This window comes from Monodelphis domestica, chromosome 4 (genome assembly GCF_027887165.1).
Source record: "Monodelphis domestica isolate mMonDom1 chromosome 4, mMonDom1.pri, whole genome shotgun sequence".
Taxonomy (NCBI): Eukaryota; Metazoa; Chordata; class Mammalia; order Didelphimorphia; family Didelphidae; genus Monodelphis; species Monodelphis domestica.
Genome location: NC_077230.1, coordinates 261,730,011 through 261,802,099, shown reverse-complemented (window position 1 = coordinate 261,802,099; position 72,089 = coordinate 261,730,011).

Genomic DNA, 72,089 nt, shown 5'->3' with positions numbered 1-72,089 from the left:
GGAGACATATCCTGAGTTCAAATATGGCCTCATATATTTACTATTTGTGTGACCCTTGGCAAATTACTTAAACTTATTTGCCTTATTTTGTCTTTTGTAAAATGAGCTGAAAATGAAAATTTTGTAAAATGAGAAGAAAATGGCAAACCACTCCACTACTTTGCAAAGAAAATCTGAAATGGGGTGACAAAGGATTGAATTTGACTCCAAACGACTGTACTATAAAAACATATACACATACAGTGTCATCTCAACTTTCATAGCCTCATCCAAATATAATTTAACACCTATGAAGAGAGGCATTCACCTTTATTTTTGTATTTCTACCACTTAGCTCAGTGCCTGGTCCATTCCTAATTAAAGTCTGTTGATTGAATAATAAGAATATGTAAGGGAGAAAAACTATCAGTTGCTAAGCTTCACAAAGGGTTCAATAGACAGAGGTGGTAGTAGCTCATCTGAGGATTGAAAGAAGTTTCTGAAAGGAGTTGAGAAGGGAGAGTAGCTATAGTGTCAAAATCACAGAGCTTTGAAGGATAATATTACAAAGCCTTAATATCCAACACTACATTTCCATAACCATCTACTATGTTTCCATGGTCATAGGCATGCCTATTCCCCTGTATTCCACAATTTGCTTAGATCACTAACACCCCTGAATCAGACATTTTCTGAATAAAGATGTGTCTACACATCAAAGTGTTCACTAGCATTCAAAAGCCTTTTAGTGACTAGGGTGAGTAGGGAAAAGATAATTATTTTTACCAAAATATTTGAATCAGTGGATCCATGGATATGAAATCTAGCAGTGCAATTATTAATATTCATTTCTCCAAGGCAAGGATGTAAAGAAAATATGTAGAGAATACAAACCAGTGAATAGCAGTTATATACCCACACCCACACCCCTGTGGAAAATTTAAATTAGTCTCAATAATAAAATTATTATTATATTTTATGAGGTTTTTTAAGGATTATTAAAAATCAAGGAATAAAGAAGATATAAATAAAAACCATGTGCCCATGACTGATTAGCCAATTAAGAATCCCTGCACTTAGCTTAGCTTGCCACTATACTTCCTACATCATTGCAATGGCAGCGAAGAGCATGTGGGAGGCATTTCTGTCAATTAAATACTAATTGTGATCTCGCCCAGGTGAAGACTCAGGTGAGATTATTGGGAATTCTGGGAAATTCCAAGGACTTCTGGGATTGAAGTCTAGGGTTCAAAATGTCCATTTTCACACCCACCCCACATATTTATGTATATATACATATATATGTGTGTATATAAATGCATGCTTAGTTTATAATATAATATATTATATATTATATTATAGTATATAATATAATATATAATAATATAATCAGAAGTATTCTTTTTAATTTTTTTTAATTTTTAATTAAAATATTTTATTTTCCCAATTTCATGTAAATAATTTTCAACATTACTTTTTCAAAATTTTAAGATCCAAACTGTCCCCTTCTTTCCCTTCCCCCTACTCAAAGATGACAAGCAATTTAATATAGGCCATACATGTATTCATGTAAAACATACTTCCATATTGGTCACTATTATAAGAGCACACTCCTACAAAACCCAAACTCCAAAATAAAACCATGATATGTGAGATAGAATGTTTTGATACCCATCCATCCAACTCCAACAGATTTTCCTCTGGAGATAGATATTGTTCCCTGTCAAAAATCCTTCAGAACTGTCCCAGATCATTGCATCACCAAGAGTAGCCAAATTTTCACAGTTGATCAATGTACAATATTGTTGTTACTGTATACAGTGTTCTTCTGGGTGTGCTTATTTCACTCTGCATCAATTCATTTAGATCTGTCAATTTGTTTTGAAACCATCATACTTATCATTTCTTATAGCACAACAGTATCCCATCAGCAACATATACCATAATTTGTTCAGCCAATTTTCAACTGATGGACATCACCTGAATTTCTAATCTTTGTCAACCCAAAAAGAGCTGCTATAAATATTTTTTACATGTACATCCTTTCTCCATTTTTATGATCTCTTTAGTATAAATACTCAGTAGTGGTATAACAGTATCAAAGGGTATCCAAAGTTTTATAGCCCTTTGGGTATAGTTTCAAATTGCCCTTCAGAATGGTTGGATCAATTCACAACACCACCAACAATGCATTAGTGTCCCTATTTTGCCACATCCCCTCTAAGATTTAACATTTTTTTTTTACTGCCATATTGGCCAATCTGATAAGTGTGAGGTACTAACTCAGCTTTATTTTAATTTGAATTTCTCTAATCAGGAGAAATTTACATTTTTATATGATCATTAATAGCTTCGATTTTGTCATTTGAAAATTGCTTATTCATATCCTTCAACCTTTTCTCTATTAGGGAATGGCTTGTTTTCTTATGAATTTGACTTAGTTCTCTATAGATTTGAGAAATGAGACCTATACCAGAGAAATTTGTTGTAAAATTGTCCCCAGTTTGTTGTTTCTTATTATCTAGGTTACATTGATTCTGTTTGTACAGAATCTTTTTAATTTAATATGATGAAAATTATTCACTTTACATCCTATAATTCCAGAGATACATTTTTTCATATGTTTACAATACTTTGTTCACACCATGCTCAATCTAATAGCATTTCACCAATCTGATAATGCCTCTATTTTAGGCCACTAATGACCTCATTGCAATAGAAGGAGGAAACTAGGTCAACGCCTTGGAGTGTCATCATTGATACTGTAGCAGAATATTATAGTTATGTGTAGAACATTTAAGTGTCCATCTTAGCTTTCTTAATTACTAGCTATATGGCTTTAAGTCAATTCGACTTTTAGTAAGATTTTTGGTTTGTATAATAGAAGTATTCATAATGAACCTCAAAAGTTTTGAAGTTTAAAATCATAGCTCTGATGCTTGTTTCCTGTGTAATTTCACATTAATCTTTAAAAGTAATTGAGAACAATTTTAAACAGAGGTTGTCAAACTGAATAATCATAATATCTAATTAATATACATTTTAAACTTTCAAAATTTAGAGGCTTATTAAAAGAAATGAAAATCATGTTGTAACAGGGAAAAGTACATATCATCCTCATTAACCTATCTGATATTAGAGTTGTCTAAAAATGTTTTAGTTTAACACAAAGAAGGAAATCTTAAATCCCTTTATGTTTACCCAAGTTTCAAACAGCAGTAATTTTTAATCACTTGGATTATAGTGCCAAAAATTAAATGTAAAATAAATAAAAGCAATTTATTTCAGTATGTTGCTATCAAAACTCCATATAAAAGGAATGGTTCCCAGGAAATCTGAAAAGAAAAACTTGAATGAACTGATGCAGAGTGAAGTGACTGAAACCAGTGAATTTATCAATTATTAATCCTGTAGATACAATTTTGCAAGACTTAAAAAAAGAGGTCAGTGCAATGATCAATCATGATTTCAGAAGACAGAGAATAAATCATGCTACTTATCTCCCAAAAGAGAGGTGATGGAATAAAAGTGAAGGTGATATAAATTTTTGCACAAAGTCAATATACTATTCTTATTTTTAACTTAGCATATTTGTTGCAAGTTTTTAAAAAATAAATTATGGAAGGTATTTTTATGTGGAAAGATGATATTTGTAATTCTTGAAATTGTTTTATCTGTATTAGGGCATTTAAAAGGAGTACATATAGAGAGAGGATATGGGAGTAGGATATGCAAAAAATATCAAGGGTTTCCCTGAGAGAAAGGGGAATGGAGAGGTGGAATAGGGTAAATTGTCTTACCTAAAGAGACATGGAAAAACTATTACAGTGAAGAGAAGGATGAGGGTGATGATAGGTAATGGTTATACTTTACTTTCATTGCAATTGGTTCAAAAAAGGAATAACAACCAGGGCCATTTCAGTAGAGAATCCTATCTTATCCTATAGGGAAGGAGGGGAATAGAAGAAAGAGGGAAGAATAAAAGCAAAATACTTATGAGGGAAGACAGCATTAAAGGAAAAAGAGCAGGTTCAAAAGAGGAAAATAAGATGAAGGGGAATACTTACTTGTTAATCATAACCATGAATGTTAATGGAATGAATATAGATATAAAATGGAAGCAGATAGCAGAGTTTTTAATAAACCAGAATCATATGACTTGCTTATAAGAAACACATTTGAGACAGAGAAATACAAGAGAGTAAAGGGCTGGAGCAGAATTTATTGTGTATTACTTGAAGGAAAAAAAAAGCAGGAGTAACAATCATAATCTCATACTAAGCTAAAGCAAAAATTATTTTAATTGAAAGAGATAAGGAAGGTAATTACAATTTACTAAAAGATACTCTAGACACTGAAGTAATATTGATACTAAACCTGTATGCACCAAATGGTATAGCATCCAAGTGTATAAAGGAAAAATAAAACAAACTTCAATGACTTGGTCACAAAACTAAAAAAAAAAACCTAGATAAAGAACAATTTAAAAATCCCCAATAATAGAATAAATTGAAAATGCTAAAAATTAAAGGAAAGATTAATAAAATTTGAAAGAGAGCCATGAAACTAAGACCGAGACTTGGTATTATGGGGGAAAATAGATAGAGCACAGGCTAATTTGATTAAAAAAGAAAAGAAGAAAATAAAATAATTAGCATCAAAAGTGAAAAAGGTACATTTACCAACAAAGAGGAAATTAAAACAATTTTGGGAGCTATTTTGCCCGATTAAATCTGATAAAATGAAGTGGATGAATATTTCCAAAAAATATAAATTGCCCTTATTAAAAGAAGAGGTAATAGAATACTTAAATAATACTATCATAGAAAAAGAAATTGTACAAACCATAAATGAACTCTATAAGAAGAAATCCCCAGGGCCAGGTTAATTCATAAGTGAATTCTTTCAAAAATTTAAAGAACAGTCAATTCCAATACTATAAAATTATTTAGGAAAATATGCAAAGATGGAATCCCTAAAATACTAGCAAGGAGACTACAGCAAAATATCACAAAGATCATTCACTATTATGAGGTGGGATTTAATCCAGAAGAGCATGGCTGGTTTAATATTAAGAAAACTACCAATATATATAATTTACCATATCTATAATAAGACTAACAAAAACAACATGCTTATCTCAATAGATGCAGGAACAGCCTTTGACAAAATATGTCATCCATTCTTATTTTAAAAAAACAAACTATAAAGCTTAGGAACAAATGAGTTATTCCTTACAATGATACCTGGAATCATCAAACAAGTACAATATGCAATTGGAATAAATTAGAAGATTTTTCTATTAACTCAGAAGTTAAGGGGAAATACCCATTATCACTACTATCATTAAATATTGTATTTGTAATGTTAGCTTTAACAATAAGAAGAAAAGAAATTGAAGGAATTAAAATAAGGAATGAAGAAACTAAACTATTACTCTTTGCAGATTATATGATTATATATTTAGGGAATCCTAGAGAATCAACTGTAAAACCATTTGAAATAATTAATTATTTTCATAAAATTACAGGATGCAAAATAAATCCATAAGAATCAACAGCAATTTCTATATATTACCAGCAAAGTTCAATAGCAAGAAATAGAAAGAGAAATTCCATTTAAAATAACTAGACAGTATAAGATACCTGGGAATCTTTTTGCCAAGACAAATTATATGAACACAATTATAAAACATTTTTCACACAAAAAGTCACATAACTGGAAAAATATTAATTGCTCATGGTTAGGACAAGCTAATATAAAAATTACAATCCTATCTAACAAATTTCCAGTGCTATACCAATCAAGCTACTAAAAACGATTTTATGAAATTAGAAAAATAATCACAAAATTCACCTGAAAGAAAAAAAGGTCAACAATATCAAAGGCAGTAATGAAAGCAAATGTAAACAAAGGAAGACTAGCTCTACCAGACCTGAACTGCAGCAATTTTAAAACCAGTCTGTTACTGGCTAAGAAATAGAATGTTGGATAAATGGAATAGATTATATGCACAATATAGACAGGTAAGGAACCTTAGCAACCTAGTATTTGATAAACCCAAAGATCCCAACTTTATGGATAAAAATTCACTTTTTTTTAATTAAAAAAAATTTTTTTTATTTTTTTCACTTTAAACATTATTTTATTTGGTCATTTCCAAACATTATTCATAGGAAACAAAGATCATTTTCTATTCCTTCCCCGCACCCCTTTCCCACCACCTCTCCCGTAGCCGACACACGATTCCACTGGGTATCACATGTGTTCTTGGTTTGAACCCATTTCCATGTTGTTGGTATTTGCATTAGAGTGTTCATTTAGAGTCTCTCCTCAGTCATATCCCCTTCCCCCTGTAGTCAAGCAGTTGCTTTTCCTCGGTGTTTTTACTCCCACAGTTTATCCTCTGCTTGTGGATAGAGTTTTTTAGATCCCTGCAGATTGTTCAGGGATATTGCATTGACCCTAATGGAGAAGTCAATTACCTTCAATTGTACCACAATGTATCAGTCTCTGTGTATAATGTTTTCCTGGTTCTGCTCCTTTTGCTCTGCATCACTTCTTGGAGGTCGTTCCAGTCTCCATGGAATTCCTCTACTTTATTATTCCGTTTAGCACAATAGTATTCCATCACCAACAAATACCACAATTTGTGCAGCCATTCCTCAATTGATGGGCATCCCCTCATTTTCCAATTTTTGGCCACCACAAAGAGCACAGCATTGAATATTCTTGTACAAGTCTTTTTCCTTATTATCTCTTTGGGGTACAAACCCAGCAGTGCTATACCTGGATCAAAGGGCCGACAGTCTTTTATCACCACTTGGGCATAGTTCCAAATTGCTCTCCAGAATGGTTGGATCAATTCACAACTCCACCAGCAATGAATTAATGTCCCTACTATTCCGCATCCCCTCCAGCATTCATTACTTTCCATAGCTGTCATGTTAGCCAATCTGCTAGGTGTGAGGTGATACCTCAGAGTTGTTTTGATTTGCATCTCTCTGATTATAAGAGATTTAGAACACTTTTTCATGTGCTTATTAATAGTTTTGATTTCTTTGGCTGAGAACTGCCTGTTCATGTCCCTTGCACATTTATCAATTGGAGAATGGCTTGATTTTTTGTACAATTGATGTAGCTCTTTGTAAATTTGAGTAAATAACCTTTGTCAGAGGTTTTTATGAAGATTGTTTCCCAATTTGTTGCTTCCCTTCGGATTTTGGTTACATTGGTTTTGTTTGTACAAAACCTTTTTAATTTGATGTATTCCAGATTATTTATTTTACATTTTGTGATTCTTTCTAAGTCTTGCTTGATTTTAAAGCCTCTCCCTTCCCAAAGGTCTGACATGTATACTATTCTGTGTTCGCCTAATTTTCTTATAGTTTCCTTCTTTATGTTCAAGTCATTCACCCATTTTGAATTTATCTTGGTGTAGGGTGTGAGGTGTTGATCAAAACCTAATCTTCCCCACACTGTCCTCCAATTTTCCCAGCAGTTTTTATGAAATAGTAGATTTTTGTCCCAAAAGCTGAGTTCTTTGGGTTTGACATAGACTGTCGTGCTGAGGTCACATACCCAAGTCTATTCCACTGATCCTCCTTTCTGTCTCTTAGCCAGTACCAAATTGTTTTGATGACCACTGCTTTATAATATAGTCTGAGATCTGGGACGGCAAGGCCCCCTGCCTTTTTATGTTTTTCATTATTTCCCGGTATATCCTTGATCCTTTGTTTTTCCAAATGAACTTTGTTATGGTTTTTTCTAAATCAGTAAAAAATTTTTTTGGAATTTCCATGGCTATGGCACTAAATAGATAGATGAGTTTGGGTAGGATGGTCATTTTTATTATATTGGCTCGTCCTACCCATGAGCAGTTAACGTTTTTCCAATTGCTCAAGTCTAGTTTTAGTTGTGTGGAGAGTGTTATGTATTTATGTTCACATAGTTCCTGTGTTTGTCTCAGGAGATAGATTCCAAAGTATTTTATTTTGTCTAAGGTAATTTTGAATGGGATTTCTCTTTCTAGTTCTTGCTGCTGAGCTGTGTTGGAATTATATAGAAATGCTGATGACTTATGTGGGTTTATTTTGTATCCTGCAACTTTGTTAAAGTTGTTGATTATTTCGATTAGCTTTTTGGTTAAATCTCTAGGATTCTTTAAGTAGACCATCATGTCATCCACAAAGAGTGATAACTTGGTCTCCTCCTTGCCTATTTTAATGCCTTCAATTTCTTTTTCTTCTCTAATTGCTACTGCTAGTGTTTCTAGTACAATATCTAATAATAGAGGTGATAATGTGCATCCTTGTTTCATTCCTGATCTTAATAGGAATGCATCTAGTTTATCCCCATTGCAGATGATATTAGTTGATGGTTTTAGATATATACTGTTTATTATTTTTAGGAACAACCCTTCTATTCCTATGCCTTCTAGTGTTTTTAACAGGAATGGGTGTTGTATTTTATCAAAGGCTTTTTCTAAGTCTATTAAAATAATCATGTGATTTTTGTTGGTTTGCTTGTTGATGTCAATTATGTGGATGGTTTTCCTAATGTTGAACCAGCCCTGCATCCCTGGTATAAATTCTACTTGATCATGGTGAATGATCCTTCTGATCACTTGCTGGAGTCTTTTTGCTAGTATCCTATTTAAGATTTTTGCATCTATATTCATTAGGGAGATAGGTCTATAATTTTCTTAATCTGTTTTTGGATGGCCTGGTTTTGGAATTAGTACCATGTTTGTGTCATGAAAGGAATTTGGTAGGACTCCCTCTTTGCTTATTTTGTCAAATAGTTTGTATAGTATTGGGGTTAGTTGTTCTTTGAATGTTTGATAGAATTCACTGGTGAATCCATCAGGCCCTGGGGATTTTTTCTTAGGAAATTCTTTGATTGCCTGTTGGATATCTGTTTCTGATATGGGATTATTTAAGAAATCTATTTCTTCTTCTGTTAGTCTAGGCAATTTATATTTTTGTAAATATTCATCCATATCACCTAGATTGGTATATTTATTGCCATATAGTTGGGCAAAGTAATTTTTAATGATTGCCTTAATTTCCTCTTCTTTGGAGATGAGGTCCCCCTTTTCATTCTTGATGCTGTTAATTTGCCTTTCTTCTTTCCTTTTTTTAATTAGCTTGACCAGTACTATGTATATTTTGTCTGTTTTTTCAAAGTACCAGCTTCTAGTCTTGTTTATTAGCTCAATAGTTCTATCACTTTTGATTTTATTAATTTCTCCCTTAATTTTTAGGATCTCTAGTCTGGTTTTCTTCTGGGGGGGGTTTAATTTGTTCATTCTCAAGTTTTTTGATTTGCATTTCCAATTCGTTAATCTATGCCCTCCCTAATTTGTTAATATATGCACTCAGGGATATCAATTTTCCTCTAAGTACTGCCTTGGTTGCATCCCATAAGGTTTGAAAGGATGTCTCACCATTTTCATTTTCCTCAACAAAATTATTAATTGTTTCTATGGTTTCTTCTCTAACTGATTTTGGAGTATCATATTTTTAAATTTCCTCACCATGAACCCTTTCCGATCAATATTTTTATTGCTTTATGATCTGAATAGGTTGCATTTATTATTTCTGATTTTCTGCATTTGAGTGCCATGTTTCTGTGACCTAGTGTATGATTCATTTTTGTGAATGTGCCATGTGGTGCTGAAAAGAAGGTGTATTCCTTTTTGTCTCTATTTATTTTTCTCCATATGTCTATTAACTCTAATTTTTCTAAGATTTAATTCACCTCTTTTACCTCTTTTTTATTTATTTTTTGGTTTGATTTATCTAAATTTGATAGTGGTTGGTTCAAGTCTCCCACTAATATGGTTTTACTGTCTATTTCCTCCTTCAATTCTCCTAGTTTTTCCATTAAGAATTTGGATGCTATACCATTTGGTGCATACATGTTGATTAGTGATATTTCCTCATTGTCTATACTGCCTTTTAACAGAATATATTTACCTTCCCTATCCCTTTTTATCAAGTCTATTTTTGCTTTGGCTTTGTCCAATATCATGATTGCAACTCCTGTCTTCTTTCTATCAGTTGAGGCCCAAAAGGTCTTACTCCATCCTTTAATTCTAACCTTGTGAGTATCAACCCACCTCATGTGTGTTTCTTGAAGACAACAAATAGTAGGGTTTTGGGTTCTAAGCCAATCTGCTATTTGTCTACATTTTATGGGTGAGTTCATCCCATTCACGTCAAAGTTATGATTGTTACTTGTGGATTCCCTGGCATTTTGATAACTTCCCTTAGTTCTGACCTTTCTTCTTTAGCTATATCCTTTTGAACCAGTGATTTACTTTGGGTCAGTCCCCCTAGTCCCCTCCCTTGATATGCTTCCCTTTCTATCCCCTCCATTTTTATGCTCCCTTCCCCTCCCCCCTCTCCTTCCCTCCCTTTATATACTCCTTCCAAAGTCCCCCTCCTTGATTTTCCTTTCTTTCTTACCCTGTTGGATAAGATAGAATTCAGAATCCCACTGGATCTAGATGTTCTTCCCTCTCAGATTTGATTTCACTGAGAGCAAGGTTTAAGTAATACCACTTCAAGCTCTCTTTCTGTCCTCATATGAGAGTTCTTCCCCTCCCCTTCCCATGTGTATCTTTGTATGGGAAAGATTATTCTATTTAGGCCCCCCTATTTCTTGAAGTAAATGTTAGTATTATCGATGATTCCCCCCCTCCCTTTTTCTTTCTTTGCCACCCCTTTCACCAAATCTTCTTGATGCCCCAATCTTTCCCTATGTATGATTCTTCTATCTACTCTTATGATGCATACAATTTTTGAGAGTTAAACAATACATTTCCCCCACATATTAATATATATATAATTATATAAATGTAGTCCTAATAGAAGAGAGTTTGACTTAAAGAAAAAGATAAGATTTATCTCCTTTTCCCTTTCTTTCATATTTACCTTTTCATGTTTCTCTAGCTTTCTGTGATTGGATGTCAAATTTTACACTAAGTTCTGGTCTTTTCTTAGCAAATGCTTGGAAATCTTCTTTTTTGTTGAATGCCCATACTTTCCCCTGGAAGTATATAGTCAGTTTTGCTGGGTAGTTGATTCTTGGTTGGAGAACCAGCTCTCTTGCCTTTCTAAATATTGTGTTCCATGCTTTGTGGTCTCTTAGTGTGTTAGCCGCTAAGTCCTGTGTGATCCTTATGGGAGCCCCCCTATATTTGAAGCTCCTCTTCTTGGCTTCTTGTAGGATTTTCTCCTTTTCTTGGAAGCTCTTGAATTTGGTGATTATATTCCTGGGGGTTGTCTTTTGGAGATTTAGTATAGAGGGTGTTCTATGAACCCTTTCTATTTCTATTTTGCCCCCTTGCTCCAGAACATGTGGGCAATTTTCTTCAATAATCTCCTGTAGAATAGCATTGAGGTTTTTGTTTATCTCTGGTTTTTCGGGGAGACCAATAATTCTGAGGTTGTCTTTTCTTCATCTGTTTTCCAAGTCTGTGACCTTTTCAGTGAGCTATTTCATGTTTTCTTCTAAATCATTAATTTTTTGGCTTTATTTTATTGATTCTTGCTGTTTTTTAATCTCGTTATCTTTCATTTGCTTAATTCTGGTCGTTAGGGACTTGTTTTGCTTTTCAGCTTTGTCTGCCCTTCTATTAGATGCTTCTAGCTCCTTCTCCAATTGTGAAGTCTTATCTATCAGACTGCTGATCTCTTTCTCTCATTTTTTTCCCCAAAAGGTTTCCATCTTTTGGGTAAGCTCCAGCTTGAGATCTTCCAGAGCTTGTGGATAGTTTCCATTTTGGGAGGCATGTTCTGATTTTGTTTGGATTTCATCCTCATTCTCTTCTTTTCTTTGGGTACTCCCTCCATAAAAGTTTTCAATAGTCACTCCCCCCCCTTTCTTCTTGGAGGCTTGATTTTGGGACAGGTGAGCCATCCCTTTGGTTTTTTCATTCCACTTTCTTTTTTGGTCTGGGGTCTGGGTGATGTGGGAGGGTTTTCTGTGAATTTAGGTTGCCTCAGACTAGTTCTTCCCTGCCTCCGAGGTTTCTTAGAGCACAGGTCCCTGTGCTCAGCGCCTCAGCTCCTTTGCTCAGTGCAGCCTCTCAGCACGGTCGCCCCTTTGCTCAGCGCAGCCTCTCAGCTCCTCTTTACTCAGTGCCGCCTCTCAGTGCAGCCACCCCTTTGCTCAGCGCAGCCTCTCAGTGTGGTCATCCCTGCAGGATTTTCCCATGAAACCGCCCTTAGAGGACATTTCCTTGCAGTCTTTAGATCCCAAGGACCCCGGTGTGTCCCCCCAGACAGAGATGCTCCTCACTCACTCGCTGTCCCAGTGAGCGCTCTGATAGCTTACTCTGGTTTGGGGGGGGGGGGAGGCTCAGTTTACATTTTTGTGCGAGCTTTCCCTCCTCCTTGTAGTGTGGAAATGATCAAACTCCAGGTACCTTCATTTCTGTGGGGTACTGGGGAGTCCCTCCATTCTTCCAAAGGTAATTTTTATGCTCTTTTGAGATACATCTATTTTGTTCGGTGCCGGGGAGGGGAAGCGAGTCACATCTAGATTGCAGCCATGTTTACCCGGATGTCAAAAATTCACTGTTTAACAAAGATAGCTTGGAAAATTTGAAAACAGTTTGAGAAAAATGAGATATAGACCAATATCTCACACCCTCTACAAAGACAAGATCAAAATTGGTATGTGATTTAGATTTAAAAACTAACCTTATAACTAACTTAGGGAAATATAGAATATGTTATGTGACAGATCTTTGGAGAAGTGAAGAATTTGTTACCAAACAAGTTATAGAAAGCATTATGAGACATAAAATGAATAACTTTGATTATATTAATTTTTAAAAGTTTCTACATGAACAAAACATGTAACAGATTAGAAGGAAAACAAAAAAAATGGGAAAATTTTTATAATAAATTTCTCTGAAAAAGATTTCACTTTTCAAAGCAATAGAGATCTAAGTCAAATTCATAATAAGACAAGCCATTCCCCAATTGATAAATGGTTTAATGATATGAACAAGCAACTTTCAGATAAAGGAACCAGAACTATCAATAATTGTATGAAAAAATGTTCCAAATCACTTTTGATTAGATAATGCAAATTAAAACAACATTCAACTACCATATCACACCTTTCAGATTGGTCAATATGACAGTAAGGAAAGTGATAAATGTTGGAGGAGATGTAGCAAAATCAGGAAACTAATGCATTTTTGGAGGAATTGTGAACTGATCCAACCATTCTAAAGGACAATTTGGAACTATGCCTGAAGAACTATAAAACTCTGGATACCCTTTGATCCTAACATACCATTACTGGATCTTTATATCAGAGAGATCATAAAAATGGTAAAAGAATCTACATGTACAAAAATATTTATACTTGCTCTTTTTGTGATGACAGAGAATTAAAAATTGAAGTGAGATCTATCAGTTGGGGAATGGCTAAAGAAATTGTGGTACACATTGGTGATGGAAAACTGTTGTGTTATATGAAATGATAAAGAAGATGATTTCAGAAAAAGTAGACAAAATCTTCATGAACTAATTTGCAGAGCAAAATAAGCAGAACTAGGAGAAAATTGTACTATTTTATGACAATCAACTGTAAAACTTGGATACCCTTGGGAATGCAATGATCTGTGACAATCCAGAAAGACTCATGGTGAGGTATGCTATGAAATTCCAGAGAAAGAATCATTAAATTTAAATGAATATGAATCAAAGAATCCTATCTTTCTCATCTGTGTATTTTAAGATTGAAAATTATTATCCACATCTTCAAGTATCATATATTATAAAGTTTATTACCTAACAAAAAGAGAACCATGTAACAAACTTTTTCTATCTGCTCAAAAAGACCTTGTCCATGGGAAGAGCACCACAATAAGAGCTAGACACCGAACTCCACCCAATTTATTTTCTGTCTACATCAGCATGTAATGGCAGAATATGAGTGGGCTCCTGGGTAATGTAGTTCAAAGGTACAAAATTTGTAATTACACATTCCCTTCTATGATTCTTTGGGAGACCGGTCTCCACAAAGGGATCATGGAAACATAATCATCTTGAAACTCTAAAAATTTTTTAACTTAAAGGTATATGCAATATTGCAGTCTCTAAAGGGAAATTAAAATAATATGGGGATAAGAGGGAAATAAAAAAGAGAAAGAACAAAACCAATGATTGCTTCATTGACAAAAAACCAAACAATTGGGGGTCGTCACCTTTGGCAAAAGAGTATACATTCAAAATAAATGCATTAAATCCCCCAAAGTTCAAGTTAGAACATTCCTATATTCACTCTGGATATTTTGGTGTACTATATGGTTTTCTGCCGGCATCTTTATGGCACCTTCTCCAAAAAGTTCACTCTCTGGATTTGGGAAAGTAGCAAGTTCCTTATCTTAAAATTACTCTCAAATGAATTTAAACTTTGCATTATAGGATAATAATTCAATTCCACCCCTGAGGAGGATATTGACAAACACAGGGATCACTCAGGGATGCATGGCTGAATTATGAGGTATATGGATCTATAGACAAAAGAAATTTGAAAAAATATAAAATAATCCAAATAAAAGAGAAAAAAATAACTTGTGGATGAAATATAGAATATCAAAGTGTTATGTGTAAAAATTCTAAGTAAAGGAAAAATAAACCTATGACAGGTCCTTGAATCAGGGCCCAATTAAAGTTATTTATGTCACATAAACCTATAGTATCAATTATGTACTTATGGTAAAAGCCAAAATGTGGTTGCCAAAACTGTGAAGGTTATTAACTGTAAATGCCAAAACTGTAAAGGTTTTGGCCAAAACTGTAAAGATAATTTTAGTGTTTTGACTTAAAATCTAAATAAGTGGTCACCATGGGAAGTTCCCAAATATGAAAAATACCCAAGTCAGCTGGGGTTTTAATGGAGATTTTAATTAATATAAATGAAGGAATTAAGGGAAGGAGAGAGAAAGAGAGAGAGAGAATCAGAGAGAGAGAGGGAGAGAGACAGAGAGAGAAAGAGAGACAGACAGAGACAGAGAGAGAGACACAGAGAGAGAGAGACAGAGAGAGAGAGAGACAGAGAGAGAGAGAGACAGAGACAGAGACAGAGACAGAGACAGAGACAGAGACAGAGACAGAGAGAGAGAATAGCCAAGCAGTAGAAAAGGGCCTAGGCCTGAGCCTAATGGAGAGTGAGTTAGTCTTTATCACTCACCACAAGATCATCTCCAAGCTGGGTTCTTTCAATCCGAACTCCAACTAACTCCAACTACCCACCAATCCAAAACTGCATTACCTGAACTGAGTTCTCCTTTTAAAGAAATTTTCTCTTATGTCACCTCCCCTATATTTTCATGTCTACCAATCACAGTAGACACCTTTTCCCAGAACTGACCATTCTTAGTTCTCATCTTCTTTAGTTCTACCTTCTCTGGTTAGATTAAATCCTCTGAGTACTTCACACCTCTTTTGTCAAGCTTGCCTTTTATAAGTTGCTTGACCTTTAAGGTACTAATTTAACCTTTATAGGTATTTAGCACCCTTTTGTATTAGATTTAAAAATAGACCTAGCTTAAGGTTCTAGCTTTACTATAAGTATGAGTTAGGGACTTTCATTGTTCAATCAGGAGTTTGCGACTTTATCTTCCCCTAAGGCACTGTTCGAGTAGGGTGGAGTAATTTTAAAAGTTCTCAGTACATTCCTGATCAAGTACCTGATCAAGTACAAAAAGTTTGCCACACCATGAAAGACAGGAAAGGGACGAGATTTCAGCAGCAAATTGGGAAATAGCATTCTCTTGTCTGATTTTAACTTTTCACTCAGGGATATTGGAGCCAGGATGACAGCCAAATTGAGGTGCTTGGTAGAATGTGGTTCAGGGAAGACCTGCCTCTGACATATGCCAAAACAGCCACAACCTCCAAACAAGTTCAAGTCCTCTTGTCTTGGATCAAAATTTTATCAATACCACTGGGATTGCTTGGTCTCTTTGACCTACTACTCAATAAGTATTATGCAGGTTAGTTTTTGTGATTCTTTGGCACTGTGCAGTGGTTCTTTTTGTATTTCCTTCTCCTGGAATCAGACAGAATTATTAAGCAAATTTCCATAATTTATTTTTAAACAATCAATGTCATTATTTCTATACTCTAAAGTTTTTTGGGGGTATGTATTATTGCTGGTTGTCTCTCGAACCAAGGATGACGATTGTCTTTGTGCGTTTTTGTGCACAAAGACACCTGTGCATGAAGATTTAAGTGGAAAAGTCAATGCACAGAGACAGTCCCACACTCTCGGCATTGGAAGCCTGGGTCCATTGGCACGAAAAGTTGTTACACCTGGAGACTTCCTCAGTTGCATTGGATGGCCGTGTTGTCTTTTGTGCTCCATCACGCCCTAAGCACTCCACAGTGCCTTGCTGCATTGCCATCTCAGCTGTTGAACCGTCTTGTTGGTTTCTTCCTCCTGTTCTGCCGAAGCAGTCTTCACATGCTGGGTGAGCAAAGCCCTAGTTCACCAGGGGTCGATGTCGACCCGATGGCTACCCTTACAAGGTTTAGCCGGCCTGTCAAAGCCTTTGCCCGGGATGTGGCCGCTGCCACATGCTAGCAGCTACTAGGAGCCACAAGTGAGAGCTGGGTGTCAGGTGAGGGTCAGTGGCTGGAGAGCTGCCCTAGAAGGGCATGACAAGCCCTCCATACCAGAGATACTACTCCTCCCAGAGCACCCCATATAAAATCAATCATCAGTTACTAGATAATCTAAAAATCATTTCTGAAAACCCCTTAAAATCAATTGAGATATTTAGCTCATTAAATTCTCCAAAGGTTGTTAATCAGGTTGATGGAGTTCATCCATCTATAGATATGACAATTAACAATGGCAAAATGGAAGAAAAGGTATGTAAGCAAACAATCAGCGAAATACAATATATGTGACAGGATACAGGGACTGAATTCAAGAGTCCATTTTTCCAATTCCAATAGCCATATTACAAAGACTTGTATACTACATTTGGAGGGTAATAAATTCAAACAATTAACATCAATCTGAAAAGGGTTAAAATTCACCGCCAGATCTCATTAAAGTTCCTTCCCCTCCCCAGTATCAATCATCCATTCAGATTCCTTTTGTCATACTTCTGGAGCTCCCCATACCCACATTGAGCAGAGTGTGGAGGAATCTCATATTAGGCTTGGTGCAGAAACTAGAGAGGCCAAAATGACAAGAGGATGTAAAGAGATTGATCTTCTGTCTGAATTTTAAGATTACTCAAGCTATCAGTTTCAAGGTATCTAATCAGCCCCAAAACCATCATGAACATAAGTAAGAAAAAACATTCTAAAGCTATAAGTTGCATAAGGCTCTCTGAAAATTGAAGCTGTTTGAAATTTGCAGGAAAATGGGCCATGCTTATAATCTCTACTTATTAAATGATTTGCAAATGTACTTCCTGTTTGGAAGGGTAACCTTCCTTCCTCTCTCCCCAGAAGTAAAGACACTAGAGGCCATGTACTAGCTCAGTCCCCTCCCCCACAGGCAGGAGAATGGAAGCCTTCCTGGATTAAGTGGCTGGGGTTGGGGTGTGTGTTTTCCCCTACTGAAAAGTAAACCTATGTGGTAGGGGGAGGGATTTATACTTCATTTACTTCCTTAAGAACTCCCAGGTTGTGTATTGAAAGGATACAATGTAGGCTCATAGAATGGGGATCTGGTTGCTGGTAGGTGGAGGCTGCAGCTGGGTGGGGATTTCTAGGAGTAAGTGGCAGCAGTGGCTCCGTGGGGCAGGCAGATAGGTGTGAAAAGTGGCTTATCTCTTTTGGCCAAGAGCTCCTGGAAAGGCACTCAAATAAAAGCAGGTGGGCAGGGTGGCCCATGAAAAACAAACAAATAAATGGCAGAAGAAGCAGGAATAAGCAGCAGGGCACCAAAGGGTCAGGAGAGAAACCATGGCTTTTCAATGCTTATCTATTCCCTATGCTTTACTCAAAAGCTTAAAAGCAAAATTTTAGAATTCTATCCTGAAGTGGTAGCCATAATATATAAGATTAAAATTAATATTCATTACTTCAAGTATTATATATTATAAAGTTTTTATCTAACAAAATAGAACCATGTGACGAACCTTTTTTATTTGCCCTAAAAGACCCTGTCCACATGAAGAGCACCACAGGAAGAACTAGACATGAAACTCCACCCAATTTATTTCCGTCTACATCAGCATGTAACAACAGAAAGTGAGTGGGCTGCTGGGTAATGTAGTTTAAAGGTACAAGATTTCTATTACACAGTATTCACAGTTCTACTTGGGTGTTTTGCTTTTGTTTGAATGTACTCTTACAATAATGACAAAAATAAAGTGTGTTTTGCATTATAATAATAAAATTTAAATGTTTTTTAAAAAGATAGGAGAGAAGATGAAAAGAACAGAAAACAAATTCTGGTTAATTGAAAAATAAATGTTCCAAAAGGAGAAAAATACAAAAATGAGAAAATAATTATATCTACCCCAAAAGCGTACATTGTTCACTATGGTAATACCTGCCTCACAACATTATGTGAACATTAATTAATGTTTATTTAAACCTCAATTGGCTATATATTTGTTGTGGTTATTATTATCTTGTCCTTGGCTTTTCTAGATTCATATTGTTTAAATTTAATAATTCCATTTTCTTTTATATCTTATTCACTTCTGAACATATTTCTACCTAGCCCAGATCACTTTTTCTTGTCACTAACATTAAAATATTCAATGAAACCAGTCATTATCTAAACTATGTGAAGATTGGATTTGGCTTTCCTCTGACTGTAATAATGAAGGTACTTAGCTCTTCCCTGATTATGAAGATTTAAATTCACCTACCTTTCTAGTTGTGTTCTTCAGGAGAGCCCCCTTACCTCATCTCCCCATTGGTTTTTGACTTGTGATTTTGAGGTGCTTTTTAAAGGTTTGTTTGGAAGAACTGTCAGAGTGGTTTTAGCTTTCAGTACTACTAAGCTACCATCTTGGCTCCTCCTTCCAAATTTCTTTTTATAATCTGGCCTATGAAATAGATGGTTATTGTTTAAAGAAATACTGATTATTTTAATGAGTACCACTGCATTTCATACACAACAAAATTGAGCAACATCTAATTTGAAGACAGTCACTTTATTTCACCAATTCTGTAATTGGCTTGACTACTTTTAAGTTAAGAATTATCCTTTGAGTAAGTCAGTCATGGTATAAGTACATCTTTCTAGTGCTTATGACTCTGCTATGTTCTTATTCTTTAACAAGAAAATGGAAATAGTTATTCTTTGCCTCCTAGATTCAATCCAATAGATATATTTATGAAAAATTTTTTACAAATGTTAAAAGCACTATATGAGCATATATACATTTAATGAGTCAAATATCTATGACTTCTTTGATATATGGGCATTCTTCATGGACAGAAAAATCTCCTTTCTATGATTTAATAGATAGTCTTGTTATATTTATTTGTAGTTGGACTCTGAATATGTAATAGTGGTCTGCAGGGATTTAAATTTTTAAATCCCAAATGAATTACTAAGGTAAAATGAATTTATGGTAGTTTATTTACAATAGAGGGAAGATATTAATGAATGAAATATATATATATATATATATATATATATATATATATATATATATATATATATAGAGAGAGAGAGAGAGAGAGAGAGAGAGAGAGAGAGAGAGAGAGAATTCTGGTTTCCTCTGAGCCCCAGCCAGGGGAAGAGAGTCTCAATATGATGGGCCTTTCCCGGAGGCTTTGTGCCTCCAGAAAGGCAGGGTCACTAAGTCACCAACCATGATCTTCTAAATGAAAAGAAGTCTAGGTGTGTGTCTTCCAGTTACTCCTCAAGTGTCTGTCTCCTGTCTCTCTTCCAACTCTGAGTCAGAGATCCTTCATCCAACTTGAAACTCAAATCAAATATATCTTCTTCTGGCCTCTGATCCTCTTTTTAAAGATCTTTTTCTCTTGTGTAACCTCCCCTAAATTTCACATCTAGCAATCACAGCAGATGTTTTTCTCCAGGACTGCCCACTCTTTAGTTCTCACCTTCTTTGGTTAGATTATATCTTTTTTGGTTACTTAACACCTTTTTTTGGTAAGTTCACCTTTTGTAGTCACTTAACACCTTTTTGTGGTTAAAATGGGTAGATGTACTTAAAATACTGAGTTGTAACCTTTTTGTAGATTAAAATCTAAAAATAGATTGTGAATTACAATTCTAGCTGCACTATAAAGGAAGGGCTAAGTATCTTCATTGTTACAATCAAGAGATAGCTAAATCCAGTCTTCACAGTGCTTTGAATATTGCTAGGAAAAATTCAACCATCTTTGGCTTACCTAGTGATGAGGTTGTGTGAACTTTGATTTTGATTATAGTCACACAGTGTTTTGCAGGCTAGTCAAACCCACAAGTGAGTAGTTCACTGGCATAGTTTTTGGGAAACTATAGTTAATTCCAAGTGAAATATGAAACTATTGATGGAGTTTACTCTGAGTGACTATCAGATGCTATTTGTTGTTATTATTTGCTACTGCTAGTTTTAGTTACTTACACTATGAAGATGTCTCATGTATAGTCTTTGGACCCCTGTAAAGTCTTCTGAGAAATTTTTATGTATGTGTGTGTTTATTCATATATTTGTATGTGATTAATTCCCCTTTCAGTCAGGTAAAGCCGATGAACCCCATACTCAAAATAATGTTTTGAATGCATAAAATGAAATACATAATATTACAAAGGAAATTTGTTACACTGAAATTCAGCTTTTAATTATAAAGTAAACAAGTTTTTAAATCCTAGATAAATAGCCTCTATTTTAGGACATTTTGTTCTTTTTTTTTTACTTAAATAGAGAATGATAGATTAAAAGTGTTATTAGATGATTCTTTAGAAATAATATCAAATGAAATATATTGAATAGCACAAAGTAAAAGAAATAGATTTTTCAATAGTGAAAGACAAATAACATTTATCTTTTGTGGCAGAGCATAACCTTCTAAAATCTTATAATCATAGAATTATCTGAAGCTCAATGAGATTATATGACTTTTTCTGGATAATAGAGATAGTAAATACCAAAAATGGAATATGAAAACCTGATGGCCTTCATGACTACAAGTCTAACAATCTAGACATCCATTATATCAGAGGGACAATGTAATTGAGAAATGTTTAACTAAATAAAAAATCAATAAAACTACATTTTATATTTTAAAACCGTCAAGATTTAGTCATAGAGATCGTCATGTCCATTTTAGGGTCACCCATTTCTATCTGAGCTTGACACCACTGAATTACACTAAACTGCCTCTTTTAAGTTTAAATGAATTTTAAGAACCACCTAGATTTTTATTTAGAAATAACAGAAGTCTGTATAACAGATCAGATATAGGAACAGAAGGACTTAGTATTCTTGCAGAGAAGAGAATAACATATATGCTTTAAAAATCCTCCAATCAGTTCATTCCTGTTAGGAAATCTAGTGACTACAACTCAGAATTGAACCTCTAGGTTCAAGTATGGGAAACACTATAGTCAATACATCTGAAATATTTCTAAGATAAATTTTTTTTTTGGCAAGATAATGAGAGATGAGAACAGAGAAGAGAGGTGAATAGAGGAGAGGATAGGAAAGAAGAGTATAGGAGAGGAGAGAAAAGTCACAGAAAATCAGAGACAAAGACAGAGGAAGACAAAGACTGAGAGAAAGACTTAGAGTCAAAGACAGAAAATTGCTAAATCCAATTTCTCAAGGCAAATATTTATATTGTGCTGAATAGTACTGTAAGATGCTTTTAATTGCCCATATCATTTATTAACCTACTATGCTATGTTGTTATGGTTATCAATGATTGTCAATAAGACAATCTCCTGGGAAAAGGCAGCAGTATAGAGTTGTAGGTGAACACTTGTCATGGACTTATTTCTGTTTACAACATAAAATTACTTTGGGGACTGAAGGAAGTAGATATGGACATTTTTTAAAAATCAGAGGAGATTGGATGGTGTTTAATGGACTAATCAATTGTAAAATCTCTTTGGTGAAGGAGTTGAAAGAGCTTATTTCATAATTTTAATATGTAAAGGTAAAAAAAGAAAAAGAGAAAGAGAAGTTTGAACTGCTGATTTAATGAAGTTTCTTGCCTAATGCCATGACTACATAACCATGACTAGCCACAGCATGGGGGATCCTTCTGTTAATGAAGCAAACTTTAGTTGATACAACTGAGCAACTAATAATGTCTACCTTTAGGGCAGATGGATTCATTATTTCAGTGCTGATGAACAAAGAGAAGAAATGGAGAAGGGAATTTAGCAAAATTGCCCCTCTTAAAGAAAAAAACCCCAACAATTTCCTTTTGAGATATAGGATTTCTTTGTTGGTTCCAACTCAATGCTACTTTATTCAGCCTGGAAACAGGTGTGCTGTAAAATCAAAACCAGTTCATTTGCTTCTTTTATGGTAGTTATATTCACTGAATTAATAAGCCCAGTGTGTTTTAGACCTGTCTCTCATTTTAAAACTAAAGATTTCATTTTGGAAAAAGAAAACAAACAAAAAAGGGGGAAAAAAGGAAAGCCTCTTATCTGAGAAGTCCCTTTGCCTGGGTGAACTAAAGATGATTCAGTTCCATTTCGTTCACTTTCAATACATTTTTCTTTAACAAGCATTTATCAGGTCCCTACTTTCTTGTTGAAAGACATAATCCCAGTTTCTGAGGCAAAAAATTAAAGGCAATCATTGATCTTTCCTTGGGTTGTACTGGGATGCTATATGAACATAGCAACACTATGATATAGAATGTGTGTGAGACCTCAGAAAAAAAGAGCTGCCTAAGCAGACAATGCCTACCCTATGCTTTTGGTTTTGTTAGATGAGTTTTGCTCTTGATTTATGAAAAACTTGGGAATTTCACAAATTATTTGATCTCTCAGTTTCCATATCTATTAACCAGGGATATTGATATTTGTACTAGCATCACAGTTGTTGTGAGGAACAAATGAGATTATAGATGTATTATAACTCTCAGTGGGAATGTACTATATAAATGTGCTATTGTTTTTATTTCCTATTTATTGTTGTATTTAACGATAAATTAAATACATGGTTTATGGAGAACTACTGGAATTATAAAGCACTCACTACTATGAATCAATTCTAAGACAAAAGAGTAGCAAGGGCTAGCCAGTTGGGGTTAAGTGATTTGCCCAAAGTCAGACAATTAGAAAATGTCTGAGGCCAGATTTGAACCCAGGTGTTTATGACTCCAGGCATGGAGGCTATCCATTGTGCTACCTATTTGTTCCTTACTTATATATCTTTGATTTAGTAGCAAAATCCTGTGAGTTGCATGAGACTTAGAGAAATGGCTGGCCTAAATGCAAAAGTTGTTACTGACCCATATGCAAAAAAGGTAGATTTGGTTTTAGAGGAACTTGGTTCAAATTATGATTCTGACAATTTCAGTGTCATTTTGGGCAAATCACTTAATGTTTTTGGCCTTTAGTTTTATTATCTCTCAAATGAGAGGATTGGACTAGATGATCTCTATGGTTTTTCCCTAGAGATCTAAGAACCACAAAAAAATTTAAGCAAGATGTAGTTCTATATATATACATATATCTTTCCATCAAATGATGCCTACTCTGATGTAGTAAGGGGAGGAAGTAAGGAAAATCCCTGGGAATTTTAATGTAAGAAACAAATTTAAAGAAAATCCATGATACTCTGTATATACAGTTGGTTTGAGATGGAATTTCATCCCTCAATCTTCTTACTTCAAATTAAGTGTTTTAATCACACTGGCACATTGCTGAATAATGATAGCAATAGCAATAACAATATAATTATTATCACTATAAATTCAATTAATTCATTAAGTACTTAATCTGCATAGCCAGTTGACTCAGAATATAGAATGTTGGGTTTGGAGTCAGGAAGACTTGAGTTCAAATTTGACCTCAGACACTTCCTAGCTACATATATGATCCTGGGCAAATTACTTAACCTTGTTTACCTTAGTTTCTTCATCTATAAAATGAATTAGAGGATCAACTCCATTATCTATGCCAAGAAAATACCAAATGGAGTCATGAAGAGTCAGATACAATAATAATAAATATTTCAATATATATATGAACATATATACATAAAATATAACTTGGGAAATTATCATCAAACTACTATACAAATATGAGCTGTTGTTATTATCATTATTATTATTACCTTGGGTGAGTAGATTTTACTTTCTTATACAGCAAAAAATTCATACACTATTATCTTCAAAGTAGAAATAAAGTTGTACTTTTCCCCAAATACATATACATAATACTTTAGAACATAAAAGATGAAAAAGGCTTATGAAGATTAATCCATTTTGCATTCTTACAAATATAGGTCTTGAAGTTTTATTTTCATTTAAGTTTAAAATAACTAAGTGGAGAGGGAACCCTTCCAAGCAAACCTTATGACCAGAATTATTTGGCAGGAATTCTGAGTGTTAAGGATGCTCCATCAGCCTGATAGTCATCAGGGACGAATGAAAATTGAAAGTCACCTGTGAATTTCACTCAATTCTCATTCCCAGTAAGTAGGAAGTCATGCTGAGCCCTCACTAAGGAGATGACTGTTTACAATAAGGAAAATTACCATGCTGGCTAAATTTGGTTATTTTCCTCATACTGAATCTTAATTAAAAATAAATTAAAAGTTAATAGAGATAGCAAGGCTCAGCTGTTACAACCAAGACACACCACCATTCAAATATTGAAAGCCTCATTGAAAATGGTAATTAAAATAATCTGAAAATATGATGAATATTAATAAGCCATAAAATGTTGGCAATGATAACAGTGGATCTGACAAGGTTAGTAGAATCCGAAATAAATCTTAATGATCACAACCTGTGATTGTAACTTGATGATTCCTACTATTGGCACTATGTTGAGATGGAAAAAATTCAGGATATAGAATTTCTATACTTGTTTTTCTATATCTTGCCAGTTTTACCTTGAGATATCTAGATCTGGATTCATGTTTAGAGAGATATTAATTGAATCCACAAAACTATGAGATCACTAAATAAGAAGAGAAACAGAGAGACAGAAAGACAGAGCATGTTCTTTGTAGTTGTAGTGCTTATCTCTGGAAAATATTAGCTGCATGATTGTGTGCAAATTATTTAGCCCATCAAAGATCTAAGACTATAACATCTAGCATAATTGATCTATATTGGCACATGAGGTTTTTTCATAGAGGGTTCTCATCAACAGAATTAGATACAAGATACATAAGTATGATGATGTTTATATTAATATTGTTAATCATTATCACTTTGTTACTAAGTGCTTTACTTATACCACTTATCATCACCATAATTTCAAAATACAGGTGCTATTATTATCTTCATTTTATATATGAAAAAACTGAGGCTAAGAGGTTAAATGACTTGTCCACAATCACATAGTAAGCATCTAAGGAAGGGTTTGATTTTAAATCTTTCTTATTCCAAATTGTATCTGATTTGTATATATTTGGAATACATATATATATATATATGTATATATATATATGTGTGTGTGTGTGTGTGTATAAACACACATGCATGTATATCAATAGAAGATTTCACAGTAATGGGCAATATGTCATTAATTCTATGTCCTTAATGGTATTAAACAATATTTCTGTTCTTACCTGTGAGGTTTTTCTCTTTTTCAGATTCTAGTAAGTAGACTTCTGTCTGTATTAGTCTACTCATGCAAACACTCAGAGAGTGTTTTATGTAAATGTGTCAAAAGGAATTTCCTAGGGTAATTTCATTTTCTACTGAAGTAGAGCACCTGCCAATGAAAAATTTTCACATATTGACTTAATGTTAAAGTAGCCTCATGCTTTTTTTTTTTTTGGGTGGGCTAATGAAAGTTCAGATCCAAATCTGATGTTACTCCTGTTTTAGCATCACTCTAGTCATTTCTGAGTTATTTACAAAGCTTATACACAGTTTGTACCTATTTAACATGTACACAATGGAACTCATCTGCCAAGTCTAACTTCATCCTTGCTTTTTTTTTTTTAAATTCATCCTCATCCTTCTACTTTCTTAAATTATGAATGTAAGAGTTATATTTGACTTTTCCCTCTTTATTATCATTCATATTTAATGAGTTGCTAAGATTCATTGGTTCAATCTTTTTATCTACCACATCTATCCTCTTGGAGCAGGTTCTTTAATAGCCAAAACTCTCAGTTTGGCTATTAAAACAGTCTCCTACTTGGTCTCTCTCTTCCCTTTCTCATTCCCAAAGCTGTCAGAATAATCTTGTCAACACATAAAGTCTGAACCTTTTCTTAATGAAATACTTTCAGGAGCTCTCTGTTGCATTTAGGGTAGAAGAGAAACTCTTCAATTGAATGTTTTAATACCTTGGCAGTGGTTGTTGTTCAGTCATTTCAATAGTGCCTGACTCTTTGTAACCTCATTTGGGATTTTCTTGGCAAATACAGAAGATTTGCCATTTCTTTCCCCAGTCATTTTATAGTCAAGAAATGGAAAAAAAATAGAGTTAAGTAACTTTTACAGAGTCACCCAAGTGTTGGAGGCTAGATTTGAACTCAGGAAAATGAATCTTCCTGACTTCAGGTCTAGCACTCAAAAGTACTGTACTACCTAGCTGCCCAGTATAATAACAGTCCATCATAATAATATACTATAAATGATTCTGCAATTCACCAATTGATATACATCCCCTCAAAGAATTTTCACTTCTTTGCTGCCAAAAGACCAGCTTTAAATATTTTTATATAAAGAGGTACTAGTCATATAATGAGTAATACTTAACTTCTGTTTAACTAAATATCCATTTCTCCTTGCAGGATTATCCTCAATTTTGCTGGTAGTTATTCTTAGTTGTACTCTTAGGTATCTGGCCTTTTGTCTTACAGAATATCATATCTCAAGCCCTCTTATAACTTAACATGGTGGTCTCAGGAGGCGATGAATAGATTATTTTGAATTTTGTTTAATGCTCTGTATCTAAGGTATTGGGGGGAGTTTTGGAATTTTCTGAAAAATAATATCTAGTCTTTTTTAGCAATAGATTTCAGGTAGCTTAATGCTTAAATGATAGCTCCTTGACTTATTTTTCCAAGTTACTTGTTTTTCTTGTTTTAGATATTTTCACTATCTTCTATTTTCTTATTTTTTTTGACTTTAATTGTTATTATTTTTGATGTCTCATGGAGTCATTAGCTTTTATTTGGCTAATTTTAATTTTTAAATAATTATTTTCCTCAGTAAGATTTTGTACCACTGTTTTCCTTCTGGCCAATTCTGTTTTTGAATGTTTTTGTGTTTCCTTTTCCAAGTTTGTCTTTTAATAAGTTTCTTTGCTTATTCTTATTAATTTATCTATTTTTTTCTCTTAACAGTCATATGATTTTAAAATACTTTTAAACTCAAGAATTCTTTAAAGGTTTGTTTCCAACTTGCTCTTTTCTCTTTGTGATTTTTCTTGTAGCTGTTTTAACTTCATTGTCTTCTTCTCAGTTTGTGGCTTGATTTTCTCTGACACCATCATAGGTTTTTATGGTTACATTCTCTCTCTCTTTTCTAAATCATTTTCTCAACCAATTTCTTGGCTTTGGACTTATGTTATAGTTGGTCTCTGTTGCTGGTGATGGAAAACAAGGTCCTGTCCAATACTTTAGGCTTTTTGCACTGTACTTTTCAGAGCTAATTCTGAGATTTGTGGAGCTTTTAATGTTTACAAGGTTATATGATCTAAAGAGACTTGGGGTCACTTATCTCCTGGCATGTGATCTTATTCTTACTTATTCTTAATTATCAATGGTCCTTGATCCCTTTTGCCTAGAAGCTATACTACATTTCAGATCCCTGCTCCCTCTTTTTTATTCCAGATTATATCTGAATACAATTTTTAAAATATGGACTTTCTCTCATTTTGCAACCTATAGTCTCTCAGTCTCCCAACTCTCCCCTTTCTTTTGGAAGGCAGGCAATGTGACATAGTTTATACATATATTATATTATATAAGATATATTTTCATGTTCATCATATTGTGGAAGAAGACATAATTTGCCTATGCTAGAGAAATGTTTGTGGAGGCTAACATGCATTATATTTACTCATATTATAGTATTATATCATAATATTTACTTTTAGATAAACGTGTTTACTAGTTATGATGAGTTTTTGAGTCTAGTGCTTGGTGGTTGGGATCTATTTGGCAAATATAAACTAAATACTATCACCCCCTTGAGAGTGATCCTGGAAAAAAACATTGACCCTTTTCCCTCCAAATTTAAAAAATATATATATTGTTTTGTTATAGCTCAATAATTGACTTGGATATAAGAGAGGGAAGAAACAAACCCTCTGCTGTAGCCTTACTTCTGCCCTTTAAAAATACAGCAAGCAAAATCTTTCTAGGAGAAGAGTTGCCAGGATTATAGTTCACATATTAGTTGGTGCCAATATGAGTCCTTCTTATAGTGTTGTGTATATAAAATATGTGTATATGTATATATAATGTGCTTATACACATATAATGAGCTCATGTTTATATTTAATATACATGTGCAAGTACACATGTACCTATGAACATGTAAATACTGATTCAGAAATGTGAGATTTAAAATGTTTGAGGTCTTAAACTGTAGTGATTTAAAATGGTGGGAGATATAAATTGTGATAGATATAAGGGAGGGTGAGTAAATTTGACAGCAGAAAATATGTTTCATTACAGTGTCTTGGGTTTTAAATCAAATATAAAGTGGTCGCCAGGGAAATATTCCCAATTATTCAAATACCCAAGTCAATTGGGTTTTATAGAGATTTTAATTAACAATACAATGAATAATCAAAGAAAGAGAGAGAGAGTAAGAAAGGAATAAGTATGAAGGGCCTCAAGCCAATATGGCCTAGACCTGAGCCTTAAGAGAGAAATCAGTCAGTTTTTTTAACACTCACCACAAGGTCTGACTAAACAAGGGTTTTAGTGACACCAAGCCAGTTCTATCTCAGCTGACTTCACCAGAGAGCCTTCCAGCCAGAGACTGTTCCAATCGGCCTCTCTCCAGAGCCTCCAGAGGGACAGAGTCCCCTTAGAGGAGCTCCAGGGAGACCTCCTTAGAGATTGTCCTCCAAGAGCTTCCCTTCTCCAGAGCATCTCTCAAGAGATTCTTCCCAAGCGATCCCCATCAGAGATCCTCCAAAAGGATTTCTCCAAAAGGATATCCCCCTCAAGAGATTCTGCTTTTTCTTATATAGGGGTTTTTCTTCCATGTCACCTCCCCTAAGTCCCTACACCTACCAATCACTGTAGATGTTTTCCAAAAAACAGCCCATTTTGAATTCACAGTTGAGTAGATTAATCTCTTTAGTAAGAGAGAAAAAAAAATGCTGCTGTGTTGACTAATTTCACTAAGAGAAAACCTCTGAATAAGTTTTCACCTTTTAGGTCTAAGTAGTTTACAAGTTGCCCACGTTTATAGGTACTTAGTATCCCATTGTATCAATTCGAAAACAATCATGACTCAAAGAACTTCCTGTCCCTTCCACAAGCATGGATCAAAGTACTTTTCATTGTTCTCAAGGAGCTCTCTGTCCTAAAGCAGTCCTAAGTAGGGTGGAGGAGTAGGGATATTCCCAAGGCAAGGAGCCCCCACACTCAAGTAGAGTTCTCACCATCAGCTAGGGAATTTTTTTAAGTAGAAGATTCCCCAATGGGGGAAACCCCTAACATTCATAAGTCTGAGAAATGTTGAGGTTTACAGAAAGAAAGAAACTGGAAAAGTGAAAATATGCTAAACTGTAGTGGTAGTAATATAATTCATATCAATAATGATTTTGTTTACAATACTTTAATAGCTACATTGATTATACTTGGACTAATGAATTGCTTGTGTTAATAATAATTGAAATGAGCTTATTTAAATATTTATCATTGCCAATTTCTGTTTCCCAATAATGGGAAATGAAGATTATACAGTTAAAGGAATATTACCAAGATTTCTTTGGGGAAAAAACATGCATTTTTATTATTTGAAAATTCATTTGAGTTTGACTTTATTGTAAACTAATAGGTTCATTGTAAATTGAGATAGATTTATAATTTATGAAAAATTCTATTTAAGCAGATGTGAATAATTCTGATCTGGATCTAATCCTGTGAGAATTTTTAATGTCTTTTTCAAAATTGTTAAGCACTTTAATATTTTCTAAGTGTTTCATAATTTTTCATTTTAGTTATTATTCATAATAGTCCTGTGAGGTAAATTGATATTTCCATTTGGCAAATTAACAAATCGAAGTACTTAGAGATTAAATAGCTCCTTTAGAATGCTCTGAGGCAGAATATGACTTCAAAATAATCTACCTGAAACCTTAATCTAATGGTTACTTGGAAATTAAATTACCATTTTTTAACATAGCATCCTTCTGATGAATAATATATTTAGCTGGCTAATATTCAACTGAAGTGAAGTAAACATTTGCAAAAGGATATTTATTTCACCACTGGTCTCCACTAGAGTTTTTATAAGGGTGATAGATGTAGGAAGAGATAAATGTTTCTCAAATATATTTGAATACAACAGTTTATACTAATGTGAAGTGTTATCTATTTTCAAGCTTAGAGAGTTATATAGGGATTTAATTGACTAAAAGGGGTTAAACACACTAATCCAGGAGTGTGAAACTCAAATAGAAATAGATTGCCAAAGGCAGCAAATTTAACATCTCTGCTCTAATCCATAGTGAATCCTCTTTTTCATGAACTCAGAGTTTTTTTGGGTCAGTTTAATTAAAAAATATTCTAACTAGCAAATTTAGTAATAACCTACCTTAGAAGGAAGTGAGTTCCTTGTCTTGGGGTTAGCGCAGAATGAATGCCCATTTGTCAATGATACCATAGAAAGAGGACTCTTTGAAATTTCAGATGTTTTGGATCTTCAATATTTGTGCCATAGATTTGCCATTGCTGTACTAGTATGTTGCCTTGCACACAGTGATTAATAAGGACTCAACTTTTCAATGATATTGTGAAGTAGAGTATTCCTTGTTTGTAAATGAGCTCCTTCTTTGTAACATATAGTCTTAAAGAATTTCTCCAAGTCCTGGAAAATTGAATGAATTGCCCAGGGTCATGCAGGTCATAGGTTTTATAGGCAAGGAATAATTGCTTAGTATTAAGGACAAAGAGAATGAACACCATTCCTGAAGAGAAGGTCTGGGTAAAAATGCATGATTTAAAGAGCAAACCAAGGACCATGCTATATCATAGCAAATTTCATTAAGAATGCCAAGTCCAGTGGGAAAGCTGGTAGAGTTGAAAGAATGAAATAGTTGTCTAAAGAAATGACACAGTTCAGGAAACCATAATATAAGTGACTGTAATATATGACCAGAAAGAGGTCACACACACACACACACACACACACACACACACACACACACACACACACACACAGGGAAATTGGAGAAAGGGGGTGAAAGAGGTGAAGAAATGGAGAGAGGGAAGAGATTGATCTTCTCCTCTCTTCCCTTTGGGGAAGATAGCACAATTTGTCTTCCAGAGGGACAGAATATGTCCACTCAGAGATTGGGTTTAGGAGGTAAAGGTTAAGGATTGGAGAAGGTTTTAGAGAAATGATCCACAGCCTCCCTTCTTGATATTAGCTGTTGTTGAAAGGCAGGGTAAATTTCCTGCCTCTGAATCCTTCCAATATCCCAACAGCCACTTTCCCCTTTTGAGATCTGAGTTTAATCTTCAGCCCTGGCCTTGAGCTAATTCTCCTCTTTGAGGAATGGTATAGTTCTCCCCAAATATTCAGTCCCCTTCTTTGGTGTCAGAAAGCAGGCAGACCTGATCTAAATGGTAACACTTTTTAATTTTGAGGACACACAAGGCAGGAAGAGTGAGGGTATTGGGTGAGGAAAGTGGGAAACAGGAATCCCTATAGATTTGCAACTGCCCTTCCTCCCTAAATCCTGAGGGTTCAGGCTATCAGCCTGACCTTCCTTTCAGTCAGTTTGCTGGTTGTCCTTCCTCCTAAACTAATCTGGCTATAAGTTGAAGTTCAGGACAATTTGGGGAAAGAGAAATCTTCTCAGTAGATGGCTTCCTATAAAGTCCCACACTGTTTTTGTTTTCAGCTTGAAACAGAGAGTTTTAGGGGTTTACTGGAAAGTAATCAATGTCCAGAGGGATCCTCCTCACAGACCATCCACTCCAGCAGAGAGCTGACCAGAAGCAAGCTGGCAGTTTTGAATTCTCAGCTCCTCTATTCCTTCCTGGAATCTTGTGTCTTCCTTGCCCTTCCCTTGCTTGGGCCATTCCTTTGCATTGCTGCATATGATTTTTCTCTCCTTTTGTAACTACTCTCTTACAAATTGGTAGAGATGAAAGAATGAAATAGTTGTCTAAAGATAGGACAAAGTTCAGGAAACCATAATATAAGTGAGAATATTATTTTTTTTCAAATGACAGTTTTTCTAACATGACTTCCTTGCCAAAATAATATCCTTTGAAAGAATTTAAAATTAGGTTTTATGCTAAATATGAGAAGTATAAAGTAATATTGTGATTGCTAATTTAAAAATATTACAGCTTAAGTCAAAATGACTTTTAGCAGCTTTATTTGTGATGGAAAGGGTGAAAGTGGAAAAATGTAGATAAAGAGACAGAAAGTACTGTAAATCTTGAAATCTCTCAGACTTGTGAATGTTAAAAATTTTCCCATCGGGGAATTCTTAATTGGAACAAATTCCCTACTGAGAAACATTCCCCATTTTGATGTGAGAACTTGCCAGGATCAGAAATGGGAGGACCTCTATTCCACCGGTACTTAAGACTGCTTTAGGGCAGAAAACTCCTTGCTAAACAAAGTAAGTACTTGGATCCATGCTTATGGTGGGGCAAGGAGTTCTTTGATCCAGGCCTGTTTTTAGAATTGATACAATGAGATGCTAGGTACTTAAAAGGGTCGGGCAAGTTTTGTCTTAATGAGATTAGTTGACTCAGCTGTGTTTTCACTGGTTCAGATTTACTGAGGAGATTTGTCGACTTAGCAGGAATTCAGATGGGCAGTCCTTTGGAAAGCATCTACAGTGATTGGTAGATGTAGGGACTTAGGGAAGGTGACATGGGAGAAAAACCCCTATATAAGAAAAAGCAGAATCTCTTAATGGATATATCCTTTTGGAGAAAGCCTTTTGGAGGATCTCTGATGAGGACCACTGAGATGGAGCTGGCCTGATGTCATTAGAATCCTTGTTTAGTCAGACCTTGTGGTGAGTGTTAAAAAAAAAAACTGACTGATTTCTCTCTTAAGACTCAGGTCTAGGCCATATTGGCTTGAGGCCCTTCACACTTATTTCTTTCTTACTCTCTCTCTCTTTCTTTGATTACTCATTGTATTGTTAACTAACATCTCTATAAAACCCAATTGACTTGGGTATTTGAATAATTGGGAATATTTCCCTGGTGACCACCTTATATTTGATTTAAAACACAAGACACTGTAGTGAAACATATTTTCTGCGGTCAAATTTACTCACCCTCCCTTATATCTATCACAATTTATATCTTCCACCATTTTAACTCACTATAGTTTAAGACCTCAACCATTTTAAATCTCACAGTACTGCCTACCTACAAATAACCTGAGTTTAATCCTAATGTCTACACAAATGCAAATCCAAAAGTGAATCTCACCATAATCCAAAGTCCTAATTAGGAAGATGAAATCCAAAGGGCCAGGAAACACTGAAGAATCTGCCAAGAAACATCAGTACACAACAAGGCTAAGACTGCCAAGAATATCACCAGAACTCACATTGAAGGGAGTGTACCACTGAAGCACCAAGGATCAGAGAGGGTCTCCTTATGGAAGAACCAAGGAAGGAATCACTCCTCTCAGTTCCACAAGATCAAAGGAAAGAGTGTCCTCTAGGATATCTCACAGTAGCAATGTGAGTGACTGAATCGTCAAGCTTGCCTTTTTAAAGCTGTTTTCTGAGGTCACTTTTTGTTGCTCCCCCACTTTACTGGAACCAATCACAGTCTTTCAATTTGCCTAGCACTACCCAGGATGGACAGTGGCCTCTGGAGTTGTCACACACTCTAGCAAGCGACTTGTGAACTCTCATACTTAGTGACTGGTAAGTTACTAAGTAGGGGCACTTAGGTTTTTGACTGATTAACTTAGAAGTTGTTGATTGATAGACAGAGAGTTTGAGTCATTCTTCACACTTTTTATAATGTTTTTGCAATCCTCCCTTCCTCTTCAATGGAATAGTTATGGGCTAGCATAGTATGCAAAGCTATTCCTAATCTAATCCTTTCCTACCTTTACAGCCTTCTAAAACCTTACTCACCAAAACATAATCTATTTCTGGTGATATTAACGTTCTGGTGGTTCTGTGCACAAGGCATTCCATCTCTGCCTATCACTGAAGTTGCGAATACTCTTCCTCTTTAATTTTGATGATTTACCTCCCTGACTTTAAGTTCCATTTAAAATTACACCTCCCACAGAGGCTCCCTGAGCCCTCTTAATTCCCATGCCTTCCCTCTTTTAATTATTTTTCATAATTATATCCTGTAGATATTTTTATTTTTATATATTTTCCATGTTGCCCCAACCCCCACCCATTAGACTGTAAACTTCTTTAGACTAGGGACCAACTTTGTATCCCCAGCCCTTAGCATAGTGCCTTACAAATTGTAGGCATTTAATAAATATTTCTTATTTGAATTGGCATGTTTTGTACTCTCCCTTCCTTAGACTAATGTATCCACTTCGCTGTAAGATTAGGTAAGAAGAGACTTGATGGAATTTATGTAAATACCAGGTAATTAATTTTGAGGGAGCTCATCCCCAGAAGAAGAGCCTCACACAGTGGAAATAGCACTAGATTTGAATTCTGAGGACTGGAATTAATAATTTGCCTCTTTCACTGTGTGACCTCAAATATGATACTTTACTTAGGGCATCAGTTATTTGGCTCATTTGTAAAATGAGAGGATTGTTAAGAAAGTTCAATTCTACTGGGTCTACATTTGTGACTTTATAATTTTAATATTGACCCTGAGTTGATTTTTTTTGTTAGCACATAAAAAAATTATTTTCAACTTAGAAATATATAATTTAAAAATACCCCCTTCCTTATGTTATGTGTTCCATTGAAATTCTTTTTAATATAGGAGGAAAATATCAATTTTTTTTGAACCAAAGTGAGGGAAGTGACAATAATTGTTATTATACTATCTTTTGGCCTTTGAAATATTTTTGAAAGATTGACTACATGCATAGATGTATGAATAAATGTAAAATGCATTTACTAAAGCTTTACAGTGTGCCAATTATTGTCCTCAGCACTAGGGATATAAATAAAATAGTAAATACCGTTCCTGTCCTCAAGGAACTTACATTATTATGAGATAATATCCAAAGCACAGTCAAGAACCAAGGAAGAATATTTTGCTATTAAATGTTATAAAAATAGTACATGAAGTTGTAGGAAAACAGATTTCCACACCATTCTGAGTAGCAATAAAAGAACATAACTTTACTATATTTCCAGAAATGGAATGCAGACTGGTTGGTGGGGAGAGTGATAAGGTTGCTGTTGAAGGGATGGCTGGTAAGTAAATAAAGCATAGCAAACAAGGTTAAATAACCTTTCCAGGGTCATACAGCTAGTATGAGGATGTATTTGAATTCAGGAATAACTTTTTAATGTCTTTTTTCTCCATCATGTCTCTACACTGAATGTTTTCCTTCCCCCACTTAATTTTTCAGCATCCTTTTGTGTGTTATTTCCTCCATTAGATTGTAAGCTTCTTTAGGATAGAGATTGTTTTTGTTTTAATTTTTATTTTGACTTCCAGTGCTAACCATAGTAAATTGCATATTGCAGGCACTTAATAAATGCTTCTTGACTGACTGATTATTGTTTCCCCTTTTATTTCCTTATAATCTATCTCTTCATTATTCTATTATAACATTTAAAATAAGCACAACAGAAGGAACTGACAGAGTCTGAATACAGATTGAAGCATACCATTCTTCATTTTATTTTCTCCACGCATTTTTCTCTAAAGTGAGTGTTTTGGTGTTTTCTTTCACATGATGAATATAGAAATATGTATTTTATGATAACTCATGGACAACCTTTATCTGTGTTAGTGAACTTATGACTCATGTGCCAGAGTATGCCAGAGGGGGTTTCTCCCTTCCCCCTCTCCACTCACACCGGAGAAGATTTCTCCCATTACCCACCCCACTGTCCAATAGTCCAATAGGAGTGCTTCCTACATCCCCTGTCAGGGGTAAGATGGGAGGGATGGCTCCCATGTGGTGTAAGGGTTGCAGTTTGGGCACTTGTTCTCTAAAAGGTTTGCCATCACTGACATATATTGTATTACCCGCTATTTTGGGGAGGGAGGAGCATTTGGAGGGAAGGAGAAAACATGGATCACAAAATGTAAAGAACAATTATTGAAAATTACATCAGCATGTAATTTAGAAAAGAATAAAAATAAAACATTTAAAACAGCATGATCAATTTATTAGTACAGTGCAAATTTAACAATAAATCTCAGTTTTCTCAGCAGAAGGTGAACAATTCTCTTTTATAAGTTTTGGTAAGTACAAAACAAAGAAATTGATTTGATTGGCAAGGAAAAAAATTATGATTGTATAGGAAATGGGTATCATGAATGGTTAAATCAATATGAATGGTTTCACAGCTGAGGCATGTGAGTCAAGATGAATGGCTGAAAACTGGGAATGAGAGACTAGCAACAACCTCATACTTCTCTCCTATGACTAAGAAATATCCATTGTTTGAATCTACCTGAAGCATCACTCTGTGGTATATAGATCCTGGATCAGAATCCTTGATATACACTCACTTCCCTAAAAGCTAATAGATTTCCTTGAGGTAAGAACAGAATAGTGATTAACAGAAGAACTGGATTTTCAAGCTTAATTTATTATAGGTCTGCTGAATCTCTGAACTTAATTTCAGAAAAATATATTTAAGCAGAAACAAAGTCAATTAATTATAAATAGGATCAATTGGAAAATGATGAGAATTAATCTCAGTCATTTTATTGTTTCCTTGATATGTTATAAACGCTTACCTTCATTCTTAGAATCCATACTAAATATCAGTTCCAAGGCAGAAAAGTGATTAAGGATAGGCTTGCACAGGGTCACACAGGTAGGAAGTGTCTGAGGCCATATTTGAACCCAGGATCTCTCATCTCTAGGCCTGGCCCTCTATCTACTGAGACCTCTAGCACTTCTTTCACTGTGATTTAGATCAGAAAGAAGTCAAGCTCTTTTGAAACTCTGGACAGGGTACATTTACAATTGCTCACACTCTTTCAAAGATCATTTGCAGCTATTCAACAATGATATCTTGCAGTTTCCTATCACTATCATCACTCTCTAATACCATAAAATATAGTTTGCCTAATCTTGGGAATTGATCTCATTGAGGATAGCCAGGTGCTCTTTTGTCATCTTTTTGCTCATCTTGGGTTTTAGCGCTCTGTTAGCCAGTTTTGCCTCATTATTCACAATCCAAGGATCATCCTGCTTAACAGAGAAAACAGAAACCCAAGGAGAGCTGTATTGCATTTTTTTATTCTCAGCCCATCTACTTTGAACAGCAGTTCTCTTCCTTCTCATTACATTTTGCTCCCAATCTAACTAAGCAAAAGCTCCTTTTGCCTTTCTTAGTATTCCTTGTCACCCCTGGTACATTCTGATCTTGTGTTCCTGGCACTACTGTTATAGAATAATGAAAATATTTTTCTTCATCTTAAATTACTTGTTTTTGCTTTTAACTTAAGCATGCCTTCCTTAAATTTTAGTTGGTTAAATAATTCCTCAGGCATCCACATTTCTCTCTTTCGACAACTCTTTTGATCTTTGAAGAAATTGTTTCTTTTGGCTTTTTTCACAATTTTATTAATGAGATTTTCTGGTCTTTATCTGGCTTGCCTTTTAGAATTTGGGGGTCAATGGATTCTATTTTTTTCTTGCCCTTTTGAAATCCAGTCTTCCAAAATTGAAGATACATGCCAGGGTATATTCTTATTTTTCATTAATTATAAGATGAAGTGGTCACTTCTTCCAAAAGGATCCTATCATTTCTACTTCAGTAACCATTTCCTCATTATTGGCCAGAACCTTCAAATTAACAGTTGCTTTTTTTCTGCCTTTGAAAAAATGAAATCATTGTTAAAGGCCTTTAAGAAAGCATTAGTTTCCCTACTTTTGCCAATGAAAATGAGAGAGACAGCCATATCAGGAAGAGAGAGAGACAGACAGACAGACAGACAGACAGACAGACAGACAGACAGACAGACAGAAAAGAGAAAGATGGTGATGGAGAGAGAGGTAGGAGAGATAGAGACAGAAAGACAAAAAGACAGGGGGCTGAGTCAGAAAGTGACAGAGAGAAAGTTTTAAGAATATAAATGTGGGCATATAGTTTTGACTTCTCTGGGAGGAAATAATCTAGTAGGACTAGTAAAGTTTCTGTATATACACATTTCATGTTTTACATAAATCTGTAAATATAGTCATGGCTAGGAATATGAATAGACTCATTAGAGGAACTTGATCTGTCACTTGCCCATATTCTTGATTTTGGGTAACATGTAATGTCAGAAGGCCATGTCCTGGAATGGTGATGAACATGTTAAAAATAAAGTCATTGAGCTTATTAGTTTTATTTGTTGAATTTGTTGGATTATTATCCATGTGGTCTAAAGATGCTCTGAATCCTAATGACTAGAATAAATGGTGACAGACTGTGACTGCCCCTAAGAGGGTGATGGCCCCTCTTTTACTGAAATGCAGGTTGTCAGTAGTTCCTTCTTCTATGTCATATAGTTCTTTTCTTCGGTGATAGGATTGGTGGAGAAGTATGTGTAGAGAGAATTTTGGGGATGGTGATATAGCATATAAGAGAATTCTAAAATTAATTATTTCTGTAGGACCAGGTACCTATGACTAGGGGTAAAGATTCTTAGTTAGAAGATCATAGTTCTAACCTCAGAGGCCTTGTATTATAAACCCCTCATTTTATAGATGCTATCTAGTATGATGAAAGAAAGACTAAGTTTTGGAGAAACTTTTCTAAATTCAATAGATAACTCACTATGCAATCTTTGTTGAGCCCTCTGGTCCTGCAGCTCTCCGTTTTCTCTGACCTACTTCTTAAATAGAGGAGGTAATAGTTTGTCTGAAGGTGTTTTTTCAATGGGCTCTGGATCCCATCATTGTAGGGAATTCATAGTGTAAAAACTCCTGCTAGCAAAATAGCAACTCTTTTGCAACTTACAGTTTCAAAGAGTTGTCTGTGGTATTAAGAGGTTAAATGACTTATTTAGAGTCTGACAACTAGTATGTGACAGAGGTAGGATTTGAACTCCCTTCCATGATGATGCTTCTCTGGTATAAGTGTTGACTCATTAACTGTAAAACATTTCATAGGCTAAGCATTTCATCATTTTTAATTTACTGAATGAAAATGAATAAGGATTTAAAAAATAGATTTAGGTTTATCCATATTCTGTCTAACTAATACTGTATTCATTGTTGTTTTGTTTTCCTTAGTGTCATTTTTTTTTTGAATTTTATTCTGAGACTGAGCAAGTTTCCCTTGGTTACTCAGCTAAATGTGTTTCTGAATAGGTCATTCACAAACATCATTCTACTTAGGGGCAAACAAAAAACTCAGTTTTTTATAAATATGGCTTTCCTTCTTTCCTTCTTTCCTTCCTTCCTTCTTTCCTTCCTTCCTTCCTTCCTTCCTTCCTTCTTTCCTTCCTTCCTTCCTTCCTTCCTTCCTTCCTTCCTTCCTTCCTTCCTTCCTTCCTTCCTTCCTTCCTTCCTTCCTTCCTTCCTTCCTTCTTTCCTTCCTTCCTTCCTTCCTTCCTTCCTTCCTTCCTTCCTTCCTTCCTTCCTTCCTTCCTTCCTTCCTTCCTTCCTTCCTTCCTTCCTTCCTTCCTTCCTTCCTTCCTTCTTTCTTTCTTTTTCTTCTACTTCTTTTTAGAGATCTCTATAATGGAAATTTCAGAGATACTCATGTTTGTCCCTCTTTCTCAAAGCAATTAGTCATTTAAAACCACTGGGCAGATAAATCAAATGCAAGGTCTTTCATGGTAATTATTTTGCTGCCAGCTTGTTAAGGCAGATTTTAGCCAGTGCAAATGATGGCCCTTTAGCAGTTTTCTTTAAAGGATGGTTGCCTTGGCAGCTAATACACTGTGCATATGCTGTTTCTGAGATAAAGTATAGGCATTCCCTTATCCACTAATCCATATGTCAGAAGGAGGCATTTTGTGTATTCACTGTCTCAGAAAACTCATCTACTCCCATGATTTCATCTCCTACCTGCCTTTGAATGATTCCCAAATTGTCATCTCTCACTCTGACACCTTTACTCAAGACAGCACTTCCCCCAAGCAACCTGAGAGTAGCACTGGTTCATGACTTAAGGGATGCAAGAGTTGAAATAGTACAGATATTTTCAATCCAAAAAAAATGGTGGAAAGTACACCTTTCCACATCTGGAGAAAACAATTATGTTGGAATGATGTTAATATTAAATATTAAATTTAAATACTAAAATTTCATTGTGGGTTAGTAACCTAACTGAAATGACCCACAGGTAACCCACGTACACATGGATGTTGACTCCTCTACCACATTTATATCCCACATGTATCTCTCTGAGTTGTCTTACTCATCACATCTAAAACTACACCTGCAGGTCTGTTTCTCCCTTGCTTAAAGTTGGGCGTGGAGGTGGGGATGGCAAGAAATACAAACAAGAGGGCCCAACTCTCTTCTTTTCAAGGTACTATTGGTATCCTTATCATAAGCCAAAGCACGGCTGTGACTCTGTCACTACTGAACTCTAAATTGTATGCTTCCCATTTATACAAAGCATTCACTCTTACACCATAATTTTTAAAAAATTGTATTTTTTACAGATTACTTATAGATACAATTTTAATATTTGTTTTCTGACATTTTGGAATCCATGTTCTCTCCCCTTCTCTTATCTTTCTCCTCTCCCTAAGATGGCAGGTTATGATAGTTTTTATGTGTTATCATGAAATATATATTTTCACATTTGTTATATTGTTAAAGAAGACACATCTTGCTTACACTAGAGAAAATTCATGAAGGAAATACATTGAAGAATGGTGTATTTCAATCTGCATTCAGACTCCATCTCTTCCTTCTATGGCAATAAGTAATCTTTTTTTTTTGTTTGTTATGAAACTCTTGGAGCTGTCTTGGATTCTGTGAACCTTAAAAATTCTCTGACCCTACTTCATAAGGTTGGGTTAAGACCATTTCCCTATTTAAAACAATGAAGGAACTTAGATCAGGAATGTGAAGACCTCTACTCCACCCCTACTTAAGCATACTTTAGGGGAAGATAAAGTTGTAAACTCTTTGCTGAACAATGAAAAGTACTTAAACCCATACTTATAATAAGGCAAAAAGTTCTTAAGCTGTGCCTATTTTTAGAACTAATACAAAAGGGTGCTAAGTACCTATAAAGGTCAAGCAACTTATGAACTTGCAAAAGGCAAAGAGGTGAGAACTTACTCAGGTGTGAATTACTCAAAAGTTTAGTCTACTCAGGTGTGAATTAAGAATGGTCTGTCCTTTGGAAAACATCTACTGTGATTGGTAGATGTGAGAACTTAGGGGAGGTGACATAGGAGAAAATTCCTTTTAAATAGGAGCTCAGATAAAGCTGGAGGGACATTCACATTCAGTTTCAGATTCAGGATTGAGCTGGTAGAGTCATCTGAGATGAAGCTGAACTGGTGTCTCTAGAATCCTTGCTTGGACAAATCTTGTGGTGAGTGGATAAAGGACTGACTAATCTTTCTCTTAGGCCTTAGGCCTGGGTTGGCCAGGGCTGGCTAGGGCCGGCCTATCCTTTTCTCATTATTTCCTTTTCTCTCTCTTTCTCTCTTTCTTTAATTCCTCATTTGTATGGATTAAAATCTCTATAAAACCCAGTTGACTTGGGTATATTTCATAATTGGGAATATTTCCCTGGTGACCACCTTATATTTGATTTAAAACAAGACACTGTCTTGAAGCCATATTTTCTGCAGTCACAATTTACTCATCTATTCTTTTATCTACTACAATTTAAGTCTTCCACTATTTTAATTATTACAATTCTTGTATTACTGATAAAAGTTACATCATTCCCAGTAATTATTGTACTTTATTGCAATTACTAGGTACACTGTTCTGATTCTGTTTAATTCATTTTCCATCATTTCATAAGTTTTTGTAGGTTTTCTCTTTGATTGTCCTTTCATTATCCATTAACTTGTCATACATAAACTATTTACTAAACAATAAGGAAAAAGCAAAAATAATCATTGAAATTCATACACTGGCCACAGGAAAGCAGCTTATAGAAACCTGGCAGGGAAGAAGACGAGTTGGGGAACACTTTCCTGGAATAACTAATAAAACTGTACTGAAGGTCTTGATATCCTTCTTCACTTCAAGTACAATCATTGTACTTTGGTTCACAATTTTGGTATACAAGGCATGCCTCATGAAGCTTGTTCTCTATTAGCTATTTGCCTTCTGATCTTTACTGTTTTTCTGCTTGGCAAAGGTGTTCCACTTCTACTCATGAATGGATGACAATTAATAAGACAATTTTAATCACAACCACCATTATCAGGACACCGAGCAAAAATATTATGCTATTTCAATAATAAGCTTTTTATTCAAGGTGGAGAATTGCTTAACTCTTTGGACCAGCAAAGAGTTTAGTATTCTGCTTTGTTTAAACAGCTCCAATATTGTTCTTATAGTAAAGAATAGCTCAAAGAAAAACAGATGCAAACTTGGTTTTATCATTCTGGTTTTCCCTCTGAAACCACAAAGGGCAGAAAAAAGTAAGGACTTGGGCACTTTTTCAATCTCAAGCCGAAGATGGTAGTCCAAAGCCTAGATATCTCACCATAGTAATAGTATTCAATTATCTTCCAATGAGCTTTCAGAATTTTAAACTAATCAGTAATAACTTCCAATAAATGAATTTCTGGCAAAGCTGTTGCAGCGTCAGTTCTTTAATCTACAAACCTTTTGTGCTTTTTGTCTCTAGGTTCTCATTATGTTTCCCATTATCTGCCTACTATTGCTCCAGCTTCTTTTTTCTCTCTTACAATGGTATCACATAAATGTTTCTCTCATTCTTCTTATATATTTTAATGCTGCAAATCAGAGTTGCTTGGTGGTCAGTGACTCTCCTTTGCTATATGGAGCAAAATTAAAAATAAATCTATATTTCTGACAAATAAACTCCATAGTCTTTGTTTACTCATTAAAGGGTTTCCAAGCAGAACTTTGCTGTACAATTATGTTAATTATGACTTTCACTAATATAAATGGAAATTAATTTATAGACCACTTTTCCCTACAACCATTTTTACTTCAGCTATTTCTCTATCTTCAAATAAGTACTGTTAGAATTCTCATTTGAGTGACAGTGCTCTGTTTGCCCCTTGGAAGAGGCTTTTCCTCAAACTTCTTTCTCAGAGGCTACATTTCTTCCCAAGAAGAATTTTTTAGCAGTTATCCTGGCACAAATATTCTTTCTTACATCTTTCATCAACCAATATATTCATATGTGAAAGGGTCACTGCCTTACATAAGAAGCAATGAATATGAATAACTTAAAGATACTTTGGAAAATCTATATGAACTGATGTAGAGCACAATAAGCAGAACCTGGAAAACAACATTCACATTTCCTGCAACAATATAAACAGAAGGAATAGTAAAAAGCAATAGCTATATAATTATAGTAGCCAAGATTTATCTCTAAGAAAAGTCAAAAAAAAACATCACTCCTATCATTAAGTGATAAGGGATAACCATTAACCAAGCAATCTTTTAGAATTTTAGATTATCCTCTCCTGCCTCCATACTTTTATATACATTATCATCCATGTGGGGTCACACAACCTCCACAAGCTTTTCTTTATTCACCATTTCTCTTTAGATCCCTAATGATTTTAATTGACCTCATCTATTTAAATCATCACATTCTAGTTGTTGTTATTGTTGTTGTTTTAATTTTTTTTTTAAATTGTTACTTATTTGTTCCAAGGCAGAAGGGTGTTAAGGGCAAGGAAGGGAGGGTTAAGTGAATTACCCTGAGTTACACAGTCAGAAAGTATCTGAGGCCAGATTTGAGTCCAGGACATCTCATTTCTAGGCCTACCTCTCAACCCACTGAGACATCTAGCTTTCCTTCTAGTTTTTATTGACATGTGTCCTTTTTAATATCTTGATTTTTACTATGTTGCATGGTCTTCACTCACAAACCTGGGCCTTCAGAAAAGTTAACCCAGGATAATTATTCTATGTGGGTCAGGACCTAGAAATGCAGCTCACATGTCTCTACCACTTTGTTATACTAGTCAACCAGAAGATATAGTTAAAATTAATCAATAAGTAAAATAAACATTTATTAGTGTTGTTATTATATATTGGGTATTGTGTTAAATTTGGGGGACACCAAAAAAGTAAAAAACATTGTCTCTCTCATTAAGGATCATATGTAAGGATGAGGAAAACAATGTGCAAATAACTATATATGCAAGATTCTTCAGACAGGGAGACCAACTACAATAATTGTTCAAACATGAAGTGATGAGGGGTTGTACCAGGTAGCAGTTGTGTTGTTTAAGAAAAAGAGGATGCATGGAAGGTGAAGGAAAAAACCATAAGATATAGCAAAATATTAGATTTTTGACACACACAAGGACAAACAAGAGAAAGCTGTCTCTATGAAAACATGGGGGCCGCTTTTCCATAGGTTATTCCACTACGAGTGAGGAGAGAAACACCTAAAAAAGCATGTGTGACTGGGAAATATGCATGGAGATTATACCTAAAGAACATGTATGATAAAGACTTGTGTTACTGGAGAAACTAACAACTATAATGGTAAGGATCTGATATTTTCTTCTGTTGGTATCTTCAATGCTTTTCTACTATTCTCTGTTAAACCTTGCTTTTGTTCTCTACTGGAAGTTGTGTCTCTGATACTGCTGTATTTTTTTCTCTGCTGAATATCTCTAGACAGTGATCTACGTTCTAATTCTATCTGTTTCTGATTATAATGAACATTTGCTGGCTCTCTGCTCCCAAAGTCTATTGTATATTAACTAGAAAGTCTCCTCTCTAGCCTGTGAATTTTAGATTTTCTCCACCCTGATTAGTCTTTAAAATCCTAGCAACCAGGAATGATACACCTCGACTTAAGAATTTAGTGTTGAGGATGGCCTATGACAGACATGTGCTAGCAAGTGACAAATAAGAAACATCTGACAGACCCCCTAGGCTGTCCTGAGTCAAGCTTAAGCTACCATTGGTACATGTGAGATGCAGGAAGTGATGTAAAGAAAGGTCTATATATTTTGCATCACTTCCTCTCTCTGGCCTCTCTTGCAGAGATGTGGCTCTCGCTATCATTCTGGCTCCTGGAGACTTTGGTCTCTGTTGGCAGCGTGGGGAGTGCTGGGCTGCTTTTGGTATGCTTGCAGCTCTTGTCAGGGTTTGGCATTTTGCGGCTTGCTGGTGAGGTAATGGAGAAGTTGTTAGCATGCTTGGTGAGTGGTTTAGGCTAATTCATTTTTCCTTTACCTCCTAACATTCTATCCTGTGAGACCCCTCATCTCGGAGGAGACCTCATGACTGGTAGCCATGCTAGAATGAGAAGGCTCCTTGACCAAGGCCTATGAACTCCTGCCTGGCTCAGCCTAGAGTTAGAACAGTTTAAATTATCTTTCCTTTCTCTTCTTCTTAATTTCTTTCCACTATTGTAATTAAGCCACCATAAAAATCCCAAACTGACTTGAGTATTTTATTGGGATTGAGTTAATTCCTGGCAACCACTACTATAATATGTTCAGTCAATAACATCTAATTTTACTGCTTACAGTCCTAAAAGATGACTTCAGGAGTTATAAGCTACCATATCTTCCCAAAGAGTTGACATAAATCATCCAGTGTTCTAGCCCAAGAAGTCTTTTCTGATTTCTTATTTGTAATGTTGGTCCAACATCTGTATCTCTAGACAGCTATATGACTAATGGTAAGGAAATTACTTGCAATTGCAGTTTGCCTAGGACCCCCAAGAACATTTTGGTGACTCTGTCAAAAAAGTTCCTTATAAAAGTTATGTGCAGGCTAGGTGTAGGAAGTGAATCTTGCTCCTAGGTTGTTCATGAATAACAATGCAAATCAAGTTAAAGAAGAAAAACTGTAAGTGAAAATAAGGCCATTGTCTTCTGCCTTTTTGGGTTCACTTTGTTCAATCCTTTAATCATTTATGTTAATCAACCAGAACAAAACACTAACAAAAAAACCCAACAAAACAAAAACAAAAAACAACAAAGCAACAACTTACCTTCTGTCTTAGATTCAATACTTTGTATTGGTTCCAAGGCAGAAGAGCAGTCAGGGCTAAGCTATGGGGTTTAAACGACTTGCCAAGGGTCACACAGGTAAGAAATGTCTTGGGCCAGATTGATCTCATGAATCCCAGTCTCTATGTCTTACTCTCAATTAACTGAGCCACCCAGCTGTCCCCTAAAACACTGACTTTTTAGTATGACTAGGGAAAAACTTAACTAGTTCTTTCCCTTATTTCTTTTCATTCAAATTCCTTTGTATCCATTGTGGTCATTATGTCTGCCATCTGGAAAGTTGGTGCTAACCTACTGGGATCATGAAAGCAAAATTTTACCCAGGTTTGGGAGTGGGCCTTAAACCAGAAGAAAAGTGATCCTATTAAAAAAATAAACTAGATTCTTCTTTCCATACATATCTCTGTCAATTGGTAACAAATTATTATCTTACTCCATAATAATTAAGCATATATTTATACATATGAATAAAATCAATACATAAGTGCATATACATATATGTATGCAAAATATGGCTATATACAAACATGTATATGTATAAATGTGCATCTATATATAAATATTTGATCATTATTGCATAGGCTTCCCATGTTTCTCTGTTTTTAGAAAATAAATGTAGAATGAAGCTAATAGGAAAAGAATGAAATATTTTTCACTCAAGATCATAAAATAAATGATTGTGTAATGAAACTTTTAAAAAATTTTTATTTGTTCATTTTCAAACATTATTACTTGGTCACAAAAATCATATTCTATTCCTCCCTTCCCTCTCCCCGTCATTCCCGTCACCAACCCACGATTCCACTGGGTATTGCATGTGACCTTGATCAGAACCTATTTCCATGTTGTTGATACTTGCACTAGGATGTTCATTTAGGGTCTATATCCCCAATCATATCCCCCATGACCCATGTAATCAAGCAGTTGTTTTTTTCAGTGATTCTACTCCCACAGTTTTTCCTCTGAATGTGGATAGTGTTCTTTCTCATAGATCCCTCCAAGTTGTTCAGGATCACTGCACTACCAATAATGGAGGAGTCCATTACATTCCATCATACCACAGGGTATCAGTCTCTGTAAAATGTTCTCCTGGTTCTGCTTCTCTCACTCTGCATCACTTCCTGGAGGTTATTCCAGTTCACATGGAATTCCCCCACTTTATTATTTCTTTGGGCACAATAGTATTCCATCACCAAAATATACCACAATTTGTTCAGCCATTCCCCAATTGAAGGGCATCCCCTCATTTTCCAATTTTTTTTGCCACCACAAAGAGTGCAGCTATGAATATTCTTGTACATGTATTTTTCCTTATTATCTCTTTGGGGCACAAAACCAGCAGTGCTATGGCTGCATCAAAGGGCAGACAGTCTTCTAATCCCCTTTGGGCATAGTTCCAGATTGCCTTCCAGAATGGGTGGATCAATTCACAACTCCATCAGCAATGCATTAATGTCCCTACTTTGCCACATCCCCTCCAACATTCATTACTTTCCTTTGCTGCCATTTTGACCAATCTGCTAGGTGTGAGGTGGTATCTCAGAGTTGTTTTGATTTGCATCACTCTGATTATGAGAGATTTAGAATACTTTTTCATGTGCTTATTAATAGTTTTGATTTCTTTGACTGAAAAATTGCCTATTCATATCTCTTGCCCATTTATCAATTGGAGAATGGCTTGATTTTTTTGTACAATTGGTTTAGCTCTTTGTAAATCTGAGTAATTAGACTTTGTCAGAGGTTTTTGTTATGAAGATTGTTTCCCAATTTGTTACTTCCCTTCTAATTTTGGTTACATAGGTTTTGTTTGAACAAAAACTTTTTAATTTGATGTAATCAGAATCATTTATTTTACATTTTGTGACTTTTTCTAAATCATGCTTGGTTTTAAAATCTTTCCTTTACCAAATGTCTAATATGTATGCTATTGTGTGTTCACATAATTTACTTAGAGTTTCCTTCTTTATGTTTAAGTCATTCATCCATTCTGAGTTTATCTTGGTGTAGGGTGTGAGATATTGATCCAAACCTAATCTCTTACATACTGTCTTCCAATTTTGCCAACAGTTTTTATCAAATAGTGGATTTTTCTCCCCAAAGCTGGGATATTTGGGCTTGTCATAGACTGTCTTGCTGAGGTCACTTACCCCAAGTCTATTCCACTGATCCTCCTTCCTGTCTCTTAGCCAGTACCACATTGTTTTGATGACCACTGCTTTATAGTATAGCTTGAGATCTGGGACTGCAAGGCCACATTCCTTCGCATTTTTTTTTCATTATTTTCCTGGATAGCTTTGATCTTTTTTTCTTCCAAATGAACTTTCTTATAGTTTTTTCCTAATTCAATAAAAAAGTTTTTTGGCAATTCAATGAGTATGGCACTAAATAAGTAAATAAGTTTGGGTAGGATGGTAATTTTTATTATGTTAGCTTGTCATACCTATGAGCAGTTAATGTTTTTCCAATTGTTTAGATCTAGTTTTAATTGTGAGGAGAGTGTTTTGTGGTTGTGTTCATATATTTCCTGTGTTTGTCTCAGCAGATAGATTCCTAAGTATTTCATATTGTCTAGGGAGATTTTAAATGGAATTTCCATTTCTAATTCTTGCTGATGAGATGTTTTGGAGATATATAAAAATGCTGATGACTATACAAACTATTTGACAGAATAAGCCAAGGAGGGGTTCTACCAAATTCTTTTTACAACATAGACATGGTACTGATCCAAAAGCCAGGCAGGTTAAAAACAGAGAAAGAAAACTATAGGCCAATTTCCCTAATGGGAAAAAACAAATTGAAAGAAGTTGAGAAATGACTGCAAGAAGAGAAAATGAAGGGCACATATGTATATACATTTTTTTCCTTCTTAGGATGTTATCTATGAAAGAATAGATGTAGGATGATAGTTTGAGAAGATGTTGGAGTGGAATGAATGCTTTTTTTGTTTGTTTAACAGCTTTTTTGTCATTTTGTTTTTGTTTTTATTTTTAAATGGAGTTATCTAGGCCAATTGTAGGTTGCAAGGAGGGAGCCAGTGGATAAAGGGAGCTTAGAAATTAAGGAGGCAGAAGATTGAAAGAATAAGTTCCCATAGGAAATGAGAAAGGATGAGATACAGATTGTAAATAAAAAACTGGTTTTAATATACAACCTCTTGATACTTATAATGAGAGAGAGGATGATAAGGAAATAAAATATAGGGTACAGCCAAGATTGTGGATGTGTCAACCACCCAGATAAACTGTTCCAATATTCTCCTCCAAACGACTATAAGATTACTCTTCAAATGAAATTTTGGAGAGCCAGAGCTAAGAAAAAGTTGGGGTATGTCATTTTTTCGCAGAATAAGAAAATTTAAGAGGTAGGCAGGAGAAGACTATTTTACCTGGATATAGCACTGGTAAAGATCTATCTAGAGTCCTCAGTGTATGGTAAGATCAATAGTGACCACAGCAACAACAGTTTTAGTACATTTCAGCAAAGAGATGTGATGGGTCAGACAATTTCTCAGAAAGAAATTACAAGGTTATCTCTACTGACATTTAGTATAGCTGGCACTGATCAGCAACTGCATTGCCCATATACATGCCTGAGTCTTAATTCTAGGGCAGAGAGGAAAACTGGGGTTTGGTCTCAAGGGAGCAGAACCCTAGTCAGAGTACCAAAGCAGATAAAAATTTTAGCTTCTAGGAACTAAATCTGAAAACAGCAGGTCAAAAAAGATTGAAACTGGGGACCCCAGAGAGGCATAGCCCAACTTAAAAATAGAGTTCAAAGTCAAGATATAGGCTAAGAAAATGAGTAAGAAAAAACAACAAAAAACTATTATGGTGGTAGAGGATAACAAGACCAACTGAGAAGAGAACACTGTGAAAACAGCTACAGAACAAGCCTCAAAGAAAAATACTAATTGGACCAAATCTCAATAAAAATTCCTAAAAGAATTAAAGAAGGACAGAAGAGAAGAAGAAAAATTGGGAAAATAAATGAGAGTGATCCAAAAACATTTCTATAAGAGAATGAATGTCTTTGTAAAAGAGGCCCAAAAAACATACTGAAGAAAATAATAGGCTAAAATATAGAATTGATCTATTAATAAAAGAGGCACAAAAATTCATTGAAGAAAAGAACTTCTAAAGAAGCAGAATTGGCTTGGCCAAATGTGAAAAGAATAAAAGCCCAACTAGAATTGGATAAGTGAAAGTTAATGACTCCATGATACGTCAAGAAAAAATAAAACAAAGTCAAAACAATGAAAGATAAACACTATAAAATATGAAATATCTCATTGGAAAGACAACATTAATGGAAACAGATAAGGAGAAATAGTTTAAAATGTTTGGACTACCACAATAGCCATAATAAAAAAGAACATATGTTTTCTATTACAAGAAGTTATCTAGGATAATTGCTCTGATATCTTAGATCTGAAGGGTAAAATAGAAATTGAAATAATACTTTTATAATTTCCTCAAGGAGATAACAGAAAGAAAACTCCCAAGAATGTTATAGCGAAATTTCATAGCTGAATGTCAGGTCAAAGATAAAATACTTCAAGCAGGAAGAAACAATTTAAATTTTTTAGAACCACAGGCAGGATCACATAAGTCTTATGGCTTCCACAATGAAGGAGTAGAAATCTTGGAATATGATATTCCAGAAGGCAAAAGAGCTGGGATTATAACTAAGAATAACCTACCAAGCAAAAACAAGTGTAATAATATAGGCGAGGGGGCATTAGATATTTAATGAAAGAGAAGATTTCAAAGCATTCCTGATGACAAGATCAGAAGTGAACCTAAATTTTGACTTTCAAAAACAAGACTCAAGAGAACCATGTGAAGGTAACATGCAAGAGGAATTAGGAAGGATTCAATAAAAGTAAACTCTTTAGATTTCTGCATGAGCATATAACAAAGTTAACTCAAGAACTTTATAATTATTAGAATAATTAATAGGAGTTTACACAGCCAGAGGGCAATGAATTAATCATGTTGAAATTATCTCTCCCACAAAATATGGAGTAAGAGGGAAATGGAGAAGGTGGAAGGGAAAAGTAAAATGGAAAAAACACATGAATGAGATATGTAAAGAAGAGTTTTTACAGTAGAGAGGAAATGGGATATGGCAGACAATATTTTTTTTTTAACTGGAAAACCTTTTATTGTGGAGAGAGCAGGATAGGTGTACAGGATAGATGATTCCAATTTTGTTTACTAAATCCTAAGCATCAGGGTTTGGAGCAAGTAAGACATAGATCTTCTTACCATCAAACTGGATAGGTATGTTGACCTTTGCTGCTCTGCTATTATATAGATTCTTTACTGCCTCTTTAATCTGATGCTTTGTTTGCCTTGACATCCACAATGAAGATGAGCACATTGTTGTACTAAAACTTCTTCTTAGTGAACTTAGTGGCCAAGGGATACTTAATGATGGCATAGAGATGAATCTTATTTATCTGATGGAAACTTTTCCAGGGGTATTTTGGCCACAATTTAAGTCTTGGTGTCTTGGGACATAAGGTGGGCAGTTTTTGAACTTCACTCTCATTGGAATTCATTCAAAGAAGAAAGACTGGAAAGACTGTATATACACACTCAGTTGTTAACATAAATACAGCCTATCCTATAGGGAAATAGGAAAGAAAGCAATAAGAAAATGGAGGATGATAAAAGGAAGGGAGGACTAAAGGATTCAGTAGTTAGAAAAAAAATAGACTTTTACAAAGGGAAATGATAAAAATAGAAGGAGATGAAGAAACAGATTATGGAATAGAGGGAAATACACGGTTGATAATCATAACTGAATATGAATATCAGGATGATATCAGCATAAAATGGAAATAGGTAGCAGAATGGATTAGATAAAAGAATCCAAAAATGAATGTTTATAAGAGATACTATTGGGACAGAAAGCAACACAGACAGATAAAATAAAGGGATGGCACAAAATATGCATCAATTGATGTTTAAAAAGGCAACCACATTCTAAACATATTGTATCTAAAGGTGAAACCTAAGTAATGGGAAACCCTTCTATCTTGAAGATGAAATGAACATTTTTCAATTAAAAGACATCTTTCATTTCAAAATGTTCAATAGGCCAATACTTAAAAAAAATAATTCTAGTTTGTTAAATTTAGGGCATTGAGAAGTCAAATGCAAAAATATTCCTTGGACTTTTAAAATTTTCATTTGATTATAAACAGAATATTTTCAAATTTTACTTTCAGGATTTTATTTTGTGAAGATTATATGAGAAATGATAGGAAGATTGAATTTAGTGATATTTATTGTGGTTGGCTTCAGTTAATTTATTTGAATCAAAGAACAGTAATGATCAGAGGGAAACATGTAGGTCATGATCTCTTATGTAATAAAGTGGTGCCTTGCATAGCATTCACCTCCACCCTTATACATGAAGTTAAATGAATACCTCCCAGAGTATTCTCTTTTTGGGAAGGTCAAAGTGGAAAAGATTCCCAAATAGAGAGAATTTCAATCAGACGGCCTCTGAGGTTCCTTTAAATTCAAATATATTGATTCTGTAAAGAGTGTCAATGTTTCAGGATGACTTCAGTTCAGTTCATGTGGCATGGTGTTCAAAGCTCACCCTAACCTGGTTTTCCACCACTGTAATATAGTATATCAGAGTCTTTCATAAATAAGGCAGGTATAATTGACACAACATTTAAAATGAGGTCTAGTCAAGATGGCAGTGTAGAGGCAGTGAAATTTCAGACCTCTGAAAAACCTTCCTCACCCATTAAAATCAAAATGCCTCTATGGAACTGAAAATCAAATATAACAACAGGACAGAGCTAAGGAATCCTCCTGCTGGTCTCAACTTAAAAGGTACACCCCACAAAAGCCTGAATTTGAGAACAATCCGGTTTAAGGAGAAGGAAGAAAGAAGGTCCCAGGACCCCTCCCCCACCTATAGTACTGAGCTTCCAGCAGTGCCTGGAATATCTGGGAAGGCAAGGGCACTAGTCTGGAGGGAGTACCTTGTGGGCAAAGCTGTGCCAGGCTCAAGGATTTGAACAGAGGTGGTGAGGAGACAGCTGGAAAAGAAGCTCAGAGAAGGCAGCCCAATCACAGCCAAGACACTTCATATTGACCCTACCTTCCCAAGGTCTGGGCCTCAGGGCACATCTAGCTCTGCAAGAACAAGAACAACTCTGCCCTGACTTAATCTTATCAAGCCTTCAGAGGGCAGGGAAGCTCAAGCTTCAACACCCCTCCCCCACAGACTTCCCTGAGATCCTTGCTGATCAAGCTCCAATAGTGAATGATGCAACCACTACAAAAATCCTTAATAACAATGTAGGAAGCCCAGTTCTTTTACAACTTCTTCTGACAATTGAGGAAGATCTGATATCAGGACTCAACCTGACCACTCAGCAAAGCAGTCCCTTCAGGACAGAAAAGCCCAATCCCATAGATCCAACACAAAAAGAGAGGAGTAACACTACAGGTATCTATAGGAGATAAAGAAAGGGCAAATATGAGCAAACAACAGAAAAAGAAATTGCAATTGACAGCTTCTATCCAGGCAATGAACAAAGAGCAAATGAAACAGAGAAGGATTGAGGAACACCAAAAAAAAAAAATCCCCCCCAAAACACAGAAACTCTAGTGATTTGGCCACAGGTTGTGAAAGAACTCAAAAACCAATTCAAAACACAAATAAGAGAGTCTGAAGACAACTGGGAAAAGAGCTTAAAAAAGGAAGATAAGTCATCTGGAAACAGAAGCACTTGAACTAAAACAAGAAAATAGTGTCATGAAAACCAAAATTAATCAGCTTGAAAATAAGACAAAGGAGATGAAAGTTGAGGCAAAAAAAAAAAGAAATATGACCTCCAAAGAAAATGAGACCAGAAGGAGAAGGTAGACCAAAAAGCCAGGGATGAAATTCAGTCTTGAAAAACAAGAATAAAACAATTAGAAGCAAATGAGTTAAAAAAATAGCAGGAAATCTTAAAACAAGATCAAAAGAATGAAAAAATTGAGGAAAATATGAAACACCTCATTCACAAAACTGAAAATTAAGAAAAAAAGGTCCAGGAGAGATAATCTAAGAATCATTAGTCTGCTGGAAGACCATGACAAAAGAAAAAGCCTGGACATCATCCTACAGGAAAATATCCAAGAAAACAGCCCCAATATTCTAGAGCAAGAGGAAAAAGTGGAGATTGAAAGAATCCAACGATCAGCTCCTGTACTTAATCCTCAACTGACAATACCCAGGAATGTAATAACCAAATTCAAGAACTACCAGACCAAGGGAAAAAAAAATTATTACAAGCTTCTAAGAAGAAGTAATTCAGATACCATGGAACTACTGTTAGGATAACACAGTATCTGGCTGCATCTACACTGAAGGACTGGAAGACATGGAATATGATATTTCAGAAAGCAAGGGAACTAGTTCTACAACCAAGAATCAACTGCCCAGCAAACCGGACTCTATTCTGACAGGGGAAAGTATGTCCATTTAATAAAATAGAAGAATTCCAAGCATTCGTAAAGAAAAGACAAGAACTGAAAAGAAAATTTGAGGCCCAAACACAGATCTCAAGAGAATCATCAAAAGGTAATTAAGAAAGGAGGAAAACACAAAAACAAAACAAAACAAAAAAACCTTTTTTTAAGTGACTCAATAATTTAAAATGATATGTATCTCTACAAGAAAAGAGGATATTGGTTACTCTTAAAATTGTTATCACCTGGGGAGCTAGAAGAATTATACTTAGAGGGAACAATGACAAATTGAATAGGATGAAATTCCAAGAAATAATATGTATATGGGTATATATCTGCATAAATAAATATATATGTATATATATATATATGTATATATATTTACAAAAAGAGGTTAATAATAAGAGAAATGGAAAAATGAAGAAAATGGGATAAATTTATATGTTATAAAGAAGCACGTGGCAGGAGTGGGGGAGAACACCAATACACTGGCAGGGTAAAGAGGTTGGAGTTAGGAAATACTCAATTCTTAAGTGCATTGAAATTGACTCAAAAAGGGAAGAACAATCAATTCCATTGGGGTAAAATATTGATTTGTGACCTATAGAGAAGTAGAAGGGTAACAAATGGACTGGTGGGGAGGGAAGCAATACAAGGGAGAGAGAGGGATGAGGGGGTAGATTAAAAAAACTTTAAATAAAATAAGAAAGGAATAAGAAGGGAGGGGGTAGAAAGAGAAGTAAAATAAGAATAGGAATTAGGAGGATTGATTAAAAACAAAACAGTGGTATAAAAGGAAATAGTGAAAGATGTAAGGGCAGGACTAGGAGTGGAAATCAAAATGCTAGGAATTACACAGCTGATAATCATAACTCTGAATGTGGATGGAATGAACTCACCCATAAAACACAAGGAAATAGCAGAGTGGATTAGAAACCAATATCCTGCCATAAACTGTCTACAATAAACACACATGAGGAAGGTAGACACACATAGGGTAAAAGTAAGACGATGAAACCAAATCTATTGGTCATCAACTGAAAAAAAGAAGGCATTAGTCTCAATCATGATATCTGACAAAGTCAAAGTAAAAATATATCTAGTCAAAACAGTCAAGGAAGGTAATTACATCCTGATATAAGTTAGTATAGACAATGAGAAAATATCAGTACTCAACATGTATGCACCAAATGGCATAGCATCCAAATTTCTAATGGAGAAACTAGTGAAGCTCAAGGATGCAATAGACAGAAAAACTATACTAGTGGGAGAACTGAACCTTTGTCTATCAGAATTAGATGAATCAACCCAAAAAGTAAATAAGAAAGAGGTAAGAGAAGTGAATAAAATCTTAGAATAATTAGTTAGTAGATGTGTGTAGAAAAATAAATAGGGGCAAAAAGGAATACACCTTCTTTCCAGAAGCAGTTGGTACATTCACAAAGACTGACAATGCACTAGGGCATAAAAACATTGCAAACAAGTGAAAAAGAGAAGAAATAATAAATGGAACCTTCTCAGATTACAATGCAATGAAAAAATAATAATTAGTAAGGGTACCTGCAGAGGCAAATAAAAATTAATTGGAAATTAAAGAATGTGATTCTCCAAAATTGGTTAAAGAACAAATCATATAAACAATTAATAATTTCATTGAAGAAAATGACAATGATGAGACAACCTTTCAAAATCTATGGGATGAAGCCAAAACAGTACTCAGGAGTAAACTTATATACTTGACTTCATATATTAACTAATTAGGGAGGGCAGAGGTCATTGAATAAGGCATGCAATTAAAAAAAAATCTAGAAAGTGAACAAATTAAAATCCTCCGATGAGAAGAACTGTGGGAGTAGAAACATAGAAGAAAAACAATTGAATGAATGGTTTGAGGAAGGGATATATCTGGGGATGTAGACTCTAAATGAACATCCTAATGCAAACACCAAAAACATGGAAATAGATTCTGATCAAGGACACAAGTAATACCCAGTGAAATTGTGCATCGGCTATGGGAAGGGTGGGTGGAGGGGAGGGATTAAAATAATGTAATTGTAACTAAGTAATAATGTTCTAAATTGACTAAATAAATTTATTCAAATGAAAAAAAATGAAAAATAAAATCCTCAGATGAAAACTAAATGAGAGACACTAAAATTCAAAGGAAAAAATAATAAAATTGAAAGTCAAAGAACTATTGGTTTAATAAATAAGAGTAGAATCTGGTACTTTGAAAAAAAAACAAATAAAATAAACAAAGTACTGGTCAATCTAATTTAAAAAAGGAAAGAAGAAAACCAAATCAACAGTATCAGAAATGAAAAGGGAGACCTCACCTCTAATGATTAGGAAATTAAGGCAATAATTAAAAAAACATTTAGCCCAATTATATGGCAATAAGTATGCCAATCTAGGTGATATGGATGAATATTTACAAAAATATAAATTGCCTAGATTAACAGAAGAAATAGAATACCTAAACAACCCCATATCAGAAACAGAAATTGAACAAGCCATCAAAGAACTCCCTAAGAAAAAATCGCCAGGACCAGATGAATTCCCAAATTAATTCTATCAAATATTCAAAGAATAATTAATGCCAATATTATACAAACTATTTGACAGAATAATCAATGAGGGAGTTCTACAAAATTCTTTTTATGACACAATTATGGCACTGATTCCAAAGCCAGGCAGGTCAAAAAAAAAAAAAGAGAGAGAAAGAAAACTACAGACCAATCTCTTTATTGAACATAGTTGCAAAAATCTTAAATAAAATACTAGCAAAAAGACTCCAACAAGTTATCACAAGGGTTATCCACTATGGTCAGGTAGGATTCATACCAGAAATGCAAGGATGGTTCAATATTAGGAAAACCATCCACATAATTGACCATATTAAAAGGCAAATCAACAAAAATCACGATTATTTCAATAGATGCAGAAAAAGCCTTTGACAAAATACAATACTCATTCCTATTGAAACCTCTAGAAAGTATAGGAATAGAAGGGCCTTTCCTAAAAATAATAAACAATATATTTCTAAAACCATCAACAAATATCATCTGCAATGGAGATAAACTAGATTCATTCCCAATAAGATCAGGAGTGAAACGAGGATGCCCATTATCACCTGTATTATTTGAAACATTGAACTAGAAACAACTAGCAGTAGCAATTTGGAAAAAAAAGAAATTTAAGATATTAAAATATATAAAGAGGAGACCATGTTATCAGTCTGCAGATGATATGATGGTCCACTTAAAGAATCCTACAGAATTACCTAAAAAGCAAGTAGAATAATCAATAAATTTAGCAAAGTTGCAGGATACAGAATAAACCCACATAAGTCATCAGCATTTCTATATAGTTCCAACACATATCAGCAATAAAAATTAGTAAGAGAAATTCCATTTAAACTCCTCTTAGACAATATAAAATACTTAGGAATCTATCTGCCAAAAAAACACAGGAACTATAAGAACACATCTACAAAACATTCTCCACACAATTAAAACTAGATTCAAACAATTGGAAAAACATTGATTGCTCATGAATAGGATGATCTAACATAATAACAATGACAATCCTACCCAAATTAATTTAGTTCTTTAGTGCCATACCCATTGAATTACCAAAAAACGTTTTTACTGAATTAGAAAAATAACATAACAAAGTTCATTTGGAAGAAGTGATCATCCAAACAATATGGTACTGGCTTAGAGATAGAAAGGAGGATCAGTGGAATAGACTTGTGGTAAGTGACCTCAGCAAAACAGTCTATGACAATGCCAAAGATCCCAGCTTTTGGGACAAAAATCCACAATTTCATAAAAATTGCTGGGAACATTGGAAGACAGTATGTGAGAGATTAGGTTTGGATCAACATCTTATACCCTACACCAAGATAAACTCAGAATGGGTGAATGACTTGAATATAAAGAAGGAAACTATAAATAAATTAGATGAACACTGAATAGTATACATGTCAGACCTTTGGGAAAGGAAAGATTTTAAGACCAAGGAAGAGTTAGAAGAAATCACAAAATGTAAAATAAATAATTTTGATTACATTAAATTAAAAACCTTTTGTACAAACAATTCCAGTACAACTAAAATTAGAAGGGAAGCAACAAATTGGGAAATATCTTCATAACAAAAACCTCTGACAAAGGTCTAATTACTCAAATTTATAAAGAGCTAAATCAATTGTAAAAAAATGAAGTCTTTCTCCAATTGATAAATGGGCAAGGGATATGAATAGGCAATTTTCAGAAAAAGAAATCAAAACTATTAATAAGCACATGAAAAAGTGTTCTAAATCTCTTATAATCATAGAGATGCAAATCGAAACAACTCTGAGTTATCACCTCACACCTAGCATTTTGGCTAATATGACAGCAAAGGAAAGTAATGAATGCTAGAGGTGATGTGGCAAAGTTGGGACATTAATGCATTGCTGGTGGAGTTGTGAATTTATCCACCCATTCTGCAGGACAATTTGGAACTATGCCCTAAGGGTGCTGAAAGACTATCTGCTCTTTGATACAACCATAGCTCTCCTGGCTCTATACCCCAATGAGATAATGAGGAAAAAGACCTGTACAAGAATATTCATAGGTGCACTCTTTGTGGTGGCAAAAAAATTGGAAAATGAGGAATTGAATTGTACTCAAAGTAATAATAAACTGGAGGAATTCCATGTGAACTGGAAGGACCTCCAGGAATTGATGCAGAGTGACAGGAGCAGAACCAGGGGAACATTATATACAGAGACTGATACACTCTGGTACAATCAAACATAATGGAGTTTTCCATTAGTGGCAATGTAATGCTTCTGAATAACTTGGAGGGATTTACAAGAAAGAATACTATCCACATTCAGAGGGAAAACTGTGGGAGTAGAAACACTGAAGAAAAGCAAATGCATGTTTACATGGGTCCAGGGGCATATGACTGATGATGTAGACTCTAAATTATCATCCTAGTGCAAACATCAACAACATGGAAATAAGTTCTGATAGAGGACACATGTAAAACCCAGTGGAATTGAGTGGTGGCTATGGGAAAGGATGGGGTAGGGGAGGGAAGTAAAGAATATGATTCTTGTAACCAAGGAATAATGTTCTAAATTGACAAAATAAAATTTTCTAAAAACTAAATTAAAATCCATCTCTAACTGGAAGTGTGATAGAATATGATATTTCATGTGATGAAGACATTATGGTTCCTTAAATGAATTTGACATTGATACTAGTTTTCTTAGCAGTCATATAACACTATTTGTTTAAATTGAATTTCTTGTCAAAAATGTGTCTTCATATACCACATCTTTTTTTTAAGGAATGCTGCTGAATCAGAACTTCGCTACTATGCTTTGTGATTAATTTCTTTGCTTTCCATTCAGTACTTTACATTCATTCCTGTTTAATTTCTCCATGGTTTTGACATAATGTTCTAGCCTGACAAGACAATTTTTAATCTTGATTATGTCATTTATCTATAGCCTGTCAAATTAAGTACCCTGCCCACTTGCATAGCTGACACAGTATGCTTTCTGTCTTCTTCATCTGTGTCATAGACAAAAATATTAACAGATAAGAATAAAAAATTGAGCTCTGGGACACTGCAGAAGAAAATATCCCTTTAGGTCAGCACCTCTACCATTAATTAATATTCTCGTAGTATAGTTGTTCAACTAGATTTAAATTGACTGAAGTGCATCATCTTCCATCTCATATTTAATTCTTTTTTGCCAGGATAATATCAAGTCTCCACTCAAGTCCTACCATACCTATGTCATTTGGAATGGTGTTTAAGTACCTAGTGTAAGTTTCTTAAAAGCTATGCCTGTAGAGGACCATCTCTGTCAGATTCTACCAAGAAGAAAAGCAAAACAAAACACCACTACAAAAACTTAGTGGTTATTGTCTGAGAACCAGCCTAGCTATGTTGGCAAGAACATAAGGGACTGGCCACAGATCAATGAATATTTTATCTACAGCAACTTACAAAACCTTCCTATTTAATTATATAGGAATCTTGTTACGCATTAATAAAAGTACATTAGGTATTTGATGTATAGGAAAGCTATGTCTAAGAACACCATAAGGGAATTTGTCACAGGCTAAACTGAAGATATACTGGGTCTATGGTAGTTATCTGATCTACTAACTTAATAAATCTATCAGAAAACATAGCTTGTTATTAGCAAATGCCTTTCACTCTTAGGAACCATTATGCTTCCTTTAGGCAAGAAGATGCATTGAAAAATCACTGATTGAGAGTTAAAGCATCCGAATTTGAGAGCCAGGATTGATAGAACAAACAACTTAAACTCTCTGAATCAGTTTCATTTTAATTTTTTTAAACTTTTATTTTATTTTCCCCCAATAACTTGTAAAAATATTTTCCAAATTTTTAAAAAGAATTTTGAGTCTTTACTTCTTTCCCTCCCTTCTCTCTTCTAATGGTAAAGCAATAACACATAGATTTTACATGTGCAAACGTGTAAAACATTTTTTGATATTAATCCTTTTGTGGAAGAAAAGTCAAACAAAAAATAATAAAGGTAGTGAAAAAAATTAATTTGCTCTGGATTCAGACTCCATCAATTCCTTCAATAGAAGGTTCTTGCAATCACTTCCCTACATTTGTCTTCTTTTCTATAAGCCCTATTCCCCTTCTCGTATCCTCTTCCTCTTGTTTTCTTGTAAAGGTAAGATAGATTTTTATACCCAACTGATTGTGTATGCTCTTTTCTCATTGACCCAATTATAATGAGAGTAAGGTTCACATGTTCTGATCCCCAAATCCCCTATTTTCCCCTCCACTGTAAAAGTTCTTTCATACATTTTTATGTGTGATAATTTACCTCCATTTTCTCTTCTGCCTTTTCCTAATGTGTTCCTCTTTTTCATGTCTGAATCATTTTTATATCATTCCAACATATTTAACACACATTCTTGCCTTCTGATTATGAATACTCCTTCTAACTACCCTAATAATGATAAGGTAGTTAGGAATTTAAAGAAAATCATCTCTCCATATAAACATGTAAACAGTTTATCCTTTACTTAATGTCTTTTGATTTCTCTTTCCTATTTACCTTTTTGTGCTTCTCTTGAGTCACATATTGGAAAATTAAATTTTCCATTCAGCTATGGTATTTTCGACAGAAATGTATCTCATTGAATATCCTTTCTTCCCCTCCTCCCCCAAAGGATTATTCTGTTTTTTTCTGGATTCTTGATTGAAGTCTTACCTCCTTTGGAATATCATATTCCATATCTTCCAATTGTTTATTGATGAACTTGCTAAATCTTCTGTTATCCTGACTATGGCTCCATAATATTTGAATTGTTTATTTTTGTCTATTGGCAATATTTTCTCCTTGAACTGAGAGTTCAGATATTTGGCTATAATACTCCTCAGAACTATTGTTTTGGGATGACTTTCTGGAGGTGATCAGTGGATTCTTTTAATTTCTATTTTGCCCTCGGGTTCTAGCATATCAGGGCAATTTTCCTTGATAATTTCTTGAAAGATGAAGTCCAAGCTCTTTTTTTAATCATGATTTTCAGATATTAAAATAATTCTCAAATTGTTTCTCCTAGATCTGTTTTCTAGGTTCTTTGTTTTGTCAATAAAATATTTCATGTTTTCCTCTGTTTTTTTTTTTCATTCTTTGATTCTGCTTTATTGTTTCTTACTGTGTCATGAAATCATTAATTTCTATGTCATCAATTTTGATTTTTAAGGCCTGGTTTTCCTCTCTCAGTTTGCAGTTTTGATTTTTTCAACTGGCCTGTTCCTTCTTGTATCTCTTTCATTTCTTCTTCTATTACTTTCCTTTCTTCTTACATAACTTTCCTTTCTCCTTGCATTACTTTGATTTCTCCTTGTATCTCTTTCATTTCTCTTCCCTATTTTCCTCTGCCTCTCATAATGGGTTTTTAAAGTATTTTTTGAGCTTTTCCAGACTGTGTGTTCAATCCAGATTTTTCTTTTGGACTTTGGATGTGTTTCCTTTACTTTCACTGTCCCCTTTTGTGTCTGTACCTTTCTCTTTGTCTCCATAAAAATTCTTTAGAGGTAGGTGCTTTTTTGTTGTTGTTTGCTCATTTTTTCTATCTAATTATTGATAGGTTCTGTTAATTGGGAAGTTGTAGTAGTCTCTTAAAGTCCAGTCCTTTCCTGATGCTATTTTGAGCTTATTTTCTGGATTGTTACTAGTTTGCCAGATAGTCTTAGGGCTGAGAGCTCTGAGAGTTCACTCCCTCCACTGATTCAATTGACCCTTTAGATTGCAGAAAACATAAAGAGTTGGGTGTAAGCTTTTGATCTCAGTCTGAACATGATCAGGTCAAGGACTGATGAAATTCTAGCCCCAGGCTTAGGCTCAAGATTTTGTTCACAAGGTGTTCTTGATTAAATCAGGCACACCCTTAATGGCCCTGTCCTGAAGCTCCAACCTTAGTTTTGGGCAAAAAGATCTGGCAGGGTTCCTCCTGAGAACTGTATCCATACCTCAAACCATGGATTATATCCTCATCCCAAACCCAAACTAGGATTCCTGGTTCTGTTCTGGGTTCACACAGATCATCCCCTTTGGCCCAGATTGTTCTGGACTGGGACTCTGGACTTCTACACAGTTTTGAAATTTTAAGGGGTGTGGGTTTGCTCAGACCACTATTTGCCCAGGAAGGATCTCAGGGTCTGACTGTTATCTAGGCCTTAAGTTCAGAACCTGTGATAGCAGATGTGAGGGTAATTGAGATAGTGGGGTTATGGTTTCCTCTTGGCTTACGATTCACTTTCTGCTATATCCTCATGCTAGCTTTTCTCCCCTCTTACCTCACTTTCCCAGATGTTCTCTGCCAGCCTTTTGAACTTTTCTTTTCTTGAAGGTTGTTTCACTTTGTTTCCTTGTTTGTTATTTCACTCCTGTATTTGTTTTGTGGTGATATTTTAATCTTAGAGAGGATTTTTGTGTGAAAATGTGCTGCTGTTTTAGTTACTCCTCCATCTTGGCTCCACCTCCAACAACCTCTGAGTCTCAGTTTCTTCAACTACAATGATAATAATATCTGTATAAGTAAAAGCACAAGATCTTTCTGAGAAACATGCTTTCTAAACCTAAAATTTCATATAAACATGAATTGTTATTAATAATTCTTGAAAATCAGTTTCTGATTGAGATTAATTTTTTTTAATCTATTATCTTTCTTTCATGAACCATCAGACTACAAATGGTTCAAACTTTTGTAGCTGGGCTTTTCAGCCTTTCCCCTGAATTTTCTCATACCTTATTTCATTTCCAAAGAAGTCTTATGCTTAATTGCTCTTTACCTGTCCAACCACTTTGGTGTGCCACTGGGGACATTATCACTTATTTCCTTTTGGATTGATGCTACTCTCTGAGCTTCTCCCTCCATCATACTTTTTTAAACTGACTCACACTTTAGCCCATTGACCTCTACTTTTTTAATAGAAAAAGCTCAATCTATTTCAGAGAATCCAAAGCCTGAATGAAGAGATGGCTTAATGGGGATGTGATCTGAGAGTATGACTAGAAGTATTTCTGAGTCTTTAAGGTAGGTATTTTCACAGGGTTTCCAAGTTCCTCAAATATATTTAGGTTATATCCTTATAGAGGGTATAAAGAGAGGGTTAGAGAAAGTTTGCAAAGGTATGAGGCTAACTGGGAGAGAATTATAGAATGGGAAAGTAAGGGAAAGGCAGTTAACTGAGGTTTAGGGTTCTTTCTCTCATTTGCCCTGGAGAGACAGGCTGTTTTCCCTTAATGGCTGATACTATCCTATACTACCCTGAATTCCCTATCCTATTTTACTGTCTGGCTGCCCAACTGCTCTTGCTACTCTGATACCCTGCCTGCTTTGTTAATTGTTTTATCTGAAGTTCCTGGTGATCCTGAACCATCTGGCACCTGATTGGGAGACCAGGCCTGGGTCCTTTTGGATCTAGGGCCTTCACTGGGGCCTATCAGGCTTACACAGACCCTTTCCTTAATACTAGCTAAGGGGGTTTAGTTTTAGTTTAGACAAGATCAGGCACTGAAATTTTAGGCAGTTAGGGAAGATTAAAGTAGGAAAAATCACTCTGAAGAAATCTCTGTGAAGAGATATTAGATCCTGAGGTATTAGTTAGTCAAATTAGCTATTGGTTATCACATATTCTTTTACCTTATTCTTTTATTAAGCCTACTTTCCATTTTATTTGAATGGTCTGTGTGTATGTCATCTTAGAGTCAGATTCTGCCTGGCTGCATTTTTTGGCCTTCCCAAACCTGTTAATCTTCTGATACTGGCCCAACTCTATCCATCTGGTCCCATCCCCTAAATCACACTCTTAACATAATTTAGCATATCTGAGTCTAAACTATGAATACATTTGTAACCTTCTATTATACATATAGAAGCCTGAATATTTGTACTGTTCTTTGAATGGCCAAATAGATCTCCCTAAGCATCAGAACTTACTTAGAGGCATTCAGAACAATCATTAAGTCAACAAACTTAGATTAAGGGCAGATCAGAAGAGGAAATTTTCAGGTTCCCTCTAATTTGAGCTAAGAAGAATAAACAAACCAATGGATCTGTTTAGAAGATATCCAGGAGACATGAAAGCTTTGAAAACTTTTCCAGAATGAGTTTGGTTCCTTCTTGGTCTTTCAAAGTCATTATACTAATGTTCTCAAAATCTGAGCATCATTTACCGCATCAGGCAATCTGCAAAAAGACAGATTTCTATATGTATCTTTTATGTTGTTATTTGGCTTTTTACTGAACAAAGTATAAATATATTTTCATCACTGAATTAAATAACTAGATTCTTATTCATTTAAAACATTTGTTCTCCTTGAGACTATGACTTTTAAAACCCCTTTTCTGTATCCTCAGGATGCAGCACAGTGTTTGGCATGTGTTATTTATTTGTTCAAGTCTTTATGATGATGTTTGGGGTTTTCTTGGCAGAAATACTGGAGAGGTTTGGCATTTTCTTTTTCAGGTCATTTTACAGATGACTTAATGAGGCAAACACAGTTAAGTGACTTGCTCAGGGTCACATGGCTAGTGTCTGAGGCCCAATTTGAACATAGGAAGATGAGTCTTCCTGATTTCAAGAGGAATAATATATCTATTGTGGCACCTAACTGACCTTGGACTATAGTATGCAATTAGTAAATGCCAGATGATAAATGATTGTTTTGAAACTAATGTTGAATTTCTACCTTTTTATATTTCAATATATCTTTATATAGAGGGTGTCATTTTATGACTTTTCACTGTGTTTTTGTTTTTCTCACTTACTGAGTACCTTTTCCTAGATCTAACTTGAAAGTTCATTTGGGAGACTTCCGAGTTAACATGCCTTCAGTGTAGACATAGGACTCATCTTCTCCTCATCATCTACCAATTTAAACTACTAAAAAGGCCAAAAAACCAAATTCATATGAACGAAGGGACTCCACAGTAGGGTGCAGCATTGAAGGTATGTGGGATTTGGTCATTTCCACACTATAAGGGGGTGAATTAGCTCCCACCAAAACATGATCTGATCAACCCTCACCTACCCTACCTATGGAGCCAGAGTCAGGGCCAGAGTGCTAGAATCAGCAAGCAAGCAAGGGGCACTTCTAGGTCCTTGGTAGTTGACTAACTGACAGAGGCTTTGCACATAGGAAAAATAGAGTCTAAAAATAAGAAGAGGGGACATAAAAGGGAGGGTGCAGAAAGGAAAATATAAAAAGGGTGGGGATTGGGGGAGAACTGATTAAAAGCAAACCACTGGTTTAAAAGGACATAACTAAAGAAGAAATGGCAGAACTAGGAGAGGATATCAAAATGTTGGGGAATACACAAGTGCCAATCATAACTCTGAGTGTGAATGGGAAGAAAACATCCATAAAATGAAAGTAAATAGTATAGTGGATTTGAAACAAAAATCCTACCATATGTGGTCTACAAGAAACACACATGAGGCAGGTAGGCACAAACAGGGTAAGGTTTAAAGGCTGGAGCAAATCTACTGGGCCTCAACTGAGAAAAAGAAGGCAGGCATTACAATCATGATATCTGACAAAGCCAAAGTAAAATTAGATTTGATTAAAAATGATAGGGAAAGTAATTACATCCTGATAAAAGGCAGTATAGATAATGAGGAAATATCAGTAATCAGCACATATTTACCAAATGGCATAGCATCCAAATTTCTAAAGGAGAAAGTAGTTGAGTTGAAGGAGGAAATAGATAATAAAACTATACTGGTGGGAGTCCTGAACCTTTTTCTATCAGATCTAGATAAATCAAACCAAAAAATAAATAAGAAAGAGTTAAGAGATTTGAATGAAATCTTAGAAAAAGATTAGAGTTAATAGATATGTGGAGAAAAATAAAATATGAACAAAAAGGAACACACCACCTTTTTAGCAGCACATGGTACATTCACAAAGACTGACCATGTACTAAGGCATAAAACATAGCAAACAAGTGCAAAAGAGCAGAAATAATAAATGCAACCTTTTCATATCATAATGCAATAAAAGTAGTAATTAGTAAGGGTACATGGAGAGCTAAATAAAAATTAATAGTAAATTAAATAATATGATTCTCCAAAACAGGTTAAAGAACAAATCATACAAACATTAACTTCATTGAAGAAAATGACAATGACGAGATATCCTTTCAAAACTTATGGGATGCAGCCAAAGCAGTACCCAGGGGGAAATTTATATCCTTGAGTTCATATATTAACAAATTAGGGAGGGTAGAGGTCAATGAATTTGGCATGCAAATTAAAAAAAAACTTGAAAGTGAATAAAATAAAAATCCCCAGATGAAAACTAAATTAGATATCCTAAAAACTAAAGGAGAAATTAATAAAATCAAAAGTAAAAGAACAATTAAATTAATAAATAAATCTAGAAGCTGATATTTTGAAAAACAAAACAAAAAATAGACAAATTGCTGCTGGTCAATCTAATAAAAAAAAAGAAAGGAGAAAAACAAATTAACAATATCAAAGATGAAAAGGGAGACCTCACCTCTAATTAATAGGAAAATAATGCAATCATTAAAAAAAGTATTTTGCTCAATTATATTACAATAAATATGGCAATCTAAGTGATATGGATACATATTTACCAAAATATAAATTACCTATATTAACAGAAGCAGAAATAGAACACTTGAATAACTTTGTATCAGAAAAAGATATTGAACAAGACATCAAAGAAAAAATCCCCAGGGCCTTATGGATTCAAAAGTGAATTTTATCAAACATTCAAAGAACAACTAATCCCATTACCATACAAACTATGTTCTACCAAATTATTTTTATGACACAAATATGGTACTGATTCCAAAGTCAGGCAGGTCAAAAACAGAGAAATAAAACTATAGACCAATCTCCTTAATGAACATAGATGCAAAAATCTTTAAAAGAATACTAGCAAAATGACTCCAGCAAATTATCATAATGGTTATTTCTTATGATCAGGTTGGATTTATCCAAGGAATGCAAGGATGGTTCAATATTAAGAAAACCATCCACATAATTGACCTTATCAACAATCAAACCAACAAAAATCCCATGATTATTTCAATAGATACAGAAAAAGCCTTTTGAATGAATTGGATTGATTGATTGATTTTTAAAACTCTTCCCTTAAGCCTTATTGGTTCCAAGGCAGAAGAGTGGTAAGGGCTAGGCAATGGGTGTTAAATGACCTGCCCAGGATCACACAGCTAGGAAGTGTCTGAGGTCAGATTTGAACCCAAGACCTCCCATCTCTAGGCCTGGTTGTCCATCTACTGAGTCACCCAGCTGGCCCCCATGAATTGGATTTAAATGAGGCAGAGTTGCATAGAGTCATTAGCCTCAAGTCTAATGGCCAGATAAAAGTCAGGATGACTTGAGCTGACCCAAGATACAGTGGATGATCTCTGCATATTCCATGTTAGAACAAGCTCAAGGTGCTCCAAAGCATCTGCTTCAGCTGCTTTCACAGCCCTTGCAACAAACTGTTCTCATTCACCTATTCTGTAGGAGAACTCTTCACCTGCTTGGGATAGACATTCCCCTAATTCACCACCTGTCAGTTACCTCCAAGCTGGTTTTCCCCATCAGCGGACAGTTTTCCTGGGATGTGGCTGACATGAGCATGTTTTGGCTTCTTGGAGCACCAGGTGACGAAAGGCACCAAAGGTAGATGAGTAGCCCAGATAATTCCTGTTGAAAACACTACAAAGTGTTTTCACCATAGAATGGTCTTTCCAAAGAATAAAAACAGTATATATCTAAAACCATCAGTAAGTATCATCTGCAATGGGGATAAATTAGAAGCAATCCCAATAGGATCAGGAGTGAAATGAGGATACCCATTATCACCTGTATTATTTAACATTGTACTAAACATACTAGCAGTAGCAATTAGAGAAGAAAAAGAAATTGAAGGTATTAAAATAGATAATGAGGAGACCAAGCTATCACTCTTTGCAGATGATATAATGGTCTACTTAAAGAATCCTAGAGAATAAACTAAAAAGCTAATGGAAATAATCAAAAACTTTAGCAAAGTTGTAGGTTACAAAATGAAGCCACATAAATCATCAGCATTTCTACATACTGCTAACATATCTCAGCAACAAGAGTTAGAAAGAGAAATTCCATTTAAAATCACCCCTAGCCAATATAAAATACTTAGGACTCTATCTGCCAAGATAAATACAGGAACTATTTGAATAAAACTACAAAATACTTTCTACACAATTAAAACTAGATCTAAATAATTGGAAAAAAACATTAATTCCTCTTGAGTAGGATGAGCTAACATAATAAAAATGAAAATCCTATCCAAACTAATTTACTTGTTTAGTATCATACCCATCAAATTACCAAGAAACACTTTTACTGAATTAGAAAAAAAAAAACACATAACAAAGTTCATTTGGAAGAATGAATGATAAAGAATATCAAGGGGTATAATGAAAAAAATGTGAAGGAAGATGGCCTAGCAGGACCAGATATCTAAATATACCATGATGCAGTGGCCGTCAAAACAATATGGTATTGGCTAAGAGACAGAAAGGAGGATCAGTGGAATAGACTTGGGGTCTCTGTAAGACAGTCTATGATAAACCCAAGGATCCCAGCTTTTGGAACAAAAATCTACTATTTGACAAAAACTGCTGGGGAAAATTGGAAAATAGTATGGGAGAGATTAAGTTTAGATCAACATCTCACACCCTACACCAAGATAAACTGAGAATGATTGAATTACTTGAATATAAAGAAGGAAACTCTAAGTAAATTAAGTGAAGACAGAATCGGATACTTGTCAGATCTTTTGGAATGGAAAGATTCTAAGACCAAGCAAGAGTTAGAAAAAATCACAGAATGTAAAATAAATAAATTTGATTACATTCAATTAAAAAGCTTTTGTACAAACAAAACCAATGCAACCAAAATTAGAATGGAAGCAACAAATTGGGAATACAATATTCATAACAAAAACCCGTGACAAAGGTCTAATTACTCAAATTTATAAAGAGCTAAATCAATTGTACAAAAAAATCAAGCCATTCCCCAATTGATGAATGGGCAAGGTACATGAATAGACAATTTTCAGATAAAGAAATCAAAACTATTATGAAACACATGAACAAAAATTCTAACTCTCTTATAATGAGAGAAATGCAAATCAAAACAACTCTATGGTACAACCTTACACCTAGCAGATTGACTAACATGACATCAAAGGAAAGTAATGTGTGTTGGAGAGGATGTGGCTATATTGGGACATTAATACATTGCTAGTGGAGTTGTGAATTGATCCAACCATTCTGGAGGGCAATTTGGAATTATTCCTAAAGGATGCCAAAAAACTTCCTTCCCTTTGATCCAGTCATAACACTGCTGGGTTTGTGCCCTATAGAGATCACAAGAAAAAAATGCTTGTATCAAAATATCCATAGCTGAGCTCTTTGTGGTAGCAAAAAATTGGAAAATAAGGGGATGCTCTTCAATTGGGGAATGGCTGAACAAATTATGGTATCTATTGGTGATGGGATACTATTGAGCTCAAAGTAGTAATGAACTGGAGGAATTCCATGTGAACTGGAACAACCCCCAGGAATTGATATAGAGTGAAAGGAGCAGAAGCAGGAGGACAATGTACACAGAGAATGATACACTGTGGTACAAATGAATGTAATAGACTTTACTACTAGCAACAATGCAATGATCAAGGACAATTCTGAGGGACTTATGAGAAGGAATGCTATCTACATTCAGAGGAAGAACTGTGGGAATAGAAACACAGAAGAAAAACAACTGCTTGAGCACAAGGGTTGATGGGGATATGGTTGGGGATGCACTCTAAATGATCAACCTAATGCAAATATCAATGGTATGGAAATGGGTCTTGATCTAATAACAAATGTAAAACAGAGCAATTGCTTGTTGGCTACAGGAAATGGTTTGTGTGAGGCCTGGGAAAGAACGTGAATCTTGTAACCATAGAAAAAGATTCTAAATTAATTAATTAAATAAAATCAATTTAAAAAGCAGAAACAACAAATTACCAAACAGAATGATAAGGAAGAAGAGAAGAAGAAGAAGAACAATAACAACAAATAAATGTGTATATTAATGACGCCCTCAATGGAAAGGAGATTGCAGTCAGTTTATGATCATCTTGATATCATTTTCATAGACTTAGATACTGAAATTTCAGGTCTGGGAATTAAATTAAAGCATTTGAAGATAAAGGCAGAATTATGTATAATTGTTCTGGATGCTGATGGTGTGAAGTGATTCCTGAATATGCTGCTTTTTGTATATAAATATTAAAACTAATAATATTCTGTAATACTGACCCTCATATATGAAAGGAAGATACTGAATATGTTACTCATTTTCAAAAATGAGAATTAGCTTACACTAAATCATGTGGACTCCAATATAAGCCAACCTAATCATTAGATACCTACTTTGTGAAAATTAGTTGAGTTTCATTT